Source organism: Sarcophilus harrisii, chromosome 2 (genome assembly GCF_902635505.1).
Source record: "Sarcophilus harrisii chromosome 2, mSarHar1.11, whole genome shotgun sequence".
NCBI lineage: Eukaryota > Metazoa > Chordata > Mammalia > Dasyuromorphia > Dasyuridae > Sarcophilus > Sarcophilus harrisii.
The window spans coordinates 516,073,622-516,145,710 of NC_045427.1; the positions used below are offsets into that span (position 1 = coordinate 516,073,622).

A 72,089-nucleotide genomic window follows, 5' to 3' on the forward strand; every position below is an offset into this window, starting at 1 on the left:
AATGAGGAGGGTCTGGGAAGAATAACTAAGCTTGAGCTCTTAAAGAGGTATGAGAATGCTCCCTCCTTCCTTCTTTGAAGAGGTAGAGGATTCTGGGTGTGGAACAGACCGCATACAGTCAAGCTTCTGTGATGGATTCTTTAGGAACTGCTTTTCTCCCTCTTTCTTTGTTATTCTTTGGCATTAGGATAGATCTCAAGGCAAACAGAAAGGAAGCATTTGTTAAGCACCTACTATATGCTAAGTACTCTACAAATATTATCTCATTTGATCCTGAGAAGTAGATATTACTATTATTCCTTTTTTATAGTTGAGAATATTGAGACACACTTAAGTGACTTGCCCAGTGTCACACAGCATCTAAGGCAGGATCTGAACTCTGTTTTTCTAGCAAACTGTGGGTAGCTGATAAGGGAGAAATATGTTGGGAAATGTAGGTCAACAAATGAAAAATCATTTTTAAAGCACTATCACAAGCCAAGATCTATGCTAAGCACGAGAAATAAAAATACAGCAACAATAAAAGAAGACTCAAGTAGGTTATATTCTAAGGGATGGAGAAACAAATAGGCCACTGTTGGACAGGGAAGGACTCCTTGATCTAAAAAGTTAAATGGATAAGGTTGTGGAGTCTTGGGGAACAGTTTGATATATCCCGTCTAGGAGGAAAGGCAGAATGGATTGACTGTGATATGATTTAGGGTTTAAGAAGTTGAGGGTTCTGAAAAAAAGGAAAAGGAGGAGGTGGTAGAGAGGAAGAAATAAAGTAAACTATGACTGGAGCTTTTCTGAAATAGGTTTCTGGGAGAGACAATCATCAATCAGGAGAGCAAGTGCCCCATGGCAAAAGTTTCCACATGCCAGTCTTTTCTATGTTCTAGACTGCTAAGGCAGTCTGATGGAGCCTCCTGGGCCCTTCTTGGAAAAGCCTTTTTAATTGCATCAAATAAAACAAATAAGATTATAAAGGAAACCAATTATGTTGAAATATAGTTATCAAAATATTTTTTTAAAAAAACACAGGTAGACTCCAGGTTTAAGAAGCCCTGCTCAAGGCTGTGATCTTTGATGAATGTGATGTAAAAACAAAAAATAACACTATTGATTTTGTTTCAGCTGGTGGAAGGCATCTCCCACAGCTCACTCAAACATCCTTCATTATATTCCAGCCTATATCCTCCCAGTGCCTTAGGCATGCTCATCCCTGCCTCTGTGGCTTTTGTTCACTTTGGATACCATACCTGTCTTACACTCTCTCCTCTCCATTTATCCAAATCCTGCTTCAGGACTTACTTCAAGTATTGCTTCTTCCATGAAGCCGTCTCCAACTATTTTAGCCCACATCGATCACTTTCTTTCTCTGAACCCTTTCTATAACATTCACAGGTTTATTGATTATAATCATTTTGGCACTTGACTGTACACTGATGTATATTCATCTTTGTGTTAGCACAGCAGGGAAAATGGCACAAATGAGCTAGAAGAGGCAGGTAAAGGAACAGGTGCAGCCTTGCTATAACAGGACTCCAGCTGTTTATGCTGAAGCCATCAGTTAGCTCTCCTGAATAATATAGGCAATGCATGCAGCCAGCAAATTAGGAAGGAAGGAAACAAGCATTTATTAAGCATCTATTATGTGCCAGGCACTGTCCTAAGCATTTTATAAATACTACTTTATCCTCACAACTCTGGGATGTAGGGACTATTATTTTCTTCCATTTTACAGTTGAGGAAACTGAGGCAAATAGCTGTATGACTTGCCCAGAGTCATACAATTTGTCTGAGGATAGATTCAAACTCATATTTTCTTCACTTCAGACCCTATAACCACTGTGGAGTCTAATTACCTCTGGGTTCATCTGAACAGGGTTCATAGTGGACCAGGGGAAGGCATGGAATAAGTCCCATTCTGGAACTCAGTTTCCTTATCTGATGGACTAAAGGATCTATGGGATTCTTTCTTCCTTTAGCATCCTTTGAATCTGAGAGAGTATTTACAAGTAGCCCCTCCTCCATAAAGCCTCTTCTGCCCATTCCAGCATATAGTAATCATTCTCCCTTCTGAACTCCTACAACAATTACAATTATGCTACACAATTTTGTGCCTGATTTTCTATAACTCTATATTGACTTCTCATGATTTCACATATATAAGTATTGTCTGCCTAAGTTCCCTGGCTTCTAATGGTTTCACATGTGTAAGTATTGTCTGCCTAAGTTCCCTCCGTTCCACTACACTTAGCATAGGGCTGAGTAGATGGTATTAGATAGAGGAAAGGTCTTAGATCTAGGATTTCATCAGCTGGAGAACTCCCAAGGGAGGAAATTCTATCAATGCAACTGACAACTTCTTTGAAGCCTAAGTTTCACAGAGGATTGCAGAGAGTGCTAAGATACTTGCTCAGTACTAAGATACTCTCAGATGTGTCAGAGTTGGGACTTGAATCCAGGTTCAAGGCCAGTTCTTTCTCTATTAAACTACGCTATTTCCTGTGTTCCCTAAAGCCTGGATCTCATCTAGGCATGAGTTGTAGTTTTTCCATATGACCTTCACCATCTGTTTTCTTTCTACAGGCCGTAGTGCTATTGACTTAAGCTCAGATGTGTCCACAGGATGGCCAACATCTGAATACAAAGTGAAAAATGAAGTCGGGCCGGATGTTTTCTTTGCCTGCAGGATGCCAAACATCTGGATATTTGGGAAACATCCAGACAACTGACCGAATTTCCCTCTCTCGGTGCAGATGGTGTGATCCCAGAGGGCAGGAAGTAGGGCTGGTTAGCACTTTCTCAAGGAAGGCTAGACCAGGGCCATATACAGTTAAACACATCTTAAAGACTTCTGATGACTTGGTTGGTTTCCTGATGGGTTTCAGGTTCAGGTTCTGGGGTGCAAGAGCAAATACTAGTCATCAGGAATAAAATGGGTGAGTCTTATTTTGAGTAGGAGGGGAAGTATCTGCCTCTGCTGTGTGTGTAAAAAAATCAGGGAAAGTTCTCTTAACCCTAAACATTCTATCTGAAATTATTCACTTGGACACACTGCCTGAAGTCCTACCATTAGAGTGTCATTCCTTTGGATGAAAATACTTTCCCTTATTCAAATGAAAATCCATCCTGGGAGAGGCAGAATTATTAACTCTTCTTAATTATAAAGGCTTTAATATGAATGAATTCATGTCTTTTCTAACCTTGGGTGGAATTTTTATTTTCTTGCCTCAAGCCCTTCCTCTCTCATTCAGTCTCCAAATAGCTGCCAAAGTAATTTGCCTGAAAGGCATATCTCACAATGCAATTCCTTTATCTTTATCAATAAAGTCCACGTTGGCTCCCTATTGCCTCTAGGATAAAAGAGATATCTTTAGCTTTTAAAGCCCCATTCAATCTGTCAGTCTCAGTACTTTTCTTCCCACACTTTGTGGTCCAAACAAACTGGCTTCTTCTCTGTTCCTCAAGATTAAAAACGCTGTCTCCCATCTCTGTTCCTTTGCACTGGTTGGGATTCCCCTCTTTCCCACCTTTGCTGTGCAGAATCTCCTTCCTCAAGATGCAGCTCACTCATCACCTTCTATACAAAGTTATCCTTGATTCCTTCCACTGTTGACATCCTTTTTTCCTAGTTATCTTGTATTGATGTTTGTATTTACTCAATATAAACATTTGTGCATGTGTGTGTTTATACATATATATAATGTATGCATTTATATATTATATACATGCATATGCAATATATACTGTATATACTTATAAATGCATATAAGGCCATAGAACCATAGATTTAGAAGTAGCTAAGACCTTTTAAGTCACTGAATCTAAAACCCCCCTTTTTTTTTGTAGATAAGGAAGTTGAGGCCTAAATGGCTGTTCCTCCCAGAACTTTCATTCCTGGATAGGTAACTTAACCAAAGTCACACTGCTAGTGTGTAAGATACGACTATTAGAGGGGGAATAAGGTCAATGCAAGAATGAAAAAAGAATAGAAGAGGAAAGCTGGATGGGCCTATTAGAAATATGGACATTTCCCAATTTTATCAGAGAGAGCCTTAGGTATGGTGCTAATTCACAGAATCAGAGATCTAGAACTGGAGGCACCTTAGTGGTGGTGGTGGTTGTTCAGTTGTCTCTGACTCTTTGTGAACCCATGTGGGGTTTTCTTGGCAGAGATATTGAAGTGATTTGCCATTTCTCCAGCTCATTTTACAAATGAAGAAAACTGAGGCAAACAGTAAAATGACTCACCCATAATCACATAGCTTGTAAATATCTGAGGCCAGATTTGAACCCAGGTTTTCCTGATTCCAAGTCCACTGATCTACCCGCCAAACCTTAGAGGTGACCTCATCTAACACATTTTACACACGAGGGAAACTGAGGCAAACAGGGTTAAGTGACATCTATCCAGAATTACATGGCTAATAAATATTGGAGGGGAAGCTGGGTGGTACAGTGGTTAGAGCACCAGCCCTGAAGTCAGGAGGACTTGAGTCCAAATCTGGTCTCAGACACTTAACACTTCCTAGCTGTATGACCTGAGAAAGTCACTTAACCCCAACTGCCTCAGCAAAAATAAAATAAAATAAATGAATGAATATCTGAGGCTATATTTGAATCCAGCTCTTCCTGACTCCGGGTCCAGTCTATCCGCCAAAGCCTTAGAGGTGACCTCATCTAACACATTTGACATATGAAGAACTCGAGGTCCAGAGAGCCCAAGGCCGTTAATCCAGATCTTGCCTCCAGAGTCAGAGCCCCTTTCGTTGGACATCTTTCTGATGGCCCAGGGCCGTGTGCGTCTGCGCCCATCCCGGACCAGGAGTGGGGAAGACTCTAGATTTTCGCTCTCAGGGATTCCCACGGAGTCTCTATTGGAGCTGATGCTCTTGATGGGCCATAGTCAGCCAATCTAACGGTCCGGGCTTGGGAGGGATTACTTAGTCTACTCCGCCCTCTAGTGAGCAAACAGTTTAGTACCGCGATAAAAGCGGAAAATCCTAAACGGGTTTTCAAAGCCTTTCTGATCATGGGATCAAAGATTTAGGTCCAGAAGGAGCTTCAGATAACAGAGTCCAGCCCTTTCCTTTTACAAGATAATAACAGACAGCATCTCTATAGAACGTGAAGGTTTGCAAAGCACTTGCAAATATTTTCTCATTTTACTCTCCCAACAAGCCTGAGAGGTGGTTATTGGTTAATACCAGTAGATTGTTGCATAATCTTTCCCAGTATTTGATTCTCCATCATTAGAGCTTCATTACTGAGAGCTGCATAAGCTATTCTTCCCTGTTTAAAATGTAAACACTCCTGGGAGCGGTGATACTGACTCTGGTGGAAAGAGTATAAAATAGGGAGTTAGAATTCAGATCCTACCTTAGATAATAGCTGTGAGACCCTGAAGAAGTCACTTAAACTCTGATCCTCAGTTTCTTCATTTATGAAATTATAGGATTGTCTGAGATGACTCTTGAGGTCCCTTTCAGTTCTAAATATATGATCCAGTTATTAATCAAAGCCAAAATTTTATTGAAAATAGTCTATTAGAGATGCTTTCCAGTCACTTGAAAGAGAGCAAAGCATTGGGAATTAAAGACTTTGTAATTTATATTTATATATACATATATATACACATACATTGATATCTATAATCATATACGTGTATTCACAGACACACACACATATATATATTCATATATATCTGTGTAAACCTATGCTTGCTTGTCCTCTGTTTTTCTGAAAGTGGATAACATCATCCTTCACAACTCCAAGTCTTCCCACAATTTTCTAAATCCACCAATTCATTTCCTACACCACAGCAATATTCCAGACTTATACTGTTTTAGTTATCTAAAATTATCTAAAACAATCTTGATTAATATGGCTGACATGTAGTGTAATTTCCCTATTTTTCTTTTTTTATTAAATCTATTTTATAATTTTGTTCAAAATCAATGATTACTAACCCCTATTTTTTTCTAATACATTCTACTCCCAATTATTATTATTATGTTTGTGTGTGTATCTTTTATTTCCTATCCCTGCTAACTCTTCTGCTTTACTTCTACTTGCTATCTTGCCTGCTATTATTTAGTCCCTCTCCCTTACCCCAGGATCCCTCCCCTTGTCCTTCCCCCAACTCTTCCTCTTTCTCTTTATCCCATTTTTATTAATCCACACAATCTTTTATCCCCACATTCTATCCTCTTTCACTCTTATTTCTTTATAAAATTAGAAGACTTTTATACACATATATATTAATATCTACATTTATCTATCTTTCTATCTGTCTTGTTCCCTTTTTAGCCTATTCCTGATAAAAGTAGGATTCTAGTTCTTCCTCTTCTATCTCATTTGTATAAAGTACTCTTTTTATCTTTTTCTACATGCTTTTGCTTTTTAGAATCACACCATACTCAGCTCTACCCCGATATTTCTTTTGAAGTATCCAATTACTAATGACAATCTTAGATATCTGGTTTACACTCTCACATATAAAACATAAACAGTTTGTCCTTATTGAGTCCCTTAAAATTAGCCTTTGATGTTTGTCTTACATTTCCCTTGGATTTTATATGTCACGTTTTCTATTAAATTCAGATCTTTCTACAACAAAATCCTGAAAATTTGGCAATTCATTGAATGTCCTTTTTTTCTGTTCAGGATTAGGCTTAATTTTGCTGGGTATGATATTTTGGGCCACAATCTTACTTCTTTTTCTGTTTAACATATAATGTTATAAGACTTGTAGTCTTTTAATGTAGCTGCTGCTAAGTCTTGTGAACTTCTAATTGTGGCTCCACCATATTTGAATTGTCTTTTTTTTCTTGTTGCTTGTAATATTTTCTCCTTAACCTGGGAGTTTTGGAATTTGGCTATGATGTTCCTGTACATTTTCCTTATAAGATCTCTTTCAGATGGTAATTGGTGGATTTTTTTTCTATTTTTACTTTCTCCTCTTATTCTAACACCTCAGAACAATTTTCTTTAGTTATTTCTTGTATTACTGTATTATCAAGACTATTTTTTTGATTGCAGCTTTCAGGTAATCTGATAATTCTTATGTTTTCTCTTCTTGATCTCTTCTCCAGATCAGTTCTCTTTTTATGAGCTGTCTCACAATCTCTCCTGTTTTTTCATTCTTTATACATTGTTTTATTATTTCTTGGTTTCTTATAACTTCACTGGCTTCTCCTTGCCCAATTCTAGTTTTCAAGGAATCATTTTCTTTTTTTAAGATTCTGGATCTCTTTCTCTAGTAAGCTAGTTTTCTTTTCATGATCTTCTTGTTTTTCTTGCATTGTTTTTATTTCCCCCCTCAATCTCTCTATTTGATTTTTAAAGTTTTTTTTAGTTCTTCTGTAAATTCTTTTTGGGCAGGTGATCATTTAATATTTCTCTCTAGGATAGGAAAAACTTTTGACCTCTAACAATGAAGCTTGGTCTTCTCTATTCCCACAGTTACTTTCTATGTTTGGGTTCTTTCTTGTAGAACTTGTATACTTGAAACAAGGTGTTTGTTAACTCAGTGGAATTGATAAGATAATGGTTCTCTAGTTCACATGTATACTTAGTATGGTGATGTAATGGTTCTCTAGTTCATACATACATAGTATGCTATAATGATAAAATTGTAATAGGGTATATAAAGGCTGAGGGGACTGGAAATAGAGACATTCCATCTTTGACCATCCTCCTGGTGACTCTCCTGCCTCTTGCTCTAAGATCAAGCCTGGTCCCAAGGTCCTCCAGAGAACTAGCCCAGACATTACACTTTCTGCTCTTTCAAATATACAAATGCACACACACACACACACACACATTGTTGTTTGTTTGGTGCAATCACCTCTAGTTCTAGAGTTGGGGTGATGTTACCTCTTGCTGCAGTTCTCCCCTCTGGCCTGAAATCCAAAAACAAGAACAGCCATCAGCATCCCTGCCTCATTGCCTCTGAGCTTACCTGGCTGTGCTGGCTCCTTCTCACCCAGTGCTGCATCTCAATACAGCTAGGCCTGGGCATCCCTCATCATCACAAATTCCTTCATTCTTCTCCAACTTAGACACCTGACTCCCCACATTGGTTGGGGGATGAGGGTAGTAGTAAAAATTCCTGTGGCTGGGAGGGAAATTACCATCCAATCCAGCTAGCCCCAGAGCTGGCTGCTTGATGTTTCAGTGGAACTAGCCTGGAAATATTTATATTTCCCCAGGGGGCCAAATTTCTGCCCTAGGATCTTTTTCTGAATATTTTCTTATTGTCCCATGAAGCTCCCCTGTTCTGCCCCAATTCCTATTTATTTTTACCACTCTGCATTTGCCCTGAGGTGAATTTTTTATTTGTCTTTTTTTTTTTAACTTGTCTTGCTTATTGGGGGAAACCTGGACAGCTTGGAATTTTGTGACTTAGTCTATCATCTTCCCAGAATCCTCTCAAGAATATAGACTTTTGAAGTCAAAAGCCTTGGAGCATGAATGAATGTATAGACACTGTTGACCCTTCCGCACCATGGAACTCTCCTACTCTTCCCTTAAGGATATTTCATTAATGATATTGTCTAATAGTTTTCCTACTGTGTTTTTATCATTCCTTGGTTTTTATATTAGGATTATATTTATCTCATACAATGATTTTTGATAGGATGCTTTATTTCTCAGTTTTTCAAAATAATTTGTAAAGTATGAATATAAATTAGTTTTTTTTATAAGCTTGATAGAATTTTCCTATGAATCCTTCAGAATCTAGAGTTGTTTGGTTTTTTGGTTGTTGTTTTTTCCTTTAGTAGTTCCTTTACAACTAGATCTATTTCCTTCTCTGAGGTTGGATCATTGAAGATCTCTATTTGGTCTTCTGATAGGTTGAAAAATTTATATTTTTGAAGATATTTCTCCATTTCTATTTTCTCAGTTTTATTAGCATATACTTTTACATAATATATGCTGATTCTTTTTATTTCTTCTGGCTTTTTTGTGATTTCACTTTGCTCATTTGCTATTTTAAAAATTTGATTGTCTGCCCTTTTATTTTTAATCAAACTAATTAAATTAATTAAAGAAACAGATTTTAGTTTTATTTATCATTTCTATGTGTGTTTTTGTTTCCAAATTATCTATTTCTCATCTCATTTTTAGTATTTCATCTTTTGTGCTTTTGGGGAATTTGTTTATTTGTTGGCTTTTTAATTTTTAAAAATACATATTCAGTTCATCAATCTTCTCTTTTCTTTTTTGTTAATATATATCTGTAGGGATATGATTTTTTTCCCCTGAGGAGTGCTTTAGCTATATCCCAGAAATTTTGGTGTATTGTTTCATCTTCTCATTTTTTGGTTATATAAACATTGTTTCTGTGATTTGTTTTTTGATTTATTTATTATTTAGGATTTCATTATCATGTCTCCATTTGGCTCTGTGTCTTTTGTTTGTGATCCCAGAATTAATGACTACGTTTTTTTCATTGCTTTATAGTTTGTAAAGGATGTATTTACTATTTCTGTCTTTTATATTTGTTTGCATTATCTCTCTGCCCTAATACGTGATCAAATTCAATGTAGTTCCAAAATTTTTTGCAATTTTGCATTTCCATTTAGAAAATATCACAAGTCTTTTAGATCAACTCTTTCCATCAATTTATTCAGTTCCATATTTTCCTTTTTTATCTTCCTGTCAAACTTATACAGAAGGAAGAGAAGCATATTAAAGTCTTCTCTCATTATTAGGTTACTATTTATATTTTCTTGTGGCTCAGATAATCTATTATCTTTGAATCTGGATGCCAAGACATTCAAGGGGTTTATTTTAAAGTTTAAGTTTATTATTGATATTGGTTTCTTGTCTATGATTCCTTTCAGTATAATAAGGTTACTTTATTTCTCTCTTTTTGAAAGTTTGAATGTTTTGTGAGATGGCATTATTGAAAATTCTATTTTTTAATTCATTGAGTATACAGTAAAAAAATTTTTTCTATTCCCTCACATTTATTTTGTGTATGTCTTTGTTTTTTAAATGTTTCTTATAGGAATTAAATTATAAAGTTTTGTTTTCTTATTCAATCTGTCATTGTTTTTCATTTTACTGGATTATTTAATTCATTTATATTTGAAAGGATGAGAAATTTATAAATTCCTCTATTTGTATTGAATAGTTTTATTTTAATTATTATTTCACTTCTCCATGATTTCTTCAATGTCCTTTGTTTAATCTTATTTTATAGGTGGCCCTATTCCTATTGCTCTCTTCCCTTGACTGCCAATATTCCCTACCATTTGTTATCCCTTCCCTTTGGGGTTGTGTTTATTGATTCCTGCTTTTTTTCCTGATTTTATCTATATATTTCCCCCTCTTTTTTTCTATTAAGTAAATTCCTACTTCTTCTTTTCAACAAATCTTATTCATTAATTGTTTTTAATGTCTTCTTTTGTACCCATTTGCTGAGTTTTCTTTCATTCTTTTCATTAACTATCTTATCTTTCTGTCTATTCCAAATTCTCATTCTTTGGTTCATGACCCCCCAATTATATGTTCTCTTGATTTTCTATATTCCTTCATGTGACCAGAATTTCCAGGGTATCCTCCTTACTCCATACTCTTTTCTGCCTTCACCCCTGTCCCTTTGTGACCATTCACAAAGAAATCTCTTATTGTACTGTCTGTTGTTGCTGCTCTCCCTGGATGTGTATTCATTTATTCCTCTGATATTTCTGTTTATTTGGAGTATTTAACAAATCAATAATCTCATCAGGTCTGGTCTTCTTTCTAACAATGTTTCAAACACCTTTTTTATTATTGAATGCCCATTTTTCATTTCATTTTTTCATTTATTTCATTTTCATTAATCTCAGATTGGCAAATCAACCTAGGCTGAATTCTGAGCTCTGTTACTCTTCAGAATATATTATTTCATTCCCTCCTGGATTTTCTGTGGGTACAAAATAATTCTGTGTTATTTGAATTTTTTCCTTTGTATTTGAGGTCTTGATCCTGGTTGTTTGTAAAACTTCTTATTTCTGAATTGAATTGTTAAATTTAACCACTGTATGTCTTAGAGTTTGCAGCTTTATGGTTTTTGTTTTTCCAGAGGCAATCTATGATTTCTTCCAACTGATATTTCATTTTCTGTGTTCAGACATTCTGGGCAGTTTTTTAAAAAATATTATTTCTTGTTTTATGGTTTTCAGGGTTTTTTTTTTTAATTTGTTATGTTCTTCTGAAAGATCTATAATTCTTGAGTTTCTATGCACCCTGTCTTTGACATCAGCATGTTTTAATTTAAGAGAACTTTTCTATTGATGTTATGTTTTGCTTCTCTTCTTACAGACTGTTTTTCACATCTGTGTATTTGCATTTGCAATCAATTTCTTTCTCTCTCTCCTTCTCTCCCTCCCTTTCTCCCTTCTCCTTTCTTCTCTCTCTCTCTCTCTCTCTCTCTCTCTCTCTCTCTCTCTCTCTCGTGCGCGCGCGCACGCACGAGTTTTTTTCACTGGAATTGGCTATTACAGATTTAAGATTTCCATTCTGTCCATTATTTTTGCTGTGTAGGTCACACAATCTGCCCTCAAAATGTTCAATTCTCTTTTAACCCACTCAGAAACAGATCATAATAGTTCCAGGTTATCTTCAAATTCAAAAGTTTCTCTGTCTCATCAAGTGTTGGATCATTTTCTTTTGTTTTTCATTATTAATTCATAGATGCATGAATTCACCTATTAAATTTGGAGGCCATATTTTCTTCTGTTAATATTTTTACTATTTATTATTTGCTTCCATTTATGGTCTTTGAGTTTTTCTCTTCATGAGGTGTTTGGTAATTTAGTCTTTTCTCTCATTTTTTTTCCTACTGCTGCCCTCTTTCTGACTTCCTCCTTTCTGATGGTGATTTCCCTGGGAGCTAGATCTCAAAGCCTCATCTAAGCCTCTTCCCATGTTAAGCAATTCACAGTTCACAGGCATACATTTCTGCCCCAAGTGACTCTGTAAGGCACCAAACTTACTCCAGCTGATTGTTGGGCTCTTTCCTTCAGACTTAGTGGAATTTTGCACAACTGTCCCCTCCCCTACCCCACCCCACTGTGTTCTAGTCTCCCTTTTTCTCAGTTCTCAGTTCCTCATTTGGTGATGATTCTCCCTAAATTTATTTTAGAGCAAAGATCTTTAACTGAAGTCTGCCACTGAAGAATAGATTTCACCAGATTCATGAACTCGGATGGAGGGAAAATGCATCTTTATTTTCACTAATCTCTATTTGAAAATTAGCATTTTCTTCAATCACAAATGTAGGCAGGCAACAAAAAATTATTCTGTGGTGGATTCTTTAGGCTTCACCAGCCTGCCAAAGGGGTCCATGACACAAAAAAGGTTAAGAATCTCTGCCTTCAAGAGATAATGAGATTTTCCAATGGCCAAAATCCAGCATCAAAGCCAGCTGGTCTGGTACTGATAAATTTACATAATAAAGGCAGGACTGAGGGCCACGAGAGTGAAGCCCAAGAATCTACCCTGTTTTGCTTAGTTTTTGTTCTATCTCAAACTCATTTGTATGCAAGTCTGAGTGAAAGGGGTTTCTATCTTCATTGCAGCTTTGCTAATTATTACCCATGTAACCTTAGTCTTTCTCCTTCTCCAGACTTGTTTCCTCATATGTAAAATGAGACCTTTGGACTGGTGAGACACAGAGTAATATTTCAGATGAAGACCTGGATTTGAAGCCAAAGAATATGGATTAGAAGCCCAATTTGGGGCCTCTGTTCTCTGCCCACGTCTGCTCTCAAATTTTTATAACATGTTTTGATGATTGCACCTACCTTGCTCTGCCATGCCCAGCTCAGCCCAGTGTGATATGTGTTCCATAGTTCCCTATTAGTTCTTCTGGTCTCTTTAAAGACCATTTTGTCCAGCCAAGAACATACCTGCCATTTTTAGTTCCTTTGAAATAAGTGTCCCTCACAATGTTGTTTTACCAAAAATTCTGTTTTCTTCTTTTTTAAATGAGCGATCATCAACGTTAGGTGGATTTAGAGAAGCATTATGATATAATAGTCTCAGAGTCACCATATCCTGCATTCAGATCCTTCCTTTGAAATATATTGGCCCTAGACATGTATATGTCTGAAACAGTACCCCTCAGGGCTCAAAGCCACTCTCTAACTCTATGAGCTACAAAGAAATTTTTCAGTCTGTATTAGAAGGAATAATTAATAATTAGATTAATAAATAATTCTATACTGAGAATCCCCTATGTCAATGAAATGATCATTAAGTCTGCACCAAAAAAGTGGAGTATTCCTATATTTTGTGACTCAGCAAATAAAATCCCATCAGATGGTGGGACAAAAAGGGAAGACTGCTTCCAGAAGAGAAGATTCCCATGTATCATCCACTGGACATTATTGTCATTTTTAAATGAACTCTAATAAGAAGGCAAGAAAGGCAGATGGATATCTATCAGAAAAACTTCATCATAATTCTGGCATCTTTAATTCACACATTGTCCCTTCTCTTCTGGAAGTAGCATTGTAGTCTAGCAGACACAAATGATCTTGGAATACAAGTTTTATTACATTTAAGGGAATTTCAGGGCACATACAGTTGAAAATGACAACTGATAGACATTTTTAGTGGTTAGTCAGCTTAGCTAAACTCAAGCTCACAAGCCCTCATAGGCTGTCCATTATAGAGAGATGCTTCAAATTCCCAAAGACAAATGCTCTCTGTTTTTTGCTGAAATGTGTTCCTGGGAACCTCATGGTAAAGTAGAATATGGAAGAGTGAGCATCATCACTTCCCTAACTTCATCCACACTCCAATTTGGGATAACTGTCTGCCTGTGGTTCTATCCTCCCAACACTAGCTGACACTGGTGCTGCCAGTGCTAAATATGGAAGGGACTATTTCAGCTAAACTTTTAAGTGGGAATCTATGACTGAATGAGATGGGAGTGGGATTAAAGTATTAAGGAATGAATTATCGGTGGGTTTTTTCCTCATCCAGAAATAGCATAACAAGAAAATACTAAACAGCAATAACTATACTGATGGCATTAAAAAATTCTTACAGGAAAATCTTGTCTGTCCCCTCTTGTCTGTCCCTGTAGTATAATGAATAGGGCACTGGATTGGAAAACAGGAAGAACTAAAGCTTAGGCACTTACTTGGTGTGTGACCCTAGGTAAGTCACAGAACCTTTGTGGACCTCAGTTTCCCCATGTACAATATGAGAAGTTTGGATTGGATAATACTTTTCTGCTTTCTTAATATGATCCTATAATATTAGCCTCCCACTCACTCTACTCATACTCTGTCCTCCTGAACTACATTTCTTTGTTGGTGTCCTTCTAGTCTCCAGATGAGAAGGTCCTCAACTATTTAGGCCCAGAGTTTACCCCTCTAGTGTTTTATCAGTACCATAAGGACATTTTAATGATCTCTTTTATTACTGACTCTGGGCCTAGGAATTCCTAGTGTCCTATAATCTACCATCATATTGCTCTAGGACAGATCCTTGATGCTTCCATAAAAATCACAAAATTATATACATATATACATACATGTGTGTGTACATATACATATGTATATACATGAATATATATATATATATATATATATATATATATATATATATATATCACTGGGAGTAGAAAGCATGATAAAATAAAGAGAGCTATAAGGGAGTCTAGGTTCAAATCTCACCTCAGAATCACACAGACAACATGCTTGTGACTTCTAAGGCCCTAGGGAGCCCTCTAAGACTCTAGGTTACAGAATAGTTCCTGAACTGCATTAGTAGGGGAGTTTCCTCATGGAGAACTCTCTAACCCCATATAAATCATAGATCCTCTAAAAAAAAAAAAAGGAAAAAAATGTAAAAGTGTGTTTATGTGTGTGTTGAATACTGTGAGTAGAGCTCTTCCTGTTGAAATTTTCTCCTAGGGACTCTTTCACATATCTGAAAATCCCAAGGAAGAGAATTCCAGAAAAAACCTTCAGATTTTGATCTTTTGACAATCTTTCAAGTGTTGTTCTGAGTTTCGCTGAATTTGATGGGCATGGACATTCCCAGGATTTCACTAGCTGTGTCAGCTTGGGCTTCTCACTTCATGCTTTTAGGGCTCAGTTTTCCAATCAGTAAAAGGAAAAAGAGAGGTGACTATAATGTTTTGGGTTTTGCAAAGAGCTTTCTCTGCAATATCTCATCTGATCCTCACAATATCCTATAAGAGAGATTTACTGTTTTATAATGAGAGACTCAGACTTAGATTATTCTGCTTGCCCTGAGTCATATCACCAGTAATTTTCAAAAGTGACATTGAAACCCAGGTATTCCTGGCTGCAAGTTCAAAACTCTTCCCTACATTATGATGCTCCCTATCAAGAAAGAGAAAAGGAGAAAGACAGTCCTAAAAATATGAGAGACAGAGAGACAGAAAAAGACATACATGGAAAGATGCAGAGGAAAAAGATAGTAAACAACATACAGAGAAGTAGAGAAAGTTTCTTCATGTGAATTGACAATACCTTTCCAATTGTCTATCTGTTTTTCTCTGGGGGACATTGAGTTAGGCACACATTAGGAATTTGGGGGGAGGGTCTCTCTAAAGCCTACCTTAAAAGATAAAATTGCCCTGAGATACTCCCTGCAAATGTTTTTGCCAATATGTACATATATAATCTTCTCATCCCAGCTAGCCTTTAGCCTGAGATAATTGAGAAACAAATATCACAGCCCTTCGAAGTTCTAGAATACAAACATTGAAGAATATGTTTTTTCCCATATTGTGCACCAAAGGATATCCATCTGCTATTGGTCTCTTCAGTTCCATCAGGACAACATAAATTTTGGAGATGAGCATTAATACCTCTGCTCTTATCTTTGTCCTTTAAAGTAGTCTATGTGACCTTAAGTTTGATCAGAATGATAGGTTTTGACATGCAATAATAATAATAAATCGCTATTAAATGACACCTCCAGAAATGGCAGTTTTCCAAATCCTAGGAAGAAAGAGCTGGCAGGGTAGGAGATTAGAAATTCTCTTTGAAAAATCTGAAGTTGAGCAGTTCACAGTGACTCTTCAGCACCTTGGCCAGAGCTGGAGATCCACAGAAGAAGACCTGGACTTTGCCCTTGTTTTCAGCAGCCAACTTTTGGAACACCTGAAGCAGAAGGAGGAAAAAGAAGAGGAAGGGACAAAGGAGATTGGTCATAGATTTAGAACAGGAAGGGAATTTAGAAATAATTTACTTCAACCTCCTCATTTTATAGTTGAGGAAATTGTGGTCTAGAAAAGTAATTGAAGTAGATAGGAAATCTTGGTTGAAGATAGAAACTAACCCAAGTTACTATTACCCTCAAACAAGGCACATAATTTCATTTCCTGGGTCTTTTCCTCACTCTTCTACTGGAATGACCTCCTTTTCTCCACCATGTTCTGTAAAACTTGTAGGGATCACATCATTGTCTCTCTACTGTCTTAAATTATAGCCAAAACCTTGCTGTGATCCCCATGCATGCCCCCCAGTTTCCCCATTTTAGAAATGGAAAAGATCATCCCTATTTTCTCTAGGCGAGAGGGGTAAGCTCCATGGGTAAGTTTCTAGATAGCAAGGAGAACCACAGATGAGTATGAAAGTGCTGGTGTGTGTGATTACTTTAAACTGTATTATAATTATATGATACCGCAAGGTTCTTACTTTGTTCCAGTCTGGTCTCCCTGGCTGGGTCCTTGTCTTCAGCCCAGTGATAGAGTCTTTGTTTTCTTTCTTGGCAAGGAGGTCAAGTGCCATCTGTAGGCCAATGGCCTTCATGTCATTCTTGCCCAGGGCTGAAGTCATGTACATGTGCAACTCCAAGAAATGGCCTGGGGGTAAGAGAGTGTGTTTTGGGGAGAGGCTAATTCAACTGAGCTAGGACAAGATCCAGTTCTACCCCTTCTTGGATTTGAGGTAAGCAATGGAAAGGCTCTGAAATTCATTTATTTAACCAACTTCTAATTCAAAACTTGCAAATAACTTAGGGTTTCATAAGTGTGGGAATTTCTTTCCCAAAACAGATCATAATTCCCTTCCCACCTTCTTTGACTTTCCCTGTCCCTATACCATTCCCAATTTGCTTATTAGGGAGCACCTCATTTGCAGGCCTCCCTGTAAAGTCCCCTGAGACTACCTGACCATCTCAGTTTACCTCCTGGCTCCTCTTTGACCTGATCCATCTCAAGCTTGGTCAGCAAACTCACAAACCATTCAAATGACCTCTGGTCCCGGTTGATCCAAATGAAATCCACCTAGTGATATTAATCCATCAAGTTAGTAAATATGCCATTAACTTTTTTCATTAACTTTTTCAAGATACTTTCAATCAAGTTGATCATCTGAGCACTTACTATGCATAAGGCTCTGAGTGGACTATTTCACATTTTTACATTCACTTCTTATGACAACCACCTGTGATATTACTACTACTAGTACCACCACCACCACCTATTACCTACTACCAGCATTTATTTAGCACTACAAGGTTTGCAGAGTGCTTGACAAATATTATTTCATTTTATCCTCACAACAATCTTGAGAGATACTATTTTTATCCCCATTTTATAACTGAGGCAACTGTGATGAAGGAAGGTTAAGTGATTTGTCCATGAAACACAGCTGATAAGTGCCTGAAGACAGAGGTAAACTCAGGTTGTCCCGACTCCAGATCAGTACTCCACTGAGATGTTAATATTCCCTTACATTCATTTACCTGTAATTTTTTAGTTTATTTTTCATGTGAGAAAGCTAAAACCCAAATAAGTAAAAACAAATCATAAAATCATATATTTCTGAGTCAGAAGAGACCTTGGAGGTCATCAAACCCAACCTGCCCATTTGGCATATAAGGAAAGTGAGATTGAGAAAATTAAATGACAGACAGACAACACAAATCATCTATGTCCTAGCTCTTGACTTTTCTATTGGAATAACTAAGACTGGATGTCGTGTTTAATTATGAAATTCAGCCTGATTCTCTATGTATCTCTCTGATTTGTTGCAGGTGTAATGTAATGGAAAGTGTGCCAGAGAGAGCTGAGTGGAAATCCTGGTTGTTTCCCCCTATTAGATTAATAATTAATTAAGATTAGCTCCTTAAGGGCAAGGACTGTCTTTTTGTATTTTCATGGCTTAGCACAGTGTATGGCATATTGTAGGCTATTAATTAATGTTTATTAAATTAAATTAAAATCAGGAGAATAATACCTGGCAACCACTGAGTAGTTGTCAGGAAACCTTAAAGTGCTATCTAAATTGTAAATTTCTCTTATTGTTATAGAATGGGCTCTTGTCAGTGACTATTCTTTCTTGGTGTCAGCATGTTGCCTACAGCAAAAAGGGTCATAGCTTCTGAAACTCAGAAATCGTGTAGCTGGATCCTCATTTGACAGAGGAACAAACCAGACCCCAAAGCGAAATAATCTATCTAAGGTCACAGGGCTGGCTGATGGCAGAGTTGAGTCTAAAGCCAAAAGTCACCAATGCAGGTCTTGGAGGGACTTCCAAAGGCATTTGAGTTGAACCTCCTCATTTTATGCATGAGGAACCTAAGACCCAGAGAGATCAGTGATACATTCAAATTCACACAAGTACAGAAGGAGGATTTGAATCCAGGCCTTTTGACTACAACCTCTGCAGCTTTACTTGTCACCATGTGGTCTTGCCAGAATCTCAAGAAAATTTCCTTTCTGACCTAGACACTTAAGAGAGAGAGGACATCTTAAATTGCTTTTGGAGAAGTGAGTTTGTAGGATCTTCTTGTCCAAAACTCCCAGCCTTCTGGACTTGCCACATTCTGCACTCAGCTCACAGCCATGGCCATATACCCTGTATCCTTGGCATAGTCCTACACTAAAGAATATGTGGGAAACTCATCTATTCTCTGTCCAAGTTATTTAAAAAAAAAGATGGAAGGAGTTGGATGTGGAACAAATCCTTTAGCAAAACAGAAAAACTAGAGCAGGAATTCTTAACCTTTTTGGTGCTGTGGATCCATTTTGAAGCCTATGGATTATTTTTTTTAGAATAATGTTAAAGTATGAAATATAATACAATGGAAGCCAAAAAGAGGAGATGGAAGTTGTAGCATTTCTCCCATCAATACATCCACCAAAGCAAATAGGATGTGCTTTAAAATAACTTTAAAATAACTCAGTGTTATTTGAATGGCCAAGGAATACTATCTTTCCTTCTATCTCTGCTCCCACAGCACTACATACATTTCCCCCCCTAGAAATTTATTTCTTTGTGTTTGTAGAATATCTCGCCTTCAAAATGAGACATACAATCCTTTATTGGAATGTAAACTTTAGGAGGCATTAGAATCATAGACTCTTAAAAATCTAATAGAGCCTCTTACTCAAAGCAAGAACCCTTTTTGCAGTGTCTTTGACAAAGATTCAAATACTTCTCATGATAGAGAACTCATTCTTCTGAAAGCCAAGTCCCTCATTTTGTTGTATAACAACTTTAATTGCTATGCATAATCTAAATCTTCCTCTCTGCCTTCCCAGATCATACATACTTACCTACCAGTTCTAATTTTCCCCTCAGAAACTATACAGGGTAAGTCTGATCCTTCTTTCATATGACAGCCTTTCCCATCTGTTTTGATTAGCTTAATCAGATGCTTTCTTCCTGATAGATAATTAAGATCCTCTCACAAAAAGGAACAGATGATGAATGGATGGAACAGAGGAGGGGGAGAGTGGGTCCCCAAAGATAGGACAGCATGAGAACATTGGGCCCCTGGGAAAGCAGGATGGAGGAAGCAGGGTTGGGAGAGGCTTTGGGAGAGGGTGTGGCAAAGTAATGAAGGACTCCAGCAAGTTAAAAAGTCATTTTGTTCCTCCCTCCGTGAAGGATATTCTCGATCTAGTTAGTTCTACTTAATTAGAGAAGGATGTGATCCCAGCCACTCCACCCTCAGAAAACCTCCACTTACCTTCTTCAGCTTCATCTCATCATTCTTGACATCTTCATACCACGAATAATGGCAGTTGGGACAATTTTGTTTTCTCTTTTGGTACCTGAGTATAAAGTTAATCAGAGAGGGCCAATGAGAGAGACTGGAAGCTGGAGTATGAAAAATAGAGGAAAAGAAGAACAAGGGAGAAGAGGAAAGGAAAGAAAAAGGGGAAAGAGGGTATAATGGACCAAGATACTGATGGAACATTTTTTTGGTTAACCCCCTACCCTCCCGAAATGCCAGCAGTGATTGTCATGAACAAAGAAGTTATGAGCAGACCTGGGCCCATTGGAATTAACCTTGGCTCCAGTGGCTTGATCTGGGATTTTTTAGGACTTTGGTGATGAGCTCCTGAGACCTTAGAGAACTTCCTTGCTATCTTAAAAATTTCCTTGTTGCTGCTTTTATTTTCTGGATAGTTTTATAATTGTCTTGAAAACTACTTTTACTCTTTGGATATTTGAATATGTTTTAATCAAAGAGGAAGTTTGCTTGACCTCTCTGGCTGTGAGTGATCCAATGTTTCAAAAGTGGAATGATAAGAATAGGCTTGAAATAAGAAAAAAAAAACAGAAGGAAGAGAAGAATGGAGCAAGATTCTCTCTAGACTTCAGCAGATCAAGGCTGGGATGACAAGTGAAATCTGATATAACTGAGGAAACAAACATTCAAGCTTCTGAACATATTGATTTATTAAGTAATGCATGCCAGTTGCATAACAAATTGGGACAAGGCTCCTCAGCTTGACATTGGACCCCAAATGTAGGGGGAGACAGATTTTTATGCTTTAAAGGAAAAGTTACTCTGACATAAACCAGGATACAAGAGTAAGTAATCTGATTTCTAATAGGAGGAAAGATTAGGGATTTTTCAAAGTGGAAAGGGAGAGAGTGAGCAGGTAGACTTGTGATGTGATACAGGATGCCACTCATTTCCTAGGATTAATAAGCAGATGGGATTTATAGAAAAATGAAATTTAAGTCTCAAAATAGAGTCAGTTTTTACAAGACAGAGTCAGTTTGGTACACAGAATTGTCTTACGGGCAAAACAGTACAGATCTCCCACTCACCTGTACATGATGCTCTGCAGAATAGAGGCAAAAGGAGTAATGCCGATGCCAGCCCCAATCAACACTGCATGTTCAGAAGCAAAGATCCGTCGGGTTGGAGTCCCATAAGGACCATCCAGGTAGCACTGGAGTGAGAGGAGGGAAGGGGGAGAATTTATGCTTCTCCTGCCTTTGGAAACATTGGAACTTCTGGATTGCTGAGCAGCCCTGCTCAGGCTCTGGGGACTCACTCCCCCCCACCCCTTTCCTGGGGAAGAGGGGTCTCTTTGAAGAAGCCAGATAATCATCTGGAGAGTCCACTTTGCCCAACCTTCTTACTTTTCAGATACAGATTCAGAGATAGGAAGTGCTTTGTCTATGGTAGCTAAGTCATGCAATGGAGAGGGTTCTGGACTTGGAATTAGGAAGGGCTAAGTTCAAAGCCAGCCTCTGACGCTTGGCTGCGTGTCCCCAAGCAAGTCATTTAATCTTGGTTTGCCTCAGTTTTCTCAACTGTAAAATGGGGGTTAAAATAGCATTTACCTATTATGAGAATCAAATGAGATAATAGTGCCTGGCATGTAGTATATAAAGTTAGCTCTTATTAGGTACTATTAAAATGCATGGCAGAACAGAGATTAGAAAATGGATCCTCTGAGTTAAATATTATATATAGCACAGTAGAAAAATTATTAGACTGATTTCAAATCTGAACTCTGTCATTTACAAGCAAGGCAAAGTTGGAAAATTCACAATCTTTCTAGGTCTCAGATTCCACATCTATAAAATGAGGGAATTGGTTTGAGATCCCTTCAAGCTATAATTCCATTATCTAGTAGAATGGCCCAATGGACAGTTTCCATTTGTTATGTCAATGGGGCATAATGACATAAAACCATGGAGTTAGCACTGGATGGCCCCTTAGAAGTCATCTAGTCCACCCTCCTCATTTCACAGATGCGACAGTGAAAATCTAGAGAGGGTACTGAGGCCACAAAATGAACACATAAAAACCACAAATGAAGTGGAATTTGAATCTGTTGGCTAACATCAGAAACAATTATCTTTCTACTTTTTCTTCACTCTGCCCTTCATTTTATGGATGAGGAAACTGACACCCAGAGAGATTATTACTTGCCCAAGACCACATAAGTTAAATAAGAGATGGGCTAAAATTTGAATTCAAGTCTTTTCATTTTCAACTGAGTGCTCCTTCACCCAGGGATAAACCTTCCAACAGAGCCTCCATTATAGCTCTGGTCTTCTCCATCCTGAGGAAAACAAATGACAAATGTAGATTCTCCCAGGATCACATGACTCACAACTTCTTTAAAGACTTCTACTTGCCCACCCCTTACCCCATGCCCTCTTCTCTTGCATTCTCTTACCTTGATGTTACATAATCGTTGGTTTTCATTTAACAGAGGTAAGACCTATAAGGGACAGAAAGTTGGGCTGGTTCAGAGAGCCACATTAGGTATTTTCCCTGTTCTTGGCCATAACAACCCTTTTTCTATTGCAGGAACTGGGAGGAGGCTCTAATAGTCCTTCCAGCTTTTTTAAAGGTCATCCAAACACTGGACACCAGAGTTACTATGGGGCACTTCATCTGTTCCCTTTGGCAGTAATGCTCTTCCAGGAAGCCAGCAGGAACAAAGGGAAATAGATTCTTGTTGCAGCGTGAGTGATAAAGATTATACACACACTCATCTCCACTGCAGATGGCCCGCTCTTCCTCTACCTCTGCAAGATAGGCAGCCCCCCATTCACGATCACCGGGGGATGCCATGCCATGCTTTTCCTTGGGCAAGGTTATATGAACCCTTCTTCTCCAAAAAAGGATGAAGGACTATATCCTATATCTTAAGGACTTTTAAGAATGCCAGTTTAACAGCAAACTGAACCTTAGAGGTTATAGAACTCAGGGTCCAAGACCAGGGAAAGAAAAGTGATCCCTCTCTATTCCTAACCCCTCTGTTTCCTTCCCCCCACCTCCAGCTTCCTTCCAGTCCCACAGGCTCACACTTCTTGGCTGAGGCTTCTCTTCTCTCTCTTTTCCACAATCAATAAGGTCTTCCTCCTTTTTCTGGGTCAGTTTCTCAGGATTGTAGGACATCAGTTCCACTGTTTTCTCCATGTTAGAGGCCAGTATTCCTTGAGTTGTACTAGCAGAATGAGTATTTAAGATGTGGACCTTGGTTTCCTGGAAACAACAGTTTTCAATTGTTTGATGTTCTGATTGGTTTTCCTGCTTAGACAGCCACCCCTTTGAGTTGCTGTGTCTCATTGGGTACGTCTGGCTCTGATTCCTTCTTTTCCCTTACCCTCAGTCATAAGGTGTTGTTTTATCTTATGCTATTTGTTCAAATGTGACTGATTTATAAAAAATTGCCTTGATGGCATTTCATGGGTCTTTCTTATTTCTATTACAAAATTATAAACCCCCCAGGGGAGGCAGGGATAGAATTTGGCAATGTTGTAAGCCATTGTATACATTACACACACACACACACACACACACACACACACACACACACAGAGAGAGAGAGAGAGAGAGAGACAAAGAGAGAGAGAGAGAGAGAAACAGAGACAGAGAGAAACACAGAGAGAGAGCCAGAGAGACAGACAGACAGACAGACAGAGAGACAGAAAGAGAGAGAAAGAGAGAGAGAGAAACAGAGAGAGAGACAGAGACAGAGACAGAGACAGAGAAGAGTTGGAAGGAACCTTAAAGACCTCACTTGCCAGATAAGGAAAATGAGACCAGAGAGGCTACATGATATTCCCCATAGTTAAAACACACAACTAGAGGCAGATTCTCTGATCCCACGTCCAGTGTGTTTTTCACTGGGCCATACTATCTTAGGCCTCCATACTCTCTAACTACTCCCCTTCCATGTCCTGATGATTTTTTTTCTTCCTCTCCTGTCAGGAGATACCCTCAGATTTTTAACTAAGGTATTAGTACCTGAGAATAATTTATCTTATTTCTCCTCAGCATTTGCCTTTTAATTGAGAATAATTCTAATAGACAACAACAACAATAAAAAGAACCTTAATATAAAAAGTTAATCTGGTTACAGGGAACATCAAGACTCAAAACCCAGAGGAATATAACAATATTAAAGCAGTTACAAGCAAAGCCTCAAATAATATAATATAATATAACTATATTATATAATATATTAATATAAGTACATAATATAATATAAAATAACTAATATAAAGAGTTTACAAAATTATAATTTTAACCATTAGAATTACAGACAACATCCCATGGATCTTCTGGAGGCTAATTACGTAAGTAGCTATGTAATTCTAGCCCCGTGTAGACTTCTATTGCTCAGTAAATTCTACCAACTGACTTTAGGGGGAGTATTTACATTAGTGTCCTAGGCTAGAGGTCTACTGAGTTAGCTCTAATCTACTCCTTAAATTTTCAATAAAGCATTTACACCCTGGAAATCTGCAAACAGGGCTTGACTTTTTTTGTTGTTGTTGTTCATTGTCTAAGCTTAAGTAACAGAGAAGATTTTAATAATGTAGACTAAATTTTAAGTGTGTCATGGGTACTTTTTTTTTTTGACCCGGAAAGCTGGTTCCAGCATATCTCTGAATGGAACCCATGGCTTTTGAGGGGAACTTCCCTTCTTCTTTGGTAACCTACCTGGGGCATTCTCTGACTTTTTCTGAGCTTCAGGTTCTGGGTCAGTCTCTTGGTACCAAAACAGATGGGATCAGAAGCCTTGAAGTAATCATACAGTCTATTTGTCCATTGACCCTGAGATCTGACATGCAACCAGATGGTATCTGGGAAGGAGATGAGACAAGTAGGGAAGAGATATAAAATTGAATTTCATAGGGAAGAAATGAGCATTTATTAGGCACTTTTTATGTGACAGACACTGTGATAAGTGCTTTACAAAAAGCCAATATGCTTTTTGTAAGGGAGCCAATATGCCTCCCTAGAGAAACTGCATAGCTGTTCTCTCTTAAACTCCCCTCCAAACAACTCTAACATAATTCCTCAAAATTCTGGGTTAACAGCACCAACAAAAAGTCAGGTGAAAAAATTTTCTAGCAAAGATAATTTAGGAGGTCATCAGGAAACTTCTGTCTCACCAGGATGCTCAGGCAAGCCTAGAGCTCAGGGTAAACCACACAACTCAAGATGCTCCTTGGAAGTGACTACATTGGTAACAGAAGCAACTCTCAGCCTATAGACAATGAAGAGACAGGACAACTTTCCAACTAAGAGATAGATTGGAAACGACTTCAGTAAATCCTTTGTTGCTACTGAACTCAGAACCTTATTTTGTTGCCCACATGCAGTTCCATACAGATAGCTGTCCTAGGGACAAAAGAACTAATAGCACTTGTAGCTTCTGGAGAGCAAGAACCCTGAGTCATGAGTTCCAGTATGGAGAAGAGTGATAGTGTTGATGGCCAAAGGAGAACAAGGTCGCTTTTTTGGGTTTCTCTCCAGGAGAGCAGTTATGGCACTCCTTGGATACCTATGATCTCCCTAAATTATGCTACTTTGGAAACACCAAACCAAAAGCTAGTTCTAAAAAAGAGCAGCAAAAAATACCTGAAGCTTAAGAACAGTACCCTCTCTATCCTGGGAGCAGAACCCAATTTTAACACAAAGACCAAAAATAGTCCAGAAACTGGCAAACAACAACAATAAAAAGAACCTTAATATAAAAAGTTAATCTGGTAACAGGGAAGATCAAGACTCAAAACCCAGAGGAATATAACAATATTAAAGTAGTTACAAGCAAAGCCTCAAAGAAGGAAATGTAAATTGGATATAAGCCTAACAAGAATTTCTAGAAGAGTTCTAAAAGGATTCTAAAAATCAAGTAAATAGAGGAAAAATCAGGAAAATAAAAGAGAATGATAAAAACAATTATGAACATAGAGTCAAGAGTTTGGTAAAAAAACAAGGCACAAAAATATTGAAGAAAACACCATCTTAAAAACAGAATAGCACAGCTAGTTGGCACAGTGGATACAACACCAACCTTGGAGTCAGGAGGACCTGAGTTCAGATCTAGCACTTAACACTTACTATCTGTGTGATCCTGGGCAAGCCACTTAACTTAAAATTGTCTCACAACAAAAACAAAATCCCAGAATAAGTCAAATGGCTTTTTAAAAAGGCACAAAACCCCGCTGAAGTGAACTTCTTAAAAAGAAGAATTGACCATATGGAAAAAAGAGGTTCAAAAGTTCACTGAAGAATTAGGAATGGGCAAATAGAATCTAATGCACCATATGACATCAAAAAGCAATAAAACACTATACTGGTGGGAGACCTCAATTTTCTCTTCTCAGAAATAGACAATTTTAACCATAAAATAAACAAGAAATGAGATGATAACATTTTAAAGATATACTCTATCTCTAGAGAAAACTTAATGGGAATAGAAAAAAGTGTCTTCTTAGTTATACTCCTCACATCACACAAATTGACCATGTATTATGGAATAAAAACCTTACAACCAAATGCAGAAAAAAAAGAAATATTAAATGCATTTCAGACTATAATGCAACAAATTATAGTTAATAAAAAGCCATGAAAACATAAGTTAAAAATTAATTTGGAACTAAATAATATAATTCTAAACAATGAATGAATCAAAAAACAAATCACAGAAAGATAATTTTTTTTCTTAAAGAGAATAACAAAAATGCATCCTTATAGGATGCAGCCAAAACAGTATTTAGGGGAAAATATATTTTTCTAAATACTTAGATCAATAAAATAGAAAAAACAGATCAATGAATTAGGTGTGCAATTAAAAAAAAAACACTGGGAAAACAACAAATTAAAAATCCTCAATTAAACATGAAATTGGAAATCCTGAAAACTGAAGTAGAGATTAATAAAATTGAGAATAAGAAAATCACTAAACTAACAGATAAAATGAGGAGCTGGTTTTATATGGAGGGGAAGAAAGCCAATAAAATAAACTGTTGGTTAATTTGATTTTAAAAAGAAAGAAGAAAACCAAACTGTCAGTAAATAAAATACAAAGGTGAATGTACCATCAGTGAAGATGAAATCAGAATAATTATTAGACATTCTTTTGCCCAATTATATCATATTATTATATTCCATCTAAGTTAAATGAATGTTTACAAAAATATAAAGTGCCTATATTAATAGAAGCATAAATAGGAAACATAAATAATTCTATCTTAGAAAAAGAAATTGAACAACTCATAAATGAGCTTGCTAAGAAAAATTCCCAGACCTAAATGGATTTACAAGTAAATTCTACCAAACATTTAAAAAACAAAACTATTTGGAAAAATGGGTAAAGGAGCCCAATCAAATCCTTTTATGAAACAAATGTGGTTTTGATGCCTAAAATCAAACAGAGCAAAACTGAGAAAGAAAATGATAAACTAATTTCCTTAATGACTATTAAAGCAAAAATCTTAAATAAAATACTAGCATGGGATTATATCAATACAACAAAGAAAATACACTATTAGCAGTTAGGATAATAGGAAGGCAGAATTGGTCCAGTAGTAAGAAAATTATCAGCATAATAGCCCCTATTAAGAATAAAATAGCATTTCAATAGATGCAGAAAAAAAGCTTTTGACAAAATACAATATTCATTCCTATTAAGAAAGCATAGAAATAAATGGAGCTTTCCTTAAATGATAGTGTTTATCTAAAACCATCACAAGTATTGTCTATAATGGGGATAAGCTAACAGTCTTCCCAATAATATTGGGGTGAAGCACAGATATCAATTATAATCAATGTTATTTAATTTCATTCTAGAAATACTAGCTATAGCAATGACAAGAAAAATTGGAGGAATAAATGGGCAATAAGGCAGTAAAATTTAAGAGATTTGATAGACTAGTCAGGGAATCCTAGAGAATCAACTAAAAAAACTAATTGAAATGATTAACAATTTTATAAAAGTTGTAGGATATAAAATAAACTCACATAAATCATTAACATTTCTATACATTATTAACATTGTCTAGCTGCAAGAGATAGAGAAATTCTATTTTAAAAAATTGCAGACAATATAAAATATTTAGGAGTCTACCTGCCAGGACAAACCTAGGGACTGTATGTACAAAATACAGTTCATACAAATAAAGTTAGATTTAAATATTTGGAGAAATATTAATTTCTCATAGGAAGGAGGTACCAATGCAATAAAAGTGATAATTATATCTAAACAATTTACTTATTCAATGTCATATCAACCTAAATTACCACAAAATTTATTTTATTTTATAGAGTGAGAAAAAATCATAACAATTTATCTAGAAGAACAAAAGGTCAAGAACACTCTTCTCCATACTGGAACTCATGACTCAGGGTTCTTGCTCTCCAGAAGCTACAAGTACTATTAGTTTTTTTGGCCCTAGGACAGCTAGCTATATGGAACTGCATGTGGGCAACAAAGAAAGTAGTTTGGCTGTACCAGATTTCAAACCATATTACAAACCATGATTACAAAGTAATCATGAAAACAACTTGGTACTGGTTGAGAAGTAGAGTGGTGGATCAGTGGAAGAGATTAGGTACATAGTACACAATAGCAATTGTCTATAATAATCCAGTATTTGACAAATGCAAAGATCCAGGATTTTACTACAAGAAATTGGTAGTGGACAAAATGTTCTGGGAAAATTGGAAAGCAGTTTGGCAGAAATTAGATATAGATTAACATCTAACACTATATACCAAGATAAGGTCAAAGTAGGTGACTTAGAAATAAAGGTGATATCATAAATATATTAAAGAACTATGACATATTTTACTTGTCAGATTTATGAATAAAGAAAGAATTTATAATCAAATAAATAGTAAAGAGCATCACGAGATGTAAAATGGAAAATTTTGATTATATCAAATTAAAAAGATATTGCACAAACAAAAGATATGCATCCCCAAAATAGAAGGAAAACAGGAAAATGGAAAAACATTTTACAGAATGTTTCTCTGATTAAGATCTCATTTCTCAGATATATAGGGAACCAAGTTAAATTTATAAGAATAAGGGCCATTTCCTAGATGATAAATGGTCAAAGGATATGAAAATGCAGTTTTCAAAGGAAAAAATCAAAGCTATCTATGATCATATGAAAAAAATATTCTAAATCACTATTGAGGAGAGATATTAAAGCAACTCTGAAGTACTACCTCACATCTATTAGATTGACTAATGTCATAAAAGGAACATGATAAATGTTGGAAAGGTTGTGGCAAAATTGGAACACTAATGTAGTATTGATGGAATTATGAATTAGTCCAACCACAGTGGAGAACAATTTCAAATTATACCCAAAAGACAATAAAACCATATATATCTTTTGAAAGGGAGAGAATTTAGAACTCAAATGTAAAAATGTTTACATATAATTGAGAAAAATAATAAACAATGCATATACAAAAAACCCCCCTTTTGAATATCCTACAAACCAGTCTATCTACAATGCTACAAGACATATCGAGGCCTCCTCTCCATTGATCACATAACTTTTTGTGATCTACTTTATCCCAGAAATGTCACTCTCTCTTGTTAACTTCCCATATTAATGTACTACATGGCATAGAAAGACTTCTTTCCTATATACTTTCTGTAACTTTGTCTCTAATAGCAGACTACAGTCTTCTAGGATTTGCCCAGTGAAAGGAATTTCTAGACCAGTATTTCTAAAACAATCTGGTTACGGAAAACCTGGGGCTTAAAATAGAACCAAGAAACTCCTATCTGTTATTCCAAGGAACTTCATGGTCTGTAATACTTTTAGGATAAAGGGTGCTTGCAGAAATTTTAGAGAAAATATGAGAAATTAAGCCTAGTTTCATATAGAAAATAACAGTTTTTGGTGTTAACATGATTTCACATTTAATATTCTAAAGGGATATGTAAAATAGCACCATTATTTGATTATAGAACCAAATCTACTCTATTAAGGCAATTAAGTGGCACAGTGTACCAGTCACTGGATTTAGAATCAAGAAGACTTAAGTTCAAATCCAATCTTAGATACTTATTATCTACATATCTCTGGCAAGTCACTTAACTTCTCTCTGTTTCCATTTTTTCTTCTCTAAAATGGAGATGATTATACCTATATCCCAGAGTTGTGAGGATCAATGCCAGCTATTACTATTATTATTAACATCAGGATAATATTGATGAATACTACTCTTGATTAATTCTATAAGGAGGACTTGACATATCATGTTTCCTGAAGAACTTGAATTTTGTTTTTATTTTCTTTGGTATCATGGGGCTTAAAGCTAGAGGAGAAATAAGAGATTATCTAGCCCAAAAATTAACTTAAAAATGAAAAAAAAAACTAAGGCTCGGAGTTTGCATGCGTACTCTGTTCCAGACACTGTCCTAATTGCTTAATGTGTAAATTCTCTTAGGTGGCATTTGCAATTTAAATAAAGTTCTGACAAAATGTGATTGAATGAACAATGGCTTTGGAATCAGAGAAACAAAGTACAAATCCCACCTCTGACACTTATCCTACTGACTCTAGGCAAGTTCTCCATGAGCCTCAGCTTCCTCATTTATAAATGAGGAGATTGGACAAGATGGCCTGGGCAGCCCCTTAACTCTAGTTGTGTGATACCTATGATTCAAATCTACGGTTCTATGAGAATTACCACTTGGTTTAAGTCAAAGGAATGCGTTCTAATTTCAAACATCAGTCAGTAGGTAGGAGAGAAATTTGGAGCCAGAGTCCTTCCCAGAGTCTCTAAAATCACTCTCTATAGGCAGATATCTATACTGTACACATGAACCTTATTCTGTCTATAGAAAGGTGGTTTTGGTCTCACTCCAGATGGCCAACCTAATGAAGAAAAGGGGGGTAGTGGGGAAACATGATCACTATGAGCTCTGTAGGCAGTAGCATCTAAGAAAGAAAAAAGCTTTTTGGATTCACAATTTCTCTTAGGCAGAGTGAATGAGACGATGTTAGGGGAATAAGGACATCAGGATTGTAAGGTAAAAGTATCATTCTTACAGGTAGGTGACAGGCTGTCACATGTCCCTGACACAATCCCTTCCTACCTTCTTGCTCTGGAGCACTGCTGATGGTGAAAGGATGCCATTCATACTTGGCAATAGCTGGGATGTTCAAATACACGTAGTCTCCGGGCTTATAGCTGAAAAAAGAGGGCCGCTTAATCACAAGGTGAGTGACCTGGGGTTGGAGAAAATAAATTGAGTCAGACAAGCATTCAGAAGCAAGAATTTTAGTAGTGAAAGAAAAGAGAGTATCCTAATGGAAGATTTTGAGGATGTTAGAGCCCAGTGAATTAAATACCCTCATTTTACAGTTGAGGAAACTGAGGAAAACAGCAGCTAAGTGACTTTCCCAGGCTCTGATAGTAAGTGTCAAAGTTCAGATTTGCATTCAGGTCTTCCTGATATCAGATCTAGGACTCTATCCATTGCTCTATATTAGTCATGGAGAATACTAATCTATTAACTGGGAAAAAAAAAAAAATGTGAGGAGCAAGAGGTCAGGGCAGAAATGGAAATGGGGTGTGGTGCCTTATAATCAATTATGTAATGACTAACATCTTTCTTATTTCATTCTACAAATTCTACAAATCTCTACATTCTCAAATAAGATAAACCTATGATCTAATCATAGGTTTAAGGCTGCAAGAGATCCTAGAAGTCATTGAGTCCAACCCACTTGAACTTTTCTCTTCCAACTTCTGTTCCTTTAAATCTTCATTGTGATGAATTGGAGTACAATACATAAAAAGTTAGGGGTGATGATAGAGGACGACCAATATACCTTGGAGGAAAGGAGGTTGGCTTCCACAATACTTAGGGCTGCCATGTGGGACAACACCAGCCCCACACCTTTTTCCAGGAAGAATAAGAGACCAGGGACCAGCAGCCACTTCCAGAAACTGGGTCCATGAATGATGAGCAGCACCCAGATAAGAATGTAGGATAGGTGGGTCCAGTAGAATACCTGTAAGAAAACAGAGAGAGATGCTGGCTGGAGGTGGTTTCAGATTCATCAAGGAACTGTCCTATACTACACTATGGGAAGGTTGAGGCAGGCAATGGGATAATTAGTACCAATGACTTTTTTTTATTGGTTGAGTTTGCCAGAATCAGGACAGTCTTGGCCATTCATTCACTAGGGACAGGAATTTCAGCCAAATGAGGCACAAAAGAAAAAGTGTTACTTTGATTTATTGTCTAGAGTAGAATGAGGCTCCCCACAATGAGCCAAAGGGTTAGAGACCTACCCAGTCGAATGGTAACAGTGCCTATCTACTATCTGGCCTCCTGAGGACAGTGCTCACTGACCAGAAAAGGGGAGTCTTGACCTGGAAATAACTAGCCTCTCCCCCAAGACCTTCACTGGCCTTTTCCTCTTTGGGCCCTGCAAGTTTTGCCGTCTATCATAGGTAGAAAAGGCCTGACAGAGATATTAAGAGGATGAGACTGAGAAAACTGAGAATTTATTCAAAGCCAAATATTTTGACTTGAGCATGAAAATACTGTTATACAAATGAAAATGACATACAAATAACATGTAAACATACTTATAAGTCTTTTGTTCACTGGGCCACAGCTCTGGGGAAAGCTCAAGGAAGATAACTAGAATAAAGAATATGGAATGGGAGAGGAGCAGATAGTCACAGACACGGTCCTGAGAGGGTAGATTCTGGAGGGATGGGAAACCAAATATAAAGGATGCCATACCTCAAAGTGCCCACTCCTCCGGACAAAGGGACAGGAACATACAAGCATGATGAGGATGAGAAGCTGCAGAACAATGCCTGTGAGGGAAGCTGTGCCATGGACCCAGCCAATGCCAGGCCGAGTGGTGAGGAGATATTCCCAGAATTGGAAGGGATTGTCCACTAATTGAGCCAAGCGCACTAGAAAAAAATCCCAGAATGGGAAAAACAGACAGATAAAATCCTTCTGGGTACCTGGGACAACTATGCACAGTAGATAAAAGCCAAAGTCTATGTTTTGAAGTTCAGAAGCCAGCAGCCACCAGTAGACTCATTAGTTTTCTAAATCACACTGAACTTTCTTTCTCCTACTTAGCATTTAGATTCTTAGTCATACTCTAATGTTGAAAAAGGATTTTGGAGATCTTTTAGTCTAGAATTTGAGTCTCTTCCATCTCTTATAATAGCTAGCTCAGAGCTGGGCACACAGCAGACATGTTTGTTGAATTTTTTCATGAAGACTCATTCAGGCTTGCACAGAGCCACCTTCTGCCCTCTGCTTGCCTGTGCTCTTCAAACTTACAGTGAGGAAATGGAAACTTGAAGCAGGTGAGTTCCTATTTAATTAGTATCATATATACTGACTTGAATTAGGTAGGTATTTAAAGGGTCTTCTTGAAAATGTTGTCATTTTGTTTTCTTCCCTGGTCCCCATCCCATCAATAGGTAACAAGACCATCAATACCTGCTACCATTGAAGAGAGCCACTGACATTTTCTTTTTCCAGACAATCCTCATTGTCCCCCTCTTCAATTCCCACTTAGTACAAGATGCCCACTGTCAACTCTAGATCATTACACATTAAGTACCAACCAAGTATGTGCTTAGCTAGAGAATCATTATCTCATCAGTCATATTGAGTCTTAAGCATACCTTTTCAGAGTCCCTGCCCTCTACAGGGATAGCCCACTTGTCTTTTAAATGGCAATCATTTTTAGGAACTCTGGTCTTGCTTAGCTCTTTACAGGCCCTGCCTACAACCTTGCTCTTAAACAGAGCTGGAGGCAAAAATACTTGGGTAAATCATCATGATGCAGGAGGCAATAACTCTGGCAAAGATGGACAAGTGGCTATGAGCAATGATTCTTCCTGCTTTTGAAAATCAGTCCACAGATACTAAATGCTTGTTGATGAGGCTAAGAATTGGTCTTATCATTCTAGAAAGCTAGTTTGAATTATGCTAAAATGCAAAAGTGCTTAGACTGTCCATATCCTTTGAGCTAACAATCCCCCTGCTAAGCATATACTCAAAAGAAGTCAAAGACAAGAAGATCCTATAATTACTCCATCATATTCATAATGGCACCTTTTTGTGGTAACAAAAGTCTGGAAACAGAAAAATTGCCCATCAATGATAGAAGAGCCAAATTGTGGTATGTGAATATAATGGAATACTACTACACCATAAGAACTGACAAATGTGACATTTTAAGAGACACATGGGAAGGTCAATATAAACTGTTACCAAGTAAGAGAAGCAGAGTCAGAAAACCATTTCATGTTTTCAAAGGTTCTGAGCCCGGGAACCTTGGATAGATTTAAAGGGTTCCATGAAGTTGGATGGGGAAAAAATTACATTATTTTTCTCCCATTAACCTGCTTCATGTCTCTCCCATCCTTCATTCAGAACTAAAGGGATTTTCCTAAAATGCAGGTCTGATTGTGTCACTCACCAATTTATTAAACTCTTCCATCCTTTTCAAGTGTAAATCAAGTACAAAATCTATTTGACATTCAAAGGTTTTCAGAACTTAGCTCCCTCCTACCATTCTAGTCTTCTTATGCCTTACTCCCCAATACATCCAGTGATGCTAGTCTCCTGGCTGTTCCATGAACAACTCACTACTCGAGGCTCTAAACAGTTTCTCTGACTGTACCTCCTTACTGGAATGCTTTTCTCACTCATCTTCTTAGGGTTTCTTTAAGTTCCATTAAAAATTTCATCTTCTACAGGAAGCCTTTCCCAACTTCTCTTATCTAGGGCCTATCCTCTATTAATTATTGCCTATTTATGTTGTATATTGTTTGTTTGCTTGTTTTCTCCCCTATTTGATTCTAAGCTCCATGAAGACAGAGACAAAATCTTTTGATTCTTTTTTAAAAATCCCCAGTGTTCAGAAAAGTGCCTGGTACATAATAGATACTTAACAAATATTTTTTGAAGATTGACTAGCTGAAATTTAGCATTTTCTCCAGATATTAAAAGAATATTATTTTGAGAAGTCCATAGGCTATCCTAGACTGCACAAAGGGCCAATAACACAAAACAATCTTAAGATTTTGGAAAGATATAGTAGAAAGAACAATGGATTTACTGTTCAAGGACTAGAATTCAAATCTTATCTCTGATACTTCTGTGAACTCAGTCAATGACTAATCTCCTTGGGTCTCAGTTCCCTGATCTATAATATACAGGGGACTGGACTAGATGGTCTCTAAGGTTCTTTTCAGCTTCAAATATAAGATCCTATTTTCTATGAACAAAAACAAGGACTATAACAATGTAAATGAAAAGAATAATAAATTGATGAATCAATTGAATGGAAGAGCTGAGAAAATATGCCACTTTCTTTTCTTTGGAGAAGATACTATAGGTGTGGACATTGTAAAAACCTTGAGACATGGCTGACAAAATGCTAGTTTTGATGAAATGCTCCCCCTCTCCCTCTTACCCTTCCCCGCCACTTCTTCTTTTATGCTTTGTTACAAGAAAAAGCTCACTATCTCACTGAGATAGTTAGATAAAGGTGGTGTAAAAGTAAATCATCAGTAAAATGGGATTAAAAGGAAATTGTAGGTCAAAAGAAAAAGAATGAAAAACAAACAAATTGTCATCTGCAGAGTTGTTTGCCCAAAAGGATATGTGGCTACTGGCCTCTTGCATGACATCCACTGAAATATTTAGTGTTGTCATAATAATATCAAGAATATTCCCATAAATTGGGGAAGGCAGAATCCAGACCCATTTTCCTTCCAGCACAGCCCAGAGCTGAAAATAGATTTTTAAAATATTACTGTTCTTGTAGGATCTCAGTATAGTGACCAGCAACAGGACTGACCTTTTAGTAATACAGGCTTTCATACTTATTGATTAGCTTAGTGAAAATTTACATTTCCTAGATGTGATTATACACAGTTCATGTCATAATAGCTGGAGAAATTTGCAAAAAGAGTTGATAAATCCTCTTTCTAAATACCATTGCATGTGCATGATATGTCTGGCTATACAACTCTTAATGTTCTGTAGCTGTTCAGTCAGGTGTAAGCATGAGAAATGGATGATACTATCTCAGTGGTATGGTCAAAAGCCTGTTATTTTTTTTCTTAATGCATGAAATCTCATCCTTAATCAGAAGATCATAGATCTAGAATTGTAAGGGACTTTAAAGATTATTTAGCCTCTAATCCTCTAGCCATCCATGCCTACTGCTCTTTTCATTGCACTACTTTAAATTTTGACATTGCCTTGTAATCTCTAAATTCCTTTGAAAAAATTATTCCTCCCTCTCCCCATTAGAGGGGAAACACATGAAATCATTAGCATTCTTGTGTGAATATATACTTAAATGGCTTCTTGATGGGTAGATTTGGACAACAGAGGAGCACTGGGGAAGATATGGGAGTTGAAAGCAAAAGGAAAGGCACCAAAATAGGGGGGATAGTAGTAGACAGCTTTAACACAGACTTAGAATCATAGAACCTCAGATTTGGGAAGGACTTCCAAAACCATCTAGCCTGTCCCTAACTGAATGGAAATCCCATCTTTAATATTCCTTACTAGTGATCATCACTTGCCTCAATGCCTGTGATCAATCACTTGATCAGCCAGCATACATATGGCAATGTACTGGAGATGTAATAACAACTAAAACTCTTCTTACCCTCAAGGAGTTTACATGCACATCTTTAGACCTGTTGTTGTTTGCCCTTTATTCTCCAAGAGGCCCATGACATCAGGGAGGTGATGCTATGACATGCAAGTGAGTAGGATTTAAGTGAAGGTGGATTATGCAAAGTCACCAGTCTCATTTTGTCCTCCAGAGCCATCTGGTTACAATAGCAAGACAAAGAACAGGATGACTGGAGATGGCCTTTTTAGGTCTGTGCAGAATATATACAAAGTAATGGCGCTCACAGCTAGGGGACATGATCAGTAAAAAGCCTCATGGAAGAGGTACACTTGAAAGAAAGTAGGACCTGCACTTTAAGAATAAAACAAAGTGACAGGGGAGAATCATGATAAGATTCTGGGAGGTCCTGGCTGAGGAGGTGAGTTTTTAAGAGCAGAAACTTACCAAAGTTGACCACATGGGCAATGGTGTGTATGAGTGTAAATGCAACTACCACGTAGCCAATGAGCTGGTGGAATTCAACATTCTGGTCCAGTGGGAAAACTCTGGCCAACCATGTGGCCCTCAGCCATGTGAGACAACGCCGCAGCATCAGAACCTAGAAAGACCATGGGGTGGGGTGAGGGAAGGAGAAAAAAGAAGTAGAGTAGATAGAGCACCAGCCCTGAAATCAGGAAGACCTGAAATCAGGAGGCCAAAACTGGCCTTAGACACTTAACACTTCCTAGCTCTGTAACCCTGGGTATGTCACTTAACCCCAATTGCCTCAGCAAAAATAAATAAATAAAAACAAAGCAAAGATATCGTTGGAAAGAGGAGGTGAGACTACTGACCAAAATAAACTTAGAATTTTTTGAAAATTTAATTCACTATCTTTAGTGATTATAGATAATTGAGAATTAACTTCATTTAGGGGGATACTTCCTCATTTTCCCTTTAACTTCCTGCTATTCCCACCTCTTCATTCCTGAGTAAATGACTATGTACTTCTTCAAAGTGAGGAAAAAACTTCAACTCAGGCAACTGAGTGATCCTGAGACCTTCCCCCATCTTTCCTCTCCATTCCTCACTATCCAACTATTTTCCCATGACTCCTGAAGGAAAGTCCATCTAATCCTCACCACAATGAAACTGCAGTTGAAGTTCAGACATTGGCCACAGCCTTTGGCAACCATGATGCTGACTCCAAACGACTGGTGCTTCAGGGCTGCCAGAGTGAAGAGCAGTATGTTGAGCCCAATATAGGCTGACAGAATAGCCAGCTTGCCACTGTTGTTATGCCAGTATGCTAAGGTCAAGTGGCGGGGCATCTGTGGCCTTTTCTTGGAGGACGGAGGCTTCAGCCAATTGGCTGCACTGTGAAAAGAAGGGATAGTTTCCATTTACTGGAGAGGGAACCTACTTATGAGAAAAAGACTGATAAGTGAATTCAGAGAATAAGAGAGAGAGAAAGGAAACCTTGTATGCCATGAATCATAATCAAAGTGAACAAATAAAAAAATGGATAAACTGCAAATGGACAATGTATACAATATATCATTTGCATGTAAGGAAAAAAAGGAAGAACATTTATTAAATCTTACTGCGTTGCCAAGAACTTTACAATTTTTATTTCATTTTATCCTCATAACAATCCTGGCAGATAGAGGCTATTATTATCACAATTTTACAGTAGAGGAAACTGAGACAAATAAAAATGAAATGACTTGCCAAAGATCACACAGACAATAAGTATCTGAGGTGGAATTTTAACTCTGGTCTATCTGATTACACTTGCATTACTCTATCTACTGTATCTACATAGTAGATAACTTACAAATAGGAGAATGTGCAAAATAGATAATTTATAAGATTAGTGAATGTTGGGGCAGATAATCTACAGAGCTTACAAGTTCATGAATTGGGTGATCTACCAAATACCTAGAACTATGATCCAATGAGAATAGACCATGATCATCATTATTGTCAAAAAGTCTTAATTTAAGAACCAAATTGCATTTGAACTGATAGTTTAACAGTTGTCCAAAATGTGATATACCTGCTGTGAAGGAGCCTAATCAATCAATCAATCAATCAATATTTATTGTGCCTACCATATGCCAGACATTATGTGAAGTACTTTATGAATATTATTTCATTTGATCCTTACAACAGTCCTAAGAGGTGAGTGCTATTATTCCTCCCATTTTACACTTGAGTACACTGAGTCAGATGAAGTTAAGATTAGCCTTCAATAGTAAGAATTCTATCTTTATAGATCAGTGTCTGCATCAATTTCAGGCTGGGGTGAGGACATCTGGGGAGAGAAGAGTTGGTCCAAGATGGATGTATTTGTTCAAAGGAAGGCAATAGTACCTGATGGTCAAATTTTCCATGACTTCAGGAAAATTGGTTAATTCCTCCTGGAGTTCCTCAAAGGTGATAGAACCATTATGGTCTTTGTCAGCTGATTCAAAAAGGGCTAGAGTGAGGTCATCCAGCTTCTCCTCTGGCAGGGAGATGGCACTCTCCTTCAGACAAGACTGCAACACTGTACGAAGCTCATCTGGATCAATGGATCCACTGCCTGGTGGGGAGAAGTAAGAATTGTCACCAGAAGAGTAGCCACTCTTGACACCATAGAGACAGATCCAGAGCTAGGAAGGACTTTAAGATTCTTCCATCAGATCCAACACCATAACTTCATAAACAAGAAAATGGAATTGGTCAGGGTCACATAGACAGTAAATGCCCAAAGTACTCCCTCCCACTCAGGGGTTCCTCACAATGTAAATTTCCGTGCCTCCTGGATGATATTCTTCCAATAAGAAAATGAATGACTCTGGCAAACCACAACTCCCTCAGAGAAAAGCCTTTCCCCAAGAAAGGCAACAGGATGGTACAATGAGAAGAATGCTCACTTATGCCTGATTCATTGGGTCTTCCTCAATTCAGACCTAGTGTCTCATTTTTTTTCCTTATGTGCCCCATAATACATCTAGGCTATAGATGATAGAATGAGGTACAGATAAAAGTCATCATGTAAACTCCTCTGCTCAAAAACATCAACTTAACAACCACTTATTAAATGTGGTATGTTTAAGGCAAGGAAGCTACAAGGAAAATGGATAGAGACCAGGGCTTATATTCAGGAAGACATCTTCATTTAAGCTCCTAGTTATGATACTTCCTCGTTGTATAATCTTGGCAAGTCATTTAACCCCTTTTTGCCTCAGTTTCTTCATCTATAAAATGAGCTGGAGAAGGACATGGCAAACCAGTCCAGATCTTTGCCAAGAAAATGCCAAATGGGGTCATGAAGAATTGGAAACAAATGGAGTGATTCAACAACATAATGTTCAGTGTACTTTACTAGGTTCTGGAGATACATTTTTTTTTAATGGCACTTTGCTCTTAAATAGTTTTTAATGGATGTATGGAATATAGGAGTGAGTTTTATAAATACTATAAGTAAGATTGGAATAGATACTAATTATATGCAATTATTCTAATTACATATATATGTATTAATTATATATAAGTTATCCCCCAATAAGTTCCCTGAAAATTAAACCCAGATTTAGAACTCTATTAGAGTCTGTCTACATTGTAACTCTAAGTCTACTTTTTCATGATTACCCTAAGCCAAACTAGCAGACTTATAAGAAAGCACTTAGTGAAACAATCTCAAAGAGATAGCATGAATTGGGGGAAAGAGAACAAGGGTGGAAAGGGAACATTTATTAAATACCTACTATATGACAGGCCTGTGTTAAGCACTTTATAAGCATTATCTCATTTGACATACACCAAAATCCTGGGTGGATTTTTTTACTTTACAGTTGAAGAAATTGAAGCACTTAAAGATTAAGATTATCATTAGATAACAAGAATTTTGACTCATTTAATGGTTGATACCTGCATTTGGGCCTTCCAGCTAGATTTGGCTCCCATTCACTAATGAGTTTTAATAATGACTCCACTAGCCTTTCTATTCCATTGAACAAAGCCACTGGGAAATTCAAAACCCCTGAGTCACCCAGACAAAATAAGATCAGTAATAACAGTTCAAAATCCCTTTCTCAGTCATGGGAAAGTTTAACTATCAATCAGTTCCCAATCCCCATGATTCTTCTCCCCTTCAGAATCCCCAAGGACCTATCCTCTCCTCCTCCACCTACTCCCCACTAACATAAATCATCTCAACTCCCCAGTTCAAGCTCCTCACTCCCTCCCCCAAAGATGTGATTCGGCTCACCCTGGATAAGAACCCTATTAAAAAGAACCCAGATAAGAATCCATTTCCACCTGGGGGGGATATGAGCAGACCCATTTTGACCACTCCAGTATCTTTGCCAAGAAATGAAATCAGGAAGAGTTGCTTCTCCCACTGCAGCCAACCCTTACCATCCACGTCATACACATGGAAGAGGAATTTGAGTTTGTCCATTGTATTCCCATGGATAAGTAGATTCAGAGCCCCTAGAAGCTCTTGCAGAGTGATAGTGCCATTTCCATCAGAGTCAAACAGGGCAAAAAACCTCTCTGCAAAGAAGGACTGTGGGAAGAAAGAAAGGTTAGAACTATGGCCTTAGATGTCATCACATCATCATAACCTTCATCATCATCATCACCATCATCACCCTCACCACCACCATCATCATCACCACCACCATCATCATCACCACCATCACCACCATCATCACCACCACCACCATCATCACCATTACCATCATCACCACCACATCATCATCACCACCAACACCATCATCACCATCATCACCACCACTACTACCACTATCATCATCACCACCACCTTCATCATCATATCATTTTGACTAAAGTGAGCATTTACAAAATGTTTTAATATTTCTAAGTCACTTTATAAATATCTCATTTTATCCAAGCAATGACCCATGCTTATTATCCACTTTTACTGATGAAGAAACTGAATCAGAAAATGGTTAAATGATTTGCCCAGGATTATATAGTTAGTAATATCCTAAGACTAGACTTGAATTCTGTACTCCAGGGCCAGTACTTCAACCATATAGTACTACCTAACACCTAGTCTGATAACTGATACAAAAATAAACTAGATCACTGTCAAAATCTGCTTGAATACTTCTATCAATGGGAAGTCAACTTCTATGGGAAAAAGCTAACATTGTTAGAAAATTCTCAGAACAGGCAATTTGCTGATCAATGGCTTCTGTTTTTAGGCCTAGCTCTGCCTTCTGCAACTACAGAGCATAAGCTTTATCTCTGATTTGTACGGTAGCCCTTCAGGGAACAAACTGTGATATTCACTATCAGGACCCAGAAAACAGGGATTTTTATTTCCTTCGTTTTCATTGGGTCTACCTACTCTTCTATAAAGAGAGGTTAGAATAAATAGAGTTGAGATGCCCTGCTCACATTTAGCCAGACTTTCTAGGATCATGTCTATTCAATTCAAATCAATTCAGATCCCTATGTGAGAGAACGCTCACTTCCCCAGTTTTAGATTTCAAGGAAAACAAACAATGGAAGCCTCAGAAACATGATTAGATCACTGCCTTACATCCTAGGGAATCAAGACTAATCTAGACTCTCCCTCTTGTTTATAAAAGAAAATGATTTAATGGACTTAGGAATAATTATGCCCTCATAGGCCTGAACATACATACATACATACATACATATGCCTAAATATATGTGTGTATATACATAAATGAGTATAGATATATAATACTGGGATTATCTATTTAAGATTCAAGATCAGTGGTATAGGCTACTAAGGAGCTTGTAAATCTTTAACAATCAGTTTTTGAAAAAATATAAGGACACATTTTTGAATTTAATCTGCATTATTACTATTTTCTCTATTACTTTCATAAATCTAGACAATCAATAAAACAACAAATCAAGTCCTGATTTGTTTTGCTTATTTTGGAAGAAGAAATTGTAATATTGAAATTTTAAATAGCAGATTTAGAGCTAGCTTTGCATATTCTGCATGTAACCCATACAAAAAGACCACCTAAAAAGATTACTCTCAGATGCTAGGGATTCCTCTATAATGCAAAGCCAGGTTCATCCAATACTTATTAGTTGCAACAATTCTACATCAAATAATATACATGAAACACCAATAGGACCAACTTTAACTGATCACATGATCATCAGCAAAAGATTTATCTCTTCTGCTGGTTTTTGCTGATAGCCTGGTAGCCTGGAGAGAAGTAGTATATTAGTGACATCAACTACACTGCTGTGGAGAAACTCTATATATGAGACATTTCTTTAACTAAGCCTTGGATGAGCAAATAATCAGCCTGTTAAAAAAACAAAAGACTATATATGGGAAGAAATTAAGGCAACCTGAATGGAAGGAAGGGAAGACTGAACAAAAATATGGAAAACAAGAATTGAAAGGATTTGGTACACAGTCAGTCATGATCTAAACTAAAAAGGTATGGATTAATATATATTACATAAGCATCAAGCTACTCCTGACACTTCCAGGTAAAGCAAGGAAATATTACTGCTCCTGCACAATAATAATAATAACTAACTTTTACATAGTACTTACTAGATGCTTTATAATTACTATCTTATTTGATCCTCACAACTACCCTGGGAGTTAGGTGCAATTTATTATCCCCATTTTACGATTGAGGAAATTGAAGCAGATGGCAGTGAGATGATTGCCCAGGGTCACACTGTTACTGTCTGAAGTTGGATTTAAACTCAGGTCTCCCTGGTTCCAATCCTAGCACTCTATCCACTGTACCTTCCATCTACCCTAAAGGATAACCTTTCATGAAGGAAAAAAAATCACCAGATTCTCATGTGGGATCCTCAGCTTTCTTGGAAGCAGTGAATGGACCAGTTATGCATTTCTTAAGCTCTTTATTGCTTTTTCTCTGGATGAAATATTAGTTCCAACTTGATTTTATGGATAGGCACTTGCCTCTTTCACTTTCAACGCTGTCTTAAACTCTTGCAGGTCAATCTCCCGATCTTCTCCAGCAATGATTTCAAACTGGTGCGACACCCACTCCAACCACTTAGCATCATCGTCAGCATTCATGGCACTGGGAAAAACCAAAGGAAATTTTCTAGCTTGTCAATGGAAAAAAGTACCAGAAATCTGAAAGAAGGTCTAAATGATCCAAGTGCCTTTACTCCAGTCCCAAATGGGGCAGGCTGCATTTAAAGTCTCTGACTGCTTTCTGGATACAATGAACACTTGAGGATGAAGAAAGGAAGGAAAGAAGGAGGGAAGGGAGAGAGGAGGGAGGGAGGAAGGAACAGAGGGAGGAAGGGAAGAAAGGAAGGAGGCAAGGAGGGGAAGGAGGGAAAAGGAAGGAAGGGAGGGAGACAGGGAAGGAGGGAAGAAGAAAAATTTGGAACACAAGGTTTTGCAAAAGCGAATGTTGAAAACTTTGCATTTATTTGGAAAAATAAAATACTGTTAAAAATGAAATCCAGTTAAAAACAAATAATCTTTACTGTGAGGAGAGAGTCTGCTTTTGGTGTCATGTACTGCTCAGTCTTTCTGATCGCCTGAATTTTTTTTTAATGATATCCAGACCAATAGTACCTATCACTATGCTTTAGTAAATTCCCCTAACTAGAACTCTTGCATACCTAGACCTATGCAACATACCAGAGACTTCCCCTCAAATATAAAAGCATTCATATTTATGATCCCAGTGTAACAGGGTAAAAAAATGGATCCCAGAATCTGGGTGAAAAGTAAAAAACGCCAAACCTCTGGGACTATGGCAAGTAAAACCTGAAAACAAAAAGAAAATGTGTATATCTGTGTGTGCATCTATGTATACACACATACACACATGTGTATATATGCAGGTATATATGTATATGGTGTATACATACATATATCCATATATATATATTCATATATATATATGTATCCTATAGATTGATAGGAAACTTCTCTCAGCAAATAATTCTATGACATGAAATGAAGCTATCTCCTGATAAGATTCATGTTCTTTCTATATGATGGCAGGAAAGGGACAACTCTAAATGGAAACAGTGGGAAATGCAATCTTAGAACTGGAGCCCGAAATGTTATTGAAATGAATTAAGGGTTATGGTAGTAAAATTGAGAATATTGTAATGATAAATACATGTAGAAGACTGATTTCAAAAAGCATTATGCAATTAAGGATGTCCAAGATGCAAATCAAAAAGAGAAAAACTCCAAAAGGCTTATAAGCAAAGCCTGAAAAAAAAAGTTTTCCCATAAGATCAGTTAGAATGACTAGAAGAAATAATACAAGATTTAAAAATGAATTAAAAGGTAGCATTATAAGTGAAATGAAAATGATAGAGGAAAGAATTATAAAAGAACTATGGGAAGAGATTTGAAAAAGAATTAACAGCTTAGAATAGGGGTTACAAAACCATACATACCCAAGTAATAGACACCTTCAAAATTAAAATGGACAAAATCAGATTTAATGAAAATAGGAAAAAAAAAAGAAATATTAAAAGCCAAGCTATCTTATGTCAAAAACAGTTCAAAGAAAGATAATTTAAGAATCATTATACTAGCCTAAGGTGACATCTGAAAAAAGAGCCTGGAAATCATGAAAGAAAACTGCTAACAACTTAGAATCAGAGAGCAAAGTTTAATTCAAAGAATTTACTAATCATCAGTTGAAAGAAATTGAAAACTCCTAGACATGGAATGGTCAAAATCTAAATGTTGAAAGTCAAAGAAAATTTTTCCTGAAAGAAGAATTTTAGGTAGCAAAGAACCATTATCAGAATCACACAAGATTTAGTTGCTACTACTAGAAAGAAAGAGGCTATGGAACACAAAAGATATAGACTTATGATCAAGAATACAATTAAGAATTATTATCCAGAAAAGCTAAATATAATCTTACAGTGGACCAAAAATGGATCTTTAATGAAGTAGAGAACTTTTAGTCATCCCCAAAGAAAAATCAGAGTTTAATAAAACTTTGAAGTACAAATGTGAGAATAAAGAGAAACACAAAAAGATAAGTCAAAGTTATCAGTCAGAAAAGACTTTATAATTATGAAGTGTTTGCATTCTACTTGGGGTATAATGACACAAGCATTGATTTAAATGATGATGTCAGTGGGGGTCACAGAAGGAATCAAATAAAATGGAGAGCCTTGGAGTTTTTTATTTTTATTTTTATTTTTGATAATTTTTAAAAGGGAAAATAAAGGGAGAGAGCAAAAGATATATTAAGAAGGAAAGGGAGAGGAGTGGGACTTCTTTCAGATAATCTGGGATGGAAATAGAAGATTATCCAAATGAAAAAGGTAACATGTATCATTTGAACCCCACTTGGAATGATTCAGAGTGAAATGAGATGAACCAAGACAGGGAAAAAAATTCTACTATAACAACATCGTAAAAATGAATAATTGTTAAAGTCTTTTTTAAAATTTATTTTATTTGAAAAAACAGAGTAAGAAAAAAAGAAAAACAGAAAAGGAATACAAAACAAAATAAAGCAAAATAAAATAGGACATTGTCATGTGCCCAGCAGAACATCAGGGAGGATTCAAAATATATAACAACAAATTATCAGAACAATAAAGTATATATATTAGTAAAAGAAATTAATTCATGAATGTCCATTTTTTCTTTACTTCCTTGTAAATTGTTCTTTGGTTCTCAGTGGTGCACCTAATTTACTTTATTCTTTTTTTTCCTCTTTCATACCTCCACCACCCCCAAGCAAGCTATACTTAAGAAAAGATATATTTATGTATACATATGTAGCTATATACATACATATACATATATGTATATATACATATACATACATATACACACACATATATAGACATGTCCTTTCTATCCCTGCTGACTCTTTAATTAAATTCTCCTCTATAACTTGCCTTGCTATTACTTAACCCCCCTCCACCCAAGATCTCTCGTTGTCTTCTTCCCTTACCTTTTGCTTCCCCATATACCCATTCATCCTCCCTTTTTTCTTTATAGACTTTGAAAGGTGCTATATGTATATATGTAGTGTTGCCTATTGAACCCATTCCTGATGTGAGTAGGTGTTCAGAACAACGAACCCCCTTCCCCTTCTAATGACTCTGTGTCTGTTCTTCCTCTGTACCTCATTTGTATAACATAATTGTTATTTTTAACTTAATTATGCCAGTCTTTCTTTTGTTGATGTGAATCTTAAACATATAGTATACATTTCCCATGTTAAAAAAATAAACAGTTTTCCCATATTTAAATACATTGTCCATGTTGAATCCAAAATTGATTTTTGATATTGGCTCTTATATGTTAAATTTTCTGTTAAGTTCGTATTTGGTTGATAGAAATTCCTGAAAATTTACAAGTTTGTTGAATGACCATTTTTTTTTCTCATTCAAAATTATAGGTAATTTTGCTAATTGTAGAAGTCTTAAGAACTCTGATTGATACAATAGACAACTATGCTTCCAGAGGATGATAATTTAGAATGCTGACAGAGAAGTGATAGACTAGGTATCTAGAGTGAAATATGCATGATTGGTCATGGTCAGCGTGGCGTTATATTTGCTTGATTGTACATATTTATTATAGGGAAACTTTTTTTCAGTTAGGATGGAAATAAGATGTTGAAAAGTCAAATAATGCCTATCAATTTAAAAATTCAAATTGACTTTCTGACTTATAAACCATAAACCATCTGGCAATATAAATGAGGAATAAAAATAGCTATGCACTTTGACCTAATAATCCCATTATCAGAAATATACTCCAAGCAAGCACCTAAAAAGGAAAAAAAAATTACTAATAGAAAGAGCTATTGCTTGTGTAATATGGAATGGACTTAGAAGTAATGCAAACATAATGATCAGAAAATTTACAAATTCATGCTCTCTAAGCTATTACTCAGGTAATGTGTAATGGAGTTTGAAGAAGTCATGTAACTATAACCACTGGGTTCACTGCAGATGCATATTCTCTAAAATCATCTGGACTCTCAGGAAAACATAGTAATTCTTTTATTTATCCCTAATTGTCTCTTCTCTCCTCAAGCTTCCCACCCCACCCTCTTCAGTTGTAAATATTACCTCTTACTTTAGTGAGAGAATTGAGGCCATTCGTGAGTCCACTCTTTCCCCCCTCCTGTCTATATCTCTAAACACCTTAATATTATCCCCATTCTCTTTTCCTTTTCTGCGGTTTTTGGTTCAAAGGTGGCTTACCCAACTCCTCCTTCTTCACCTTACATGTTCAATCAGTCTCTATACATTTTTTGTAGGCACTAACAAGGCTACCATCCTACTTCAGCCCTTTTTGCCCAGACCATCGTAATAGAAGCCTAATTGGTCTTTATTTCTTTAAATTATACTCTATAAGCCATTTTCCAAATAGTTGCCTGTTATTTTCTTAAAGTGCAGGTCAGATCATGTAACACTTCTACTTGGAAACTCCAATGGCTCCTTATCACTTATAGGATCAAATAGACTCTCCTTTCTTAAAGCCTTTCCCTACAACCTGGTCCCACCCTACATTTCCATCTCTATACACTACTACCCTCTGCATGGAATAGCTAGGTGGTACAGTGCATAAAGTGCTGGGCCAAGAATAAGGCAAAGTATTCTTATAAGAATAAATATATTATATATTTTATTATATTATATTAATAAATATATTATAAGAATAAATATATTCTTATTTATAAGCTAAAATCCAGCCTCCAACACCTACTAATTGTGTGTGAGCTTAGGCAAGTCACTTACTAACCCTGTTTGCCTCAGTTTGCTCATCTGTAGAATGAGCTAGATAAGGAAATCACAAACTACTCCAGTTTCTTTGCAAATAAACATCAAATAACATCTGTCTCAAATAAGTCCATGAAGAATAAACATATTCATGTCAGACATGATTGAAAAACTCTTTTGCACACTGCAATCTAGGTTTACCTAATAGGTTTACCTAAACCATCTTACCTTTTATGCTACATTTTTATTAATGCCTGGAATTCACTCTTTTCTCACTTCTGTCTCTTAAGATCATTTTTTTTTTCAAAATTCAACTTAAACACCATTTTTCATATGATCACCCAACTGCTAGTGCCCTCTTCAACCAAATATTTCATAAGCATATAATAGTACTTAATTAATATGTAATTTAATCAATATGTATGTAAATATTTATAGCTTAAAAGATAAAGGGAAATAAAGACAAACAGGGAGAGACAAATGACCGGGGGGTGGGGGGGGGGGACACAGAGAGAAAGAGAGAGAGGGGAGCAGAAGAGAAGACAGTGACAAAGATAGTAAGAGAGATTGTCAGATCTGAATTTTAGGAAAGTCAGAGTATATAATAAAGAAGAGTAATATGAGATAAATCTGGGAAGACTGAGTAAAAGTCAGATTGGGAAGGACTTTAAATGTCAGAATAGTTTATATTTTATCCTACAGACAAAAAGAAGGTACTGAGATTTTTTTTTTTTCGAGAAGAGGAGTGATATTTTCTCAATTTGACAGTTCTGTGGGGGATGGTTTAGATAGAAGAAATGCTGGAGGAAAGGAGGCCATTTAGGAGACCATTATAATAATCCAAGGACTTGAGGTAGGGGGATAGCAATTTAAATGCTTAGAGAGGAAGAGATGCTAAAAATATTGTGGAGGTAAAATCAAAACTTGAAAACTAATGATAAGTAGCACCTATCTAAAACCAAAAACAAACATTACCCATAATGGACATAAGCTAGAAGCATACCCAATAAGATAAGATGTGAAGCAAGGATGTCCATTGTCACTATTATTCAACACTATTCTAGAAATGTCCAGTATAGTAATAAGACAAGAAAAAAATTGGAGGAATAAAAACCACAGGCAATGAAGAAACCAAATTATCACTATTTTAGGTGAAATGATAGTATACTTAGAGAACTCTAGAGAATCAATTTAAAAACTAGTTGAAATAATGAACAACTTTAGAAAAATTATAAGATATATAAAATAAATACACATAGATCATCAACATATTTATATACTACTACAAAAAAAAAATTCAGTAGTAAAAGATAGAAAGAGAAAATTACATTTAAAACAACTGCATACAATATAAAATACCTGACAGTCTATCTGCCAAAACCACGACTATATACACGCAAAACACCTTCTATGTAAATAAAGATAGATCTACAATTGGAGAAATATTAATTGCTCATGGGCAAGCTAGGCCAATATAATAAAAGTGACAATTTTACCTATGTTAACTTTTTAATTCAGTGCCATACCAATCAACCTACCAAAGAATTATTTTTATAGAGCTAGAAAAGCTAATAACAACATTCATCTGTAAAAACAAAAGGTCAAGAATATAAAGGGTGTAGAGGGTGGAATTTTGGAGAAGTATATTTAAAACAAGGTGTTAATTCAGTGGAATTGATAAGATGATGGTTCTCTAGTATACATATCCTTAGTACTTAGTATGGTGATGTAATGGTTCTCTAGTTCACACATAATCAATATGCTGTGATGATGTAATTACAATAAGATATATAAAGGCTAAAAAGGACTAAAAGAGAGACATTCTATCTTTGACCAACCTCATGATGGCTCTCATGTCTCCTGCCTCCTGCACTAAAGGGAGACTGGCAGACTGCTGGAGGAGACTGGGTCAGACTATGACAGACACAGACTGTGAAGGGGACAATAAAGATTTTGGACTTTATTCCTGACTATTCTCATGGTGATTATTCTGCTGAGACCAAGGCTAGTCCCAAGGCCCTCCAGAAAGCTAGCCCAGATATTACAAAGGGAATCAATTTTTTAAATGTAAAGGAAGACACAATAGCAGTATCAGATTTTAAACTATATTACACAGAAGTAATGATGAAAAACAATTGGGTACGGGCTAAGAAATAGAGTAGTGCATCATAGAATATATTAAATACACAAAACACAGTAGAAAATGACCATTTAATGTAGTGTTTGATAAACCTACAGATCTAGGCTTTGGAGACAAGAATTCATAATTTTGGGGAAAAAAAACTTGAGGGAAAAACTGAAAAGAACGTTGGTAGAAATGATGCGTAAACTAATATCTCACATATACCAAGACAAGGTAAAATAGAGATAAATGGTATAAACATAAAGAGTAATATCAAAAGTAAATTAGGGAAGTATAGGAAAAAATATCTGTCAGATATATGGATAAGGGAAGACCTTATGGCCAAACAAAAGGGAAGTAAAATGAAATTATAAAGATTTTGCCCAGATAAAATGAATGCAGCTAACATTAGAAGGAAAATAGGAAACTGGGGAAAATTTTAAGGCAAGTTTTTCTGATGAAGACCTAATTTCTCAAATATATGAGGAACTGAGCCAAATTTTAAAAATTATGAGTCATTGCCCAGTTGACAATTGGTCAAGGTTATGAACAGGCAGTTTTCAGAAGAAGAAATCAAAGCTATCAATAATCACATTTTTAAAATGTTCAAAATAACTATTAGGGAAATGTAATTTAAAACAACTCAGAGATACCATCTCACACTTATCAGTGTGACAGAAAAAAGGTAAGTGAAAAATGCTAGTGGGGGGGAATTGGGACATGAGTGCACTTTTGGTGAAGTTGTGAACTTGTGTAAACATTATGAACAATTTGGAACTGTGGCAAAAGGGTTATAAAACTGTGTATTACCTTTGACCCCAAAATACCTCTAATAGCTCTATCAAAAAAAAAGGGGAAAATGTATTTGTACAAAAATAGTCATAACAATTCTACATGGTGGCAAAGAATTGGAATTTGATGATACTGGTGGCAAAGAACTGGATTTGATTCCATCAACTATGGAATGACTAAACAGATTGTGCTATATGATTGTGATAGAATACAGTTATGCTATAAGAAATGACAAACAAAATGGTTTCAGAAAAACCTAGAAAGACTGACAGGAAGTTATGCAAAGTGAAGTGAGCAGAAACAAGAGAACATTGCACAGAGTAACTGAAATATTGTAGGACAATTTATGTGAAAGACTGTTACTCTGATTACAATGATCCAAGCAATTCTAAAGAACCCATGATAAAAAAGGCTATCTACCTCCAGAGAGAGAAGTGATGAATTCTGACTATAGACTGAAGCAGATTTTTTTAAATAATAGCTTTTTATTTTCAAAATATATGCAAAGGGGGCATCTAGGTGAGGCAGTAGATAGAGCTCTGAAGTCAGGAGGACCTGAGTTCAAATTTGGTCTCAGACACTTAACATTTCTTAGCTGTGTGACCCTGAGCAAGTCACTTAACCCCAATTACCTCAGCCCCCCCCAAATACATATACATGTTTTCAACATTATATATATATAATGTTGAAAATTTGAGTTCCAAATTTTTCTTCCTCCCTTCTCCCCAACCCCTCCCTTAAACAGCAAGTAATCCAATAGATGTTAAACATGTGCAATTCTTCTATACATATTTCCACACTTGAAATTTCATTTAAAAATGAAAAAAATGAGAATGAAAATAAAAAGCAATCAAACAAAAAGGAAAAAGGTGAAAATACAATGTTGTGAGCCACATTCAGTCCTCATAGTCCTGTTTCTGGATGCAGATGGCTCTCTCCATCACAAGTCTATTGGAATTGGACTGAATCACCTCACTGTGGAAAAGAGCCATATCCAACAGAGTTGATCATTGCATAATCTTGTTGTTGCTGTGTACAGTGTTCTCTTAGTTCTCCTCACTTCACTTAGTATCGGTTCATGCAAGTCTCTCAAGTTCTTTCAGAAATCATTCTGCTGATTGTTTTTTATAGAACAATGATATTCCATTATATTCATATATCTTAACTTAGTCATTCCCCAACACATGAGCATCCACTCAAGTTTCCAGTTCCTTGCCACTATAAAAATGGCTGCTACAAACATTTTTGCATATGTGGGTCCTTTTTTATGGGATACAGACCCAGTAGAGATACTGATGGATCAGAGAGTTTGCACAGTTGGCCATAGTACCAAATTGCTCTCCAGAATGGTTAGATAAGTTCACAACTCTACCTACAATGTATTAGTGTCCTAGTTTTCCCACATTCCCTCCAACATTTATCATTATCTTTCCAGATAATCTTAGCCAATCTGAAATGTGTGAGTTGGTACCTCAGAGTTGTTTTAATTTGCATTTCTCTGATTAATAGTAATTTAGAGTATTTTGTCATATAAGTAGAAATAGTTTTAATTTCTTCATCTGGAAATCAATTGTTCATATCCTTTAACCATTTATCAATTGGAGAATGCTTTGTAGTCTTATGAATGAGTCAATTCCCTATATATTTTAGAAAAGAGCCCTTTATCAGAACCCTTGGGTGCAAAAATTATTCCCCAGTTTTATGCTTCCCTTCTAATCTTGTCTGCATTGATTCTTTTTGCATAAAACTTTTAACAATATAATTAAAATTGTGTATTTGGTATTTCATAATGTATTCTAGTTCTTCTTTGGCCATAAATTCCTTGCTTCTCCACAGACCTAAGAAGTAGATTATCCTTTGATCTTCTAATTTGAAGAATACTTTTTAAACTTTATTTTTCTTGGGTTTGTGTGTGTATTTGCATGGATGTATGTTTTCTTTTTTTAACATTGTTAATGTGGAAATATGTTCTACTTGACTTTACATATATGATATATTGCTTATTTTCTCAAGGAGTGAAAGGGAGAAAACTTGGAATTTTATTTTGGTAAAATGTCAGATTTTTAATGTTTCAATCAAATACAATTAAGTTGAAATACAAATTAGAAATATAATACACTCTTTGGTGCTATTGATTTGGAACAAAATAGTGTCCCTTTCCCTTGGGTTTTCTGCAAATGTAGAGTTTACTGAACATCAGTTTTTATGTAAATTAACATTAACCTTAACCCTAGAAAATCTTATATATAGTAGCAGATTTTTAAGTTGTGTGGATTTTTCATACCAAGAAATTTATCAAAATTGCAAGTACATTTATGTGGTATTTGAACTTTCCAAAATATTGTATATCTGGCAAGAAGTCATATAGTATAACTTCAAGTTATTTAGAAACACTGATGAACAAGAACTATATTTTGACATAGAAATCATTTCACTGGGAAAGAAAATGTTGATACCATCACTAGTGTAAGATATTCATTCTTAAATTTTTTGCAACTTTTTATATCAGTTGTAAAAAGTGAAATAATTTATATTGTTATTTTACCAGAAATAAGCTCTTTAGTATTAATATTACACTGTGCAAATAATATTTTGGTATTAATAAATCTCAGTGAATCAGTACAAATAATCTATATTGAGTAAAAGAATAGGATTATTTTGTTTTCATAGCTATTACTGTTGGAATGCAAATTTTTAAAAAAGGAATATTAATGTTTAAACTATATCAGATTGCTTGCTGTCTTAAGGACGGGGGGAGGGAGTAAAAGAGAGAAAAATTTGGAATATAAGGTTTTGCAAAGGTGAATGTTGAAAACTATCTTTGCAGGTATTGAGAAAAATAAAATACTATTTTGAAAAAAAAAGAAAAAAGAAATATTAAAAAAATAAATATTAAAATGTATTGTACATGTAGTTGGGAACTATTTAATGAAATAAATGAAAACAGTAAAATCCTATCACAGGAAGTTTTTCAGTTTCAGCCAGCACTATTCATAATTCTATTTTATAGGATTTAGAACTGGAAGTAATCGTAATGATCATGGGACCCTAAGATCTTATATAGAAAGTTAGGAAGGATCTTAAAGGTTATTGACTTTAACCACCTTTATTTTACAGACTGAGGCTCCAAGAGGAGAAGAGCCAGATAACAAGTGCTAGAGCCATAATTTGAATTCAGATACCCTGAATTCAAACCCAGTGTTCCTAATCACCTAGCCCAACATCCCTCACCTTAAACTCATTCAGAAGAGTGGAGGAACTTGCTTAAGACTGCACAGGTCTTGGTAGAGATAATGGTAGAAATAAATGGTAGAAATAAAATTCAGTTTCAGGTCTTCTGACAGATAACAGGGGGAAATTAGTAACCAGATTTGGCAGGGCCACTCTCTAGAGATGAGTCCACAGTGTGAAGTGCCCAAGGGCCAGTCCCTATTGCTCCCAGTTGTATCCTAACCTTCATAACATAAACTGATCCCTAACTGCAAAAGATATTAAGTGACCCATCTATCTGATATGATTTAAGAAGAAGGTCCCCTGACCCCCAATTCCTCCTGCGACCTCCCAGTGATCACACCTGCTTGAGTTCTCATGAGAGAAGAATTTGCAGGAAATGATAAGCCACCTGTACAGAAAGGGGGAGAGACAGAGACAGTTGGTCTGAGAATGCTAAAGTTTCTCCTTGAACCCAACTTTCTCATGGTCCCTTCATACATTGACTGATTTGTCTACTTTTTGTTTTCATTTGTGTTTCTTTAGCAACTTTGTGGTTAGAAAGCATTTAAGGGTACAATTAATGATAATAAAGCACTGAGTCTCTCTCTATTCTCTTCTGGAGAGAATTCACTTTGTAAGAACACCGGTGTCTGTTTTGTTGTGCTGTTGCTTTTCATGCTCTCTGTGAGAGCCAGAACAGCTGGTCTGATTTTTGGCATTTTCATGGGTTGTGCATTCTACACTCTCCTCCATTACTCTCTAGAAATTCTTTATTAACTTCTTCTTACCATAATGAATGGCATTCTATCAACTCTTTGAATAATTCTTTTGAACCAGCTACACTCTTGTAAAATGCCCAAATCCCCAAAGTTAAAATCATCAATAACAAAAATCAAGAGTGTTAAGATGAGCAAGGGTGATTTCCCTCCCACCCCCTTTTTGTCAAATCAATCTTCCTAAACTAAGGAAAGAAAAGTTTTGATAGGCATGGGGTAACGGGAAGAAGTAATATTGGGTAAGGGAACATAGTGAAAGAAGGTGAATCACAGAGTCTAGTGTTGGAAGGGATCTCAGAGATCAAGTCCATTCCCCTTATTTGACAAAGAGAAAATGGAGACACAGTAAGGCAAACTGATTTGAGCCACACAGACAGTAATAGAGTTAATATTCAAACCCAAGCCTTTCAATTCTATCTGTGTAGGTTTAGGATGCTTACAAGGAATTTCCTCTTTTCTCCATCTATCAGGTTTCCCCATATCCCAGTCTACCTGCATCAACAGAACATAGAATTAACAATGATTTTAACACTTACCCTCTGCTTTCCAGGAGTTCCAGTTCTGCCTGGCCCAATTTTGCATCTATGCTCATTTTCTCTCCCTGCCTCTGGGCTAGGTGCTACTAAAATGACATCTGTGAATTTATATGTTTTTATGACAAATAAGAAAGATGTACTGCTGATTTCTGAACCAAAATTTTTTGCCAACTGACACACCCTCCTCTTCTTCAGAAATCTGCTGGCTAATGAGTCACTTGGCTGCCTTCAAATTGTTTCCAAAGAAATCTATTTTGTGGTTTGGGAATAGGTTGGAGATGGAATTGGAAGAAGATTCTCATCGAGATAGAGGTCATCTAGTCATTTACCTTTTTTCTCCCATCTATAAACTATTGTCCAAATCCTAATTCTGGGTTTGCAAAAATTAGAATTAATTCTGAGAATTTCAAACAAATCGTTTTTGTTTTTTTTTTTTTGCTCCTGTTCTTACCTAGGGAGACTTCAGAGATCATCAGATTTTCATTCATTTGGCCCTGACTTGAGCTTTCTTCTAGGAACATCAGAATATAGATATATATACATGCATATATACATATATGTATATTTGCATACATGTGGGAGGGGAAAGAGAAAAACAGAGAGACAGATATATAGAGAGAGTTCATGTCTATGTCTATATAGAAAAATAAAGAGGTTTTTAGCTCCCAAACAAGCATTTAGACTAACAACACATCAAAGGCATGATTGAGTTGATTTTCCCAGAAAATGCAAAACACAAAAGAATACCCAAAGTTTCAAAGTAACTCTCCCTCATAGCCTCACAAAACAAGAGCAGGAAGGGACGTTAGAAATCATCTGTTCATCCTCCTCATTTTAAAAATGAAGAAAATCGGCCCCAAAGAAATTAAAGGATTTGCCATATATAAGGTAAGGGGCAGAGGCAATATGACTACAAATACCATAAATCTTTACACTGACCATGCTGCCTTCCAACAAACCCAATTTCCCCCAGAGACCTATGCAATTCTTTCCACTAATAGTATCACTCAAAGGTTGAAGCTTCTCCAGAAGATGAAAGATTGATGTTTCTCGTTTTGACTCCTCCAATCCTGTTAGTCCATATAAACTTATAATAATAATAAAAATAACAATGATAAATCATATTTTGGTGGTACTTTAAGTTTATAAAGTACTTTATACATACAATCTTATTAGATCTTCACAACCACCCTGTGAGGTAAGTGCTAATATTTTCCCCATTTAACAGATAAGGAAACTGAGGTTGAAAGAAATGACTTGCCTTGGATCACACAACTAGTAAGTAGTTGTCTTCCTGACTCCAAGTCCAGTATTAATAAAGGTTCTCTCTTTGGGCACGTCAGGAATCAGAGTAAATTATAATTTGGAAAATATTTACAAAATAAATAAAATTATAATAGAACATGGATAATGTTAGGTCCAGTGGAGAGAGTGCCAGAGCCAGGAGAGAGTTTTGGAGTCAGGAAGCCTCCTCTTCCTGAGCTCAGATCTGGCCACATACACTTATTAGCTGGCCACACACAAGTCACTTAATCCTATTTGCCGCAATTTCCTCATTTATAAAATGAGCTGTATAAGGAAATGGAAAATCATTCCAATGTCTTTACCAAAATGACACTAAACATGAAGTCACAAAGAGTCGGACACAACTGAAATGAATGAACCACCACAAATGTTCATGTTTTTTAAGTCACTATACACCTGCAAGGATCCTTAAGTATAGTTTAGATGTCTCATTTCTCATTTATTTTATTTTATTTTTAGTTTATGGAATAAAACAAGCATTTACGCAATACACATTTACCATGCACAACTTGCTATGCCTTTCAAGAGACATTTCTAATTGAGTTTGACATCAGGACTCGACATCACGACTCTATTTCACAGCTGTGCTCTTCCAGGTTGAGATCCATCTTTTGCTGCTCCTTGACTTAGCACACTGTCTTTGAAGCCTCCTTGTTTTGTCCAGGTGAGGAGTCTAACAAGAGATGAAGAGATTTTCCCCAGCATCACACAACTAGTGATGGGCAAGATGAGCATCTGGAGTAAGGCTGGTGGTCTCTAAATGTAGCATTCTTAGTATTCTGCCTAATGGAAAGGATGATTCTTCAGCTGTTCCTCAATTACTAGCTGTAGAGGAGAAGGGAAAGGTCCCAGTACAAAAATGGTTATACAGTAGAGATAAGACCAAAGCATTTATTTTGGCTCAGAATCATGGAATGTGCTACTCTCTCCTATTATTGTCCAGCCACTCTCTCCAACCACCACCACCTCCTCCTCTTTCTCACGAATGCGCACGTGTGTGCGTGCTCTTTGCCCTGATCCTCTCCTAATTAAGCTCACCCAGCTGGATGATCTTGGTGGGAGGCCTAGGCCAATTTTATTGTGAAATCAACGTCATTCTACCTAACAAGTGCCATTCTACTTCCTAATGGCTACATATCCTTGCATCTGAGGGTTCTCTTTGTTGACTCGATCAATTCAATTTGGCAAATGTTAATTAAGCACTTACTATTTGTAATAAATATACACAACAAATAACACAATAAAATACAACTCTATTAATAAGTAGCTTTGCTCTGGAAAGAAATGACTCAGCCCCATGACTACCCAAACTGCAAATAGTATAATGAAATTGAATGATTACAGGACCATTCTGTGAGTATAATAAGAAAAGAAGCAAGCTTTCCAAGAGGTTGTATGAAATCTGTTAGGAGATGAGCTATCCCACAGTTTCCAGTTTTGTTTATCTTCCAGAGTAGTTCATAGAAGAAGATGGACCAAGCTCTGATCCCATCTCCTTCTCATACCTCATAGTCCCCAGATAGCCAAGTGTTTTCATCTCCTTTTTTCAAATCTCATTTCCCTAAAATCTGGTGATTAGGTAGAAGTCCACCCCCTTTTTGAAATGTATACCTTTCTGGATTATCTTTCCCCTATTAGGAAACGCAGTTATAAAAGTAGTGGTGAGGTTTGAATTTCATTACCTGGCTACATTCAGCTTGCTTTCACCTTGGGTGCTACAATAAACCCTTTGAGTTTTCTTCACCTGAGTTTGCTTTATTATTGAGGGCAAAGATCTGAACAAAAAGTTTCTTTTAACAATTGAAAGAACTGGAATAAATGGAGCTTAATTGTGGGCGTGGGGTCTATGGGTGTGGAATATTGTATCAGACTTGGTTGTATCAGACATAATGACATAAAGGTATGTATTGTATTATCAGACTTGGTTAACATGTTGGTTAATTGAATTTATTTATTTTTCTTTCTTCTTCATTTCACATTGAGTAGGGGAATTGGAAACAAATGTGATGTAAAAAGAAGATCCATCATTTTTAAAAATTGGGTCAGTATCTTCTGAGAAATTCTTTTCTATCTTATCTGTGCTTAGACTACTCTATATGCGTAATAACTCTGGAATTTCATAAGAATTTGGACAGTCTCAAACTGGATTCATTCATGATTTAATTAAATTTTGTATCTCCCACAGTGCCAAGAACAGTGATAAACAAATAGTATGTGATTAATTAACATTTGCCAAATTGAATTGATTGAGTCAACAAAGGGGACTCTAGGATGCAAGGATGTATATCTATTAGAAAATAGAATGGCATTTGTTAGGCAAAAAGACCTTGGTCTCACAAATAAACATTAAATTCCAACTTTATACCTTATTTGAGACTCACCAGTGTTTTTAATCTAAGATCAAGTACTTTCTTTAATAAAATATTTTAATAACTATATTTTAATATAATTGATTTCCTTTGTAATCTATGTATCTTATTTTTATGAATTTAAAATTTTTGAGGGATTCAGAGACCGCTAGATTTCACGAAATGAATCCATGACCCACAAAAAAGAGTAAGAATTGCTGCTCTAAGATGATTCCAAAGGTCAAATTGACTACATGAGAGTCTACAAAGAGCAGTGCCCACATCCCCATTTAGTGATCTACAATATTCCAATCATAAGAATGATTCCAGGGACTATGAAAAGGAGAAAACCCAGACATTTTGTTCTATTCCTTAATTCTCTCACTATTAGTAGTGAGACATTTAACAAGTCATTCAATCTCTCTGGGTTTCAGTTTCCTCATCTGTAAAATGAGAAAATAATCCGTTTCATTTACAGAGGTCACCTGAGAATACAATAAAATGCTCCAAGAATGAAAGAACTTTTTTTGCTGTTGTGTATAAAAGAAAAGGAATTTGTGGAGATGTTTTGTAATTATTTGATACATATCCCAGCACTTCTCTGAGCTTCCTCCTCTAATTTGCAATCTCCAGTGACCAAGAAGTGTGTTTTCTCCTAAAAGGCAGTAACATTTGGAATAAAATTTAGTCTGTTTCTTTAGAATGTTGGGACAACATCCATGAAGCAAAACAAGCAAATTTCCATAACCAAGTTCACATCATTGTTTATGGCTTTTATTGCTATCTTCAATAATTATTTAGATTTTAAAAAACTATTCAATTTTGCATTAGGTACTAATTTTGCAACTGATTATGTCTCTCCATGGGACTATAAACTCTTAGAGGAGTTAGGCTGTGCTTTATTCACCTTTGAATTTACTCTTGCACCTAGAGGCAAAGGGGAAGGGAATAAACATGCATAGAGTGCCTGATATATGTTAAGGGCTTTGCAAATATTATCTCACTTGATCTCCACCTACAAGGTAGGTACTATTATCCTCCCTATTTTACAGTTGCAATAACCAAGGCAGAGAGAGATTAAGTGACCTCCTTAGAAGTGTGTGAGCTGGATACCAGTTCAGGCCTAACACTTTATCCATTCCACCAAGAATGAAGAGACTGAGTGAGTGAACATTAGATACCCCACACCCACATATTTTTCCTCCTACTTGGATGGTCACCTGGGATTCAGACTGTTGTCCTTCAGCCTATCTCATTGATCTGGGGACCTATTACTACAGAACCCTGTAGGAAGCATTGTTAGAAGAAATTTTAAAAATAGCAGAAATGCTTCCCAACTGAAGAGACTAAATATGTCTTTGGAGAGACTAGTTATACATAAAATACTATGGGGAAAAAAATCCAAAGAACCAGATCAATTTTTTTCTCAGTTTCCTCATCTGTCAGATAACAGGGTTGGAAGAGATGGCCTCTAAGATCCTTTCCAGCTTGAGAGCTATTATTCTGTGACTTTATTACTCTTCCACACAAATTCACTGGATCAGCTAAAATGTTCTCTCTTCTCTATCCTCCAAGCTCAGTTTGAGAATCCTCTTCCCTCATCTTTGCTCATCTCACTGTCTCTACCTAGAAAGTCTTGCCATTCTTGGCTATCCATCAACATCCTCCCCATTCTTCAGGGCCCAGAGCGTTTCCCCCTCCTCTAAGAAGACTACTCTGACCATCTGAACCCACTAAACTCTCCCCCTCTTCTGAACTTTCATAGTACTCAGTGTCTATACTGTCCATTTGACAGTATAATACTGTTAATACTAGTTATAATTAGTATATATATATACATACTAGCATATATTATACACAGTATAATGCTGTCAATATTAGATACATATATATAAAGAGCATATGTATATGCTAGTATATACGTATTTTAGTATATGTACAGCATGATATCCCCAAATGTCTTGTAGTATCATTGGCAGTTGTGGAATGTACAACCCATGAAAATGCCAGAAATCAGGCCAGCTGTTCTGGCTCTCACAGAGATCATGAAAAGCTACAGAAAAGAACGACAAAACAGACACCGGTGTTCTTACAAAGTGAATTTTCTCCAGAAGAGAATAGAGAGAGACTCAGCGCTTTATTATCATTAATTGTACCATTAAATGCTTTCTAAAATGTTGCTAAGGAAACACAAATGAAAACAAAGAAGTAGATAAATCAGTCAGTGTATGAAGGGACTATGAGAAAGTTGGGTTCAAGAAGAAACTTCAGCATTCTCAGACCTCTCTCCTCTTTTCTGTGCAGGTGGCTAATCATTTCCTGCAAATTCTGCTCCCATGAGAACTCAGTGCTCCTGAAGCTTCCCGGCCTCTGCCAGCCAATGAGCAGCCTGGAATGGGGGTTTGTGTCAGGTCAGAATGACGCAAATTACTGCTAACAGTGCATATTGGGCAGACCAGAACGCCTGGAAAAGTACAGCTTGGACATAGCAACCTATGCACAGAATAGATAGGTGATTACATCACCAAGGCAGGTGTGATCACCTGGGAGGTCATAGGTGGGAAAATGGGTAGTGGATTGATCATTGGAACTAAAGTCCAGAAGATTTAAGTTCAGATCCTACCTCAGGTTCTCACCCCCAGTTCTCCACAACTCCTTTGTAAAATGGGGATAATAAGAATACCTTCCTCCCAGGGCTGGTGTAAGGATAAAATGAGATAATATGAGATAATATTTGCAGACCACTATATAAATCTTAAAATATGCTAATTATTATTTTATTATTTATCATCATTATTATCAACATTATTCATCATCACTTATGTAATTTACTTTTATCATTATTTCTTGATTATTATCATTATTGTTGTAGAGTAGTAGTAGTTATTGTTATTGTAGCAGCAAACATTTATATAGCATTTAAAATATACCAGACACTGTGCTAAGCACTTTATAATCCTCTCATTGGATCCTCATAATAGAGTGGTAGGTGCTATTATGATTCCCAATTTACTGATGAGGAAACTGAGGCAAAATGTAACTTACTCCGGGTCTGAGGCTGGACTTAATCTCCAGTTTTGCTGATTTCAAACTCAAGGTTTTATCTACCAGGTCATCCAACTACATACTTATGCACACTGTTCGGAAACTCAGATGACAGGATCAAACTAGTAGCTCCTTTCAAGGTTCCTAAGGATGAAGGAGGTGACTTTCCCCCTTTTCAACAATTCCTTCTTCTGACAGTCCTTGTTTTTGACAGGACAAAGAAAGCTGCAACATAAAAGTTCTGTGATTTAGCAATGATGAAAAGGGAGGCCCAAGACCAGGGGAAGAACCATTTTTTCCCCTTTGTTTTCCCAAGACTAGTCTCTCCCCCACTCCAGCCCCATTCAATCAAGAAAGACAAAGGGATCACACATGCTTCCCGGTCAGCTCCAGCCTCTAAAGTTAGAACCAGGAGGGATTTTTTTTGTTTTGTTTGTTTTATTTTCTAGTTATCAGAAACAAATGGGGACAGATGCCAGTTCCTTCTGGCCCCTCCATCCTCTTTGTGGTACAGACTCTTTGGGAGACTCCATTCTGCAGCTGCTACTCTCTGGTGGCAAAGTCAGGTGAGGGATGATGGGGGGAAGAGAATTAAGAGTCTAGGGCCATAGGAAGGACCAGGATGTGGACCATCCTGTTGCCATAGGAATGTCAACCTCAGAAAGCAGAAAATAAAGACAAGAGTTTACTGACAACTCAGCCCAGCTCCCAGGTCACTGGTTTAGAAGTGACAGGAATAATGATCATAATAATAACAGTGATAATTATAATAATATATAACTATTATTTATATAAACATATAGATGTATATGCACACATATGATTTACAATCAGCTCTTTGAAGTTTCCCAGGTAGTTTACATATTATCTCATTTAACATTCACAATGGCCCTGTGAGGTAAATTATTAGACACATTTATTCATGGTTTTTAATCAAGACTCATATATTCCAAGTTCAGAAAATTAATTTTTACATCAGTCAATATCTCATACAAATAGTTGAATTCCTTTTCATTCTTTAAAGCCTGATTTAAATTAGGAGCTATTATTATACGCATTTTTTCAGGTAAAGAAACTGAGGCTGAGAAAAAGTTAAGTGACTTGTTTTCAGGCTCACCCAACTATTAAATCTCTGGGGCAGGATTAAAATCTCAGATCTTTCCAATTCCAAGTCAGGAGACAAGTGTTTGTAACTAGAATCATGATGAAAGAATTTCTAGCTTAATTTTAGTCAAAAGTAAATTTGAAGAGAACATGAAATTTTGGTGAAAATTTGAAGACTCCATTTTGTTATATATAATCCCTATGTGAACTGTAGAACCAACTGTGTTGGTTATCTTCAGTGTTTTGTTTTGGTTTTTTGTTCCTTTAATTGGTACAAAAAGACTAAATGACAGAGATAGAGGGAGAAAGACAGAAATAGAGAGACAGACAACAGAAAAAGAGATAGAGAGACAAAGACAAAAACAAAGAGACAGAGACACAGAGATAAACAAAGAGAGAGAATTTCAATCTCTGGAATGTCTCCCTCCTTTACCTAACCTGTCACTTCCCTTTGATTTGGTGAAACCAGCTAACCCAACAAGGACACAGCTCTTATCTCTCTCCTGTAGCTTATGATATACATTCTCCTTAGCTTCATTTCTTTGAATAATGAAATCCTTTTTTTTTCTTTGTATCATGTAGTATACAAATGACTGGCTGAATTCTGAGGATTGCATACTCCCATTACTTGCTAGTGGAGTGTATACTGCAAGTGTAATAAAACATGTGCAGGACTGTGCCGGCTTATTAGGTGTTAGCTAATCAGACTGATGTCTAAATTCATGCAGCAGGATCACAAGCTATGAGACCATGAGAGGCTATGAGAGAATCTTACCAATCCTGACCCTTAACAACTAAGGAAACAAAAACCTGGAATGACTATTATTTGCCCAAAGTCACTCGGGTCTCCGGGTTCCCATTCTCTTTCCACAGCACCACACTGATAATATAGAGTAATGGATTATCTCTTTTTCTTCTGATCTTTTCACTAAAAAAAGGTCAAATACCAAGCACCAGCTTTCTCAGGCTGACAACATCCCTCTGATTGTTCAGTTCCCTGAATCCTAGGGCAAGGGCTTGGGTTTAAATTCCTCAGCCTACAATTTTGAAAGGCAAGATCTACTCTTGAAATCATTCCTCTAAGTAACCACAGACCATCCTTGCCTGGATTGATCAGAGGATGAGATCTAATCTGAGCTCTGCCACATTTTGTTCTCTTCTCTGGGATCCGCTTGTTTTATCTATTTCACAAGAGGTTTAGACTAGACAAATATTTCCCGCCATTCTCACATTCCTCTCCCCACTTTCTTCACTGGGCGGGCTTCTAAAGCCAGTTGATATTTGGGGATTTCCTTATTCATACCCAACTTCCCATTTCCCCCCTCTATCCTCACATCCCATCACTGTAGACCTACTTTGGCGATATCTTCCTCACCCCCTACTGTGTTCCAAAAGGAATTTCATATTAATTACTAAAGAGTTATTTACTAATTATTATTTACAACAAAGCCACCAAAAGTGTTTATCTTTATCTCCATAAAGGGCAAGGATCTTTCTCTTTAAATTTTTTTAAAATGAAGAAATCAAGTTAATATTGTCTCCATTTTTGTAATTGATTCTATTTGGTATCAGCACCAATATTTTGTACACTGCCAAAGTCACATTTCTTTGTCTCTCAGTTGAGTTCATAAATTCAGCTTTTCTCTTTGAATAAAAATTTGGAAGTTCAGTTTTCCTATCTAGTCTTACATCAGGAAAATCTATTATCCTTTAAAGAATGTAGAGGTATACCAAGAAGTCTGGTCTGTTATCTCTGCAACACTAACTATCCTTCAAGAAAGTCTGATCTTTTATCACAGTAACATTAGTTAGCCACATAGGTGGATACCACCAATGAGTTTTCCATAACAATAAATGGAAGGAGGGATTATTACTAGTCTCACCTTCTAAACTTCCAGTCAGCCATATTGTTTTCACATTTATGATGCTGCCTTATATCTTTTGGATGCTCCTCTTTTTGTTGTTAAAAAGAAATGATCTGTCATTCAAGATCATTTTGCGTAGTAAGGAGCTAAAAATCCTTTTTATTGTGACTGATAAACTGGTAATGGATTTTTCCCAACCACTATAGTCTACAAGATAGAAAGGTCCCAGATTTAGTCTGAAAAGGAATTTCTATTTGTGTATAGTGATTTTTAAGTGTTTTTGTGTCTTTCCAATCAATTTATTTAAGTTTGTGAGTCAAATTATATTTTTCCTGGGGCCTGGTCAACTTGAAGGAGAAGGTGAAGAAATTTTTAAAAATTCTTCAAAAAAGTTTCTCTATCTTTTAATTTTGGCCAAATTAGAATACCCAAACAAAAGGAAATCTTTATTCCCAATTTGCACATATATATGGCATTTTAAAAAATTAAAAACTAAGTTTATGACTTAAATGTAATTTCACTGCTATGAATTTCTAAAACGTGTTTTTAATGTTTTTTAATAAATGTTAAAATGCTTGAGTAAATTTTGAGGTAGCTCTCTATAGAATTTTTCTGAGGAAAAATGAGAATAGAATTGTAAAAGTTAGAGAAACAACACTTAGATCCTGTAACTGTCCCTGGATGGTGATCGAATTTTTTTTTTTCTTTTTTTTACTGTGAGAAGAAAAGTAATTTCATGGCTTAGGAAAAACCTGAGTCAAACTATGGTCTTGTATATTTGTTATCTATATGATCTTAAGCAAGTTACCTTACTTCTTTTTACTTCAATTCTTTCATTTGAAAGGAAGAGGATGACCTACCTTTCATGAATGCTGTAAGGATCAAAATGATATAATAATTGTAAAATGCATAATGCAGTGCTTGACATATGGTAAGCATTATATAAAGTATTATTGTTATTATTTCCTTAATTGGCTATAATTATTCCATACTGGGTAACTATATATTAGTTCTTAATATGATTAGTATAAAATTCTAAAGGTGACAAAATGAATGGTCTCCTATATAAGATAATTTGGAAATTCATTCTACTGAATTAAGGTCATCTGATTAGTATCAAGTTTTGTTTCATGATATCTTATATGTTTTTATTGTGTTTCTAAGTTTTCTTATATTTTTTGGAAATCTATTGAATAAGGAATATTGTTAAGAAGATAATGCAATTGTATCTTTGAAAAACTAAAAGTCTTTTAATCTGGATATTCTGGAATGAGTTATTAGATGCTTTTGTTATGATGCTAAAACCTATAAAGTTTTTAACTGGATATATTTTATGAAAGAACAATTACTTTGTGGAGGGGGCGGAAAAGAGAGAAAGAGAAAGGGGAGGGAAGGAGGAAGGGAAGGAGGAAGGAAAGAGGGAGGGAAAGAGAGAAAGTGCTTATAATATTTGCTTATTTTGCAAATTTGTCAGACTTCTTGGGACCATATGCTTGGGAAAGGTGATAAAATCTAAGCACTGTGAAAAAATTTGTGAATTGGTTTACTGAGAAAATATGACTGCCTTGAAAGGAAGGAAGGAAGGAAGGAAGGAAGGAAGGAAGGAAGGAAGGAAAGAAGGAAGGAAGGAAGGAAGGAAGGAAGAGAGGGAGAGAGGAAGGGAGGGAGGGAGGAAAGAAGGAAGGAAGGAAGGAGAAAGGAAGGAAGGAAGGAAGGAAGGAAAGAGGGAAGAAAGAAGAAAGTTTGTGGAGAAGATAGAAAGGGTCTGATTCAAGAGCACAAAAAGGACAACTTCATTCTTTAACACTGAAGCTAAGTAGAAGAGGATGGGGGAATGAGGCTGAGATAATTTAAGTGTGAAGCTGAGGAGAACATTCACAAGAAATTACTTCATTTTAGGGCATTCATTTATGGCATTTAGGACATTGATAAAAGAGCAGGGAGAGGATAGTATGAGTTGCTTAAGAAAAGAAGTCTGATGCAACCAGAAAAAGGGGGAGAAATATATTTATTTGAGTTAAATATTACAACAGAGAGAGAGCGCTGAGTTCACTTTTTCTTAACCAAATGTCACATATCAAAGGGCCTAGGGTGTGCTGGAGCCAGCTCTAACAGCTTGAAAGAGTACACTATTAAAATCTCCATTTGTCACGTTTTAATTTTACTGTAGTATTTGGTCCATTAAAATCTAAAATCACGAGAGTTTATTTTTTTTCTGTCTCTACTGCTGTTGTTTTTCAAATTATGATTTATTTTTCCTTTTCTGATATAAACTAAGTACCATACTTCTTCAATTTCTTAACTTTAGTCTTTTTTAAAAATAACCCAGTTATCTTTCTAGCTCTCTTCCCCTCATCCCTGATCCTCTCCCCTCCTTTGTTACCACTTTAACTTTAAGAATTTTCCTCAATGGTTCCTTTTTATCTCTTGATTTTATCAGGTTTTACAATTCTTCTTTCCTTTTTTCCCTTTCAGGTAAGTAGATTTACTCTTCTTTGTCCCTTCAACTGATCCTGTTCATTAATTTTTTTTAATTTTAACTATTTTATTTAATTTTCCTTTTCCAAAGAGGATTTCTTTTATTCTCTTCATTTTCTGATTCCCTTCCCTCTCCTCATTCTGTGATGTATGATGTATGACACTTATAATTATCTTTTCTCTCTCTCTCTCTCTCTCTCTCTCTCTCTCTCTCTCTCTCTCTCTCTCTCCTCTCTTTTCTCTTCTCTCTCTCTTTTTTCTATATTCCTTATATAATTAAAACTTCTAAGGTATTTTCTCCAGGCTTTCTCCTCTAAACAGTTTCTACCACTGCCTTGTGGCAATGCCCTTTTTTCATTATTCTTCATTACCAAAAAAACACCAATTATTACAGGTGTCAGAAAGGACATTTCCTGGTAGGACTCTTCCTCTCTACACACAGAGCAATAAAAATATGCTATGTAAGCAAGGTATACAACACACTTAGTAGTAAAAAAGATGGTCTGTGAAGAGAAATGAGAACCTTACTGATTATGTAGCCCATGTTCTCTCATCCTACCTGGTGCCAGATGCCCCAAGAATTCTAACTCCCTTCCTCTGAAGGCAGGACAAATAGATTTGTCAAGCACCAAATCCCCAGGCCAGACCTAGTAAAAGGTCCCAATTTCTCTTTTTCCCTAGTAAATTTATTTTTAATACACATTACTTTTTGAATCATATTGGGAGAGAAAAATCAGAGCAAAAGGAAAAAATTGGAAGAGATAAAAAAAAAACAACAACCAGAAAATAGAAGTGTAGATAGCATATGTTGATTTACATTCAGTCTCCTTAGTTCTTTTTCTGGATACAAATAGCACTACTAAGAATATTTACACCTTGCTTACATAGTGAGCATATTTCTATTGTTCTCCCTTTTGTTACACACACACACACACACACACACACACACACACACACACACACACCATCCTGTCCTATTCTCTCTGGGCAGTTCAAAAAGATGTCATACTGGTTCTATAGAGTTGTCCACTCTACACCAGCAGAACTGAGGTTATACTAGTACTCTGAGGTTCTCCAACCTATTACTAGTAGCTGAGCTTTGCTTCACTTGTTCCATGGGGTTATCTGCCCCAGCACTGGCAGTTAAGAAATTTGTTGCACTGGCACTATGGGATTGTGTTTTATTCTTAATATCTTCCACAATGGCTGCTCACTCCAACTTCTGCAGCCTGGATTATGGTTTTCCACTGAATTACAAAAAGGATCAGCTCAGAATATTTCTTTGGATTTTGTTGTGAGCCCTACCTGTTTGTTCTAGTCTCAGGTTTGCTAGTGTAACCTAGCTGATGGTAGTCTCATTCCCCTATCCTCTTTTACTTAGCTTCAGTGTTGAAGAATGAAGTAGTCCTTTTCCTAGAACTGGTATCTATTGTCCTTTTTATGCTCTTAAGGAGACCCCTCCCTTCCTCCCTCCCTCCTTCCCTCCCTTCCTTCCTCTCTTCCTCCTTCCCTCCCTCCCTCCCTTCCTTTCTTTCTCCCTTCCTTCCTTCCTTCCTTCCTTCCTTCCTTCCTTCCCTCCCTCCCTTCCTTCCTTCCTCCTTTCCTTCCTTCCTTTAGTGCCTGAAATTAACTTGATTTCCAATAATTGAGACCAGAAGCTAGTGGAATCTCAGCCCTAGTCTGCTGGAGCTGAAGCAGGGGACAAAGCCGGGACCCTGTAGGTCACCGTGTGAGTAGACATGGCAGAGGAACCCAGTTGTGGCCACACCATCTTTGATAACCTCACAATGCAGCTGCGTGGTTAAATTTTCCTCACTGAATTGGCCATTTATGAATGGAAGATATGCCTATTTTGCTGAACAAATGTTACACCATACCTCTTTTTTTTTAATTTTCAGAATAGCTGAATACTTGATATCTGTCTAGTGTTCTATAAGTCGCCAAGGGCAGTGGGGAGTTAAGAGGGAGTCTGAGGGAAGATTCACAAATCCACAAGACACCATCTCCTAGGAATCAGGTCTCTCTACCTGATTAAGTAGAAACAAGCCACACACCACAGAAAAGCTGCCAATTTTAGGGAGGGGAGGAGGTGCTAAAAATTAGAATTCTTTTAATAAGGTGAGGAGAAACTTGATTTTGAGTTGGTAAAAGAAAGCTTCATGGAGGAGCTGGTATCTAACTAACCTTCTAATTTTATAGATAGAGAATCTGAAGCTCTGGTGGCAAAAATCAAAACTAGAACTGCTGCCAGTAGGGTATGCTTGCCATTCTATTTCTGATCTTATGGCAATTCATTCCTTTGACTAATAAACATTGCTAAATATCTGCAAAGACATTAATCTTCTTAAATACTCCCTTAATACTTCCAAATGTTTTGGGGACGGTTTCCTCAATTGCCTTCCCTCCCAAATGCTTTAATTTTAACTTGTTTATTTTAGTAACATTACTCTAGAGGTGCCTTGTAATTCATTGTCAGAAAATAATAAAATGTCACATTCATAAGGTCTTTAAGGTTTACAAAACATTTTATGACTGAAGTCAGTGTAGAAGTTTTATTATCCTCACATTTATTAATGAGGAAACTGCAGCTGTGAGACATTACATTATGTATTGAGGGCTATAAAACCAACATCAGAGCCAAGTCTTTTGATTCCAAGTCCAAGGCTTAGCTACATTCAACCCTCTTAGAAGCGAATTACAACGGGCATCATTACCTACAAGGCCTACTGAGTGCCCTATCAATAGTTCTTCCTGGCGATTTTTCCACTTAATTTCTTAGAATCTTGTGCATTATTGACTTGTGATGAATTGAAGATGGGGACTGTCTTGCTGTTTTGGACAATAAATGGCTCCCAAGTGCCAACAGTATTTTCAAAATTGCATTTTATCTAATCAGGGTATGAAGACTCTGTGGACTGAGTAAGGAGGACTACCCATATTTGGGTTATATATCAAGGTGAGTTTGAGGTTCGTTGTCAACAAGAAAGTAAGCAACACAAGATTGACATGCACAGACTTGGCAAACATGCCAGATAATGATTAGAATCAACTCTTTTTCTAAGGACTAATAGAATTCTGCAGGCAACAAAATTGAGACTTGATACCTGGATGTCCTGATAATCTACTGTGTGCAGATGCTTATGATAACATAGAAAGTAATAGTAGCGGAGGATATCAAAGAGGCTTCTATTTTCCAAGAACTAGAAAAGATCCAGAGAAGTCCTATTTTGGCGTACTCTCCAATGACTGAAGAATGAAAGGATCCATTGGGAAAGAAATTCAGGATAAGGTTTGATATGTTCTTGAAGCATAAATAAGATTTTGATAGAATGGGGGAACAGGTATGCACAATCTATCTTAACAGAGCGATGTCAAGGGAAATCCTTGGTTCTGGAGTTAAAGGACCTGAATTCAAATTTCATCTTTGACACTCATAACTTTTGTGACCTTGGCAAGTTCTTCATTTTCAATATAGGATCTGTACATTTTGTCTTATCAGATTTCTACAACACAGGAGGAGAAAATAAAGATAGTCTTCATTTGTCTTTAATAGGGGTCCTCAAACTATGGCCCACAGGCCAGATGCAGCAGCTGAGGACATTTATCTCCCTCACCCAGGGCTATGAAGTTTCTTTATTTAAAGGCCCACAAAACAGAGTTTTTGTTTTTACTATAGTCCGGCCCTCCAACAGTCTGAGGGACAGTGAACTGGCCCCCTATTTAAAAAGTTTGAGGACCCCTGAAACAGATTCTATCACTTTTATCCACAAATCCTGAGGAATCTCAAATTGTCTGCCATTTGTCAATATATAGAGAAGGATTCTAGAAACATGAACTATCAGAAGGTATAGGTGTATTTTTCCTAAACTACCTTGTACTTAATTATAATTTATCAACTTTTTAAATGCTGCATGTGTTTTTATATATTCTTGTCTTCCCCATTAGAACATAAACAAACTATGAGTGAGGATTACTTTATTCTTTTTACTTGTATCTCCAGTACCTGGGATAGAGTAGGTGTGTAATAAATTCTTGCTGATTAATTGGATGATCTTTGGAAAGACATTAGAAAACATAAGAAAAGGAATAATTTATTATTCAAAGCCTCAAAGAAAAATATAAATT

At 36.4% G+C, this 72,089-nt stretch overlaps 1 protein-coding gene across 1 annotated transcript; it reads right to left on the reverse strand.

Annotated features, from left to right (window-relative positions):
* Window positions 1–14,592: 14,592 nt before the first annotated feature.
* On the reverse strand, window positions 14,593–55,894 carry NOX5 (NADPH oxidase 5). Its single transcript, XM_023498421.2, has 17 exons — window positions 55,820–55,894; window positions 43,594–43,717; window positions 41,046–41,196; window positions 39,015–39,225; window positions 37,781–38,015; window positions 37,104–37,257; window positions 32,771–32,949; window positions 31,845–32,027; window positions 31,106–31,238; window positions 24,694–24,836; window positions 23,050–23,229; window positions 22,415–22,459; window positions 21,048–21,172; window positions 19,954–20,038; window positions 17,161–17,260; window positions 16,671–16,837; window positions 14,593–16,133 (listed from the first exon to the last, which is right to left on the reverse strand). The coding sequence occupies exons 1-17, from the start codon at window positions 55,873–55,875 to the stop codon at window positions 16,002–16,004; spliced, it is 2,403 nt and encodes an 800-aa protein (XP_023354189.2). The 5' UTR covers window positions 55,876–55,894; the 3' UTR covers window positions 14,593–16,001.
* Window positions 55,895–72,089: the final 16,195 nt, after the last annotated feature.

Coding starts and splice junctions, on each gene's coding strand:
- NOX5 (XM_023498421.2), bottom strand. CDS start 55,875: ATGAGCATAGATGCAAAATTGGGCCAGGCAGAACTGGAACTCCTGGAA. Junction 41,197..43,593: donor CAGCGTTGAAAGTGAAAGAG/GCAAGTGCCTAT, acceptor TTCTTCCCACAG/TCCTTCTTTGCAGAGAGGTT. Junction 24,837..31,105: donor CAGTGCTCCAGAGCAAGAAG/GTAGGAAGGGAT, acceptor TCTCCTTCCCAG/ATACCATCTGGTTGCATGTC.